Raw genomic sequence first — 65021 nt, forward strand, 5'->3', positions numbered from 1 at the left:
GTATGACGATTGTTTGCACGATATCTAAACAGAGGACTGTACGATCCCTAATCTAAAGGACAGGTTACTGATAAGATCAGAGTTGACAGCGACTTTGAGAGCTATGATTGCTAATCGGATTGTGTTTGCGTTTATAGTTACTAGACTTATCCAAGTGGGAGACTGTTGGATTAGTGTCTAAGGTTGTAACTATATTTGGTAAGTACTTGACCCGATTGTGCATGGTCCTTTTGGGTTGCCTTCACCATAGCAACTTGACAGGGTGATTTAGAGAGAATAGATATTATTATTAATGTATTATAAGAATAATATGTTAAAGGAATGATAATATTATTTGATTAATATAAGTCATAAATTAATTAGGAATTAATTTGGTGACTTAAAGCGATTAATTGAAGAAAGGGGTATAAACTGTCAAATGTGTGAAAGTTGTATTTTGAGCAGATAACCCTTATGGATATGGGTTGGATGATTTTAGGGATGTGGATCACCTAGAAATCGTCCAAGGCCTTATCAAGAGGGGAATTAGATTGCTTTGAGGCTAAGTTATCCAATTAGGGTTTTAGGGTGAAACCCTAGAAGCTCACCAGTATAAATAGACCCTTGGGGTTGTGGAAATCGACACCCTTGTTATTGGAGTAACCCTAGAGTCGATTTCCCTCTTCCTCATCTCTCTAAAATCATCTTCTTGCTAGTTGGTGTTTGTAAGCCATTAGAGGAGTGACATTTGTGACTCTAAGCTCCAAGAAGAAGAAGGTTTCAAGCAAGTAACTCAAGGTATTATTCTAGATCTGTTTTCATATGTTTTATTTGTTAGTTTAAATTAGATCTAGCCTTGAAAGTCTTGGATATATATTGCATGTTTAATTAGAGAAACCTAGATCCAAGCTATAGGGTTGTATGTGCACATAGGGAAAGTTCTTATGTCCAAAACCCATCACATTCTTCCATGACATAAAACACATGAGCATTAGTAACACACATGATGGAACACCTTGTGCCATAGTGGATCATCATGATGTACAAGTGGCGCATCATGAACACTAATGGCCTAACATTCATCATTGGTCATGGTGGTACAGCATTGTGTAATCCTTGAGCAATAACAACTTCTGAGCATCCTTGAACGATCTTGAGCATCATAGAGGACTTCATTACATACTTTGCTCATTAGGGATACCATGGCTCATCAAGGAAGCAAAATAACCCATATTGCACCATGATGGCACAACATGTGCAAGGATGGCACAATAGGCTTTAAGTATGGTGCAAGAACTTCTAGGTTGGAGCAACATCACCACCTAGGTGCAACAAGAACATGCTTGGCACAACACTATACTCCATGCCACAAGAGGAAACCCCATGGCGCAAGAGGGAGCATCATGGCGCAAAAAGGAATGCTTATGGCGCAACAACACCCTTCTTGGCCCATCTCTTTATCGGATGGCACAAAAAGGTCCCCTTGTTGCTCCATATCACGCCCAAGTCCTCCAAACCTCTTCACGGTGCTGTTGCTCCATATCACGCCCAAGTGCTTGATTTGTTCCTTTATCGGATAATACATTCCCTTCTCAGATGATTCATTCCTTTGTCACATGCTCCATGAACCCCAAGTGCTCCATTATGATATAAGTGCTCCATGTTAGACAAGACTTCATACCCTAACACCTACAATATAACATCAAGTTTTGCTAGTCCATTTGGAGCACATTGTGAAGTAATCTAGTGGTCTATGGTATATCTTCTTTACCCTTGGTGTGAAAATTTGAGTTTTACTTGTTGGTTAGGTGTTGAATCTGATTTTCATCTCATTTGAGGACTAGGGTTTTGTGTTCTAAGAAAACTAGGACGATTATGTTAGCTTCTAGCTCAAATCTATCTTCCTATGGTAGAATTTAGGTTGAAATTGCTAAATCTCCACAAACCCTAGATTTTCCAACGATAATGGTGATATTATAATCTAACCCTTATATGATTCCATGACCATTGAGGAAATATTTATTACAAATCTTCATAGAATAGCATAATTTAAGAAATGGTATAATCATTTACTTAGATTATGAAGTTTGGGGATAATAATGAAATATGAACTTTAATGGTGATTCTTCGTGATATAAGGAGTATTTATTGGTCATAATCCTAGTTCTATGTTATGGATTATGAATTGAAGGTCAACAGGAAAAATCATGACATCCTAGTGTGGTTCTAGTGATTGTTGGACCAAAAAGAGCAAAGTGGGAATAAAAGAGGGAAAACATGTTCATGAGATCAATTTTATGGATTGGAATGTTGAGAAGCTTTTCATACTTACATGTATCAATTTAATTAAATTGGTTTTCATGGAGGAAGTGGTTAGTAGAGACATTGAGTCATTTGGTGGATTGAGTACTTATTCATATTAGGTGGCTTAATGACCAATTGATGCCTTAATCATTGGGAAAGCTTATTGAATTAAGTCAAATTAATAGGAGTGACATGATAACTTCATACTTTTATCGATGTCTTGTTGAGGCTTAAGTTAAGTGCTTAATGGAAGTTGGGATTACTTAGAAGAAGGAAACAAAAATGGAATTAAGAAGTTGTTTGCACAGTGGACGCAATGTGTCTATGTCCGGACACGGGGCATCCAGTGCAATAACTCCCAAATTCTGCGATTTGTCCCATGATTTCCATTTAATTCCATTTTTAAGAATCCCCTATATGTTATAATAACTTGTAATCTTAGTTTGCAAATGCATTAATCTATAATTCTTAGATTACTTTTAGCAATATAGTAATGTACTTTCGGTTTACTTATTGAAGATAATTGGAATAAGAAGCTACGAGCTAAGGTGAGTTACCGGGAACATACATCCCCCACCTACTAAACTTTTATATCAAGCTTACTTGATTCTTATTGCACGGTGCTTTATATACCCATTGATTGCTATATTCTCCAATCATACATTCATGCAAATTATTTTCTTGAAATGTTTTGACAAATGAAACTCAAGAGCTTAGAAATTTTGAAAAAATGTATTCATCTTCCTATATGTGCATATTCATATTAGGATGGGTGTGAGTTGAGATCTCGGATACCTAAATGGACATTTATTACTATTATTGTTGAGAGTGGATTTCTAGATAACCCTAACATGCACGAGTAGAGGCTCGCTACCCCTTGTGTGGCCTAGGTTGGATGGCCCATAGTGCCTTGTTTGTGGATGTTAGGGCAAATTTGACATTTTTTTGTCATATGTTCTTCATATCCGACCACCAGCTTGTGAGTTGGACTTTGAAATTGACATAAGGTTAGGAATAGATGCATGCTTAGCATTGCATTTAACATGGAATTCTTATACATATATTGGCATTGTGTGAACAAAAGAAAAAAAATGCATCTTTCAAAATATTACTTATAATTTTTTGGAGGATCAATTCGAGTATTTGATTGTTATCTTTCTTACTCAAAAGGAGTTGATCATCGGGTAGCTCACTAGACATTTCATTGTCTAACTTATTTTAGATGTATGTTCAAATTAAGAGGTTGATGCTTAGGAGATAACATGGATTTTAGAAGACCCCGACTTGTGGGAAACTTGAATTGTTGTTATGATATTTAATGAAAAACCTCGCTCCATAAAACGTTTATTAAACTTTTGGGATTGTTAAGCTTTTTCGCATTAAAATTGAAACTTTTGAATATTACCATTTACAAATGGGCCTTGGCGAGGGGTGTTATAAAGACACGTTCTTTTTCCTTTTTGAATCAGATACACCCTAGCATCTGACTAAAAAAGTAGCTACCAAACGCTCTGACCGATTCAGAGTATGTATGTCTCTTAATTGCGCCATTAAAAAGCTACCAAACATTCATGTTTTTTTTTCAAGATCACTTACACGTCTGTATGGATGTCAAAAATTCTCATGGGACCCCACAACCTTGCAGGGCTCGTTTCCGCACATGGGTTATTTTTACAATGTTTTCGGGTTCAAGGACGTGAGGGGGTTACCCCCGTTTAGTTTTCAGGGTCGAGGTGGGGAGTTGCTTCCAAATAACTTAAGGGGCCCCGAAATAATTTATCTTATTTTAACTAATTCATTTATAAAAACAAATAATAAACTTAACTAGTTATTGTGAAATATATATATATATATATATATATATATATATATATATATATATATATATATATATATATATATATATATATATATATATATATATGAATAATTAATGTGATGTGTGAGGCTAAAAAAAATACATGGTTTAAAAATAAGGTAAATAAGGTTAAATGGATAATTTCAAGTCAAACAATGTTAACATGGAAAATAGGGTGGTCATGGAATTCAAGGACCGGGGAATTCGTGGTCGGGTGTGGATGTTATTTTTGTCCACTTTTGCTCTTCGTTGACATTCATTAGGCATCAAGTGATTTTTATTGGATGGAATCTTGAGACCAACACTACTTTAATCGACTAAAGGTGATAATTTTAGCTATTTATGCCAAAGTAGATTAATTTAGGTTTTCCTTGATAACCAATCAATTAGTTAAAAAGTAAATATATATAAGTATTCTAAATATTTGAGTAATCATATTAATAAGTAAACACTTGACTAAACTAGTAGTAATGACCCAAATTGTTTAGTAGTCAAATGCATCGGTATCAATTGTGGGTTTCCAAAACAGGGAACTAAAAATTCCAAGTAGGACTAATTAAGAACGTACAATTTTACACTGTGATAAGATGCCATCTCACACCCCCACTTTTTAACGCCTTTTCAAAGTGGGACCCTCTCTTTCTCAACTAATTATGAATCAGATCTGTGTAAGACAAGTAGGACCCCTGAATTAGCCCTCCGTCAGACATCATGGATCCCTAACAATACAATCCATTGAACTTCAACTCCATACTACCTTTTTTGCTATAATTCTAATTAATCAAAGTGATTAATTAACTTATAAACCCTGGAAAAAGTTGTTGAGTTGTCATCCTTATTATGTAACACACCTTCCTACCTCAATCCTTTTTCATATTTTACACTATTTTCATCATTAATTAAAGACAGTGGCATTTTTAGGGTTTGAATTTCCAAAAATGCTTTACTATATGTCTAAGCAAATTAATTAAGTATATAAAAATGTTTAATAAATAGTAATAATTGGTAAAAGTCAAAAGGAAAGTTTATGGAGTTTAGAGCTCATCACTTTGACCACACGACATGTTAAAATTAACTTGAAAGAGCAGACAATGATTACAAATTCCCATGCTCCTGTTTTTCTTTTCTAAATTCCATTCCTCCACTTCTTCTCACATGGTGAATGCTCATCTCTCTGACTCTTCAAAGAGCACACACCCACACATGCACCATGCACGTGCACACACAGTGATGGTCAAATGGTCATACCAGTATACAGAAACCTACCTAGTAAAATAACTCGTGGCTCAAAAAAGTACCCCCACTACGATTAATACAAGTTAGCCGCGTCTCTTACGTGTGTCTTTTTTTTATATATAAATTGGTTATTACTCCAATTATTGATATTTTTTAAAACAAATATAAAAGTTTATCACTTCAAAATTCATATAATTTATATCGTTAAATATGATTTTAGAGCTGAAGATCCAAAATAAATCTGATACCTATTTTCAACAGGATAAGTATTTGGAATAGCCTGAGTGTTGTTGCCATACACGACAAATACTAGGACTTGGATTAATGTGTAGCTAGCTAGGACCTGACCCATTTTATTGTTTGGTGTTTAATGAATGGCTGATAGCTAGACTTTCAACTATATTATTGTAATATCGTTTCTAAGCTTATGAAGAAGAATATTAAATAATGTGATAGTGATATTGTATCTTTGTGTGTGTTAGTGATATTCTTGTTAATCCCTTACATGGATATTGTTCGGCAACAAATAAGAATTGAGTATGGTTTAAAATATATTAGAACAACACTTAGTTTGGTTGAAAAGAATCTACAGTAGTTGCATAGTCGTGTATTCAAAATCAATGGTGATGCAAATAAGATTCAGATAATATATATGTACAGCTAATGAAAATCTAGGATGACATATAGTGTCATATATGGAAAAACTAAACAAGTGAGATATATATATAAAAAAGGAAGAGAATAAGAACATCCGTATCATAAAATTAACAGAGTATTTAGCAGAGATACTGGAAAAGATTTGTGGCATTACTTAAAACTTAAAACCTCAAACACATCTGGAATTTTAGTATTTTTAATGATCTGCTTGATGATTGGTTTCATACATGGAATAGTCAACATATTTTTTCTACCTCTATCTTCTAGAATCTAGGGGGAAGAGTAAAAAACTTATTTGCCTGATGCAATAGCACACGTATGTGTCAGTCACACACACAAAAAGAGAGAGAACAAAGTTCAAAAACTCAAAGTCTCAAACCATTGAGTACGTATTTAGCATACGATTTGATTTGAATTTTTTTCACAAAATGATTGATATTTGAAGATTAAAATGAGTAGCATAAGAAAACTATTTATATATAATCATGGATCAATCACAAAACAAAATCTTATATATTAAGGTATTTTTTTCAGATTAAACCTCAATTTTATTTTTTTCTGATAAAGTTCAAATATTTTTTTCATTTTTTCTGATTTAGTGTTTATAATTTTTATTTTTTTTATTTACCCTTTGCTCCTTTACATTTTCATTTTTTTTGTCGATTTAGCCCTTACATGTTCATATTTTTTTTGTATTAAACCTCAAATTTATTTATATTTATAAAAAAAATTATATATTTGTTATATTGGAATATTTCTTACATCTAGTTCCATAATTTCATAGCAGATGTTTCTAGTTTTATCATGGTTTGAAGTAATCTAGAAAGGTGGCCATGTAAATCTATTGGTGACGATTGGTCAAGACAATAAGAGAATGAGGATAGCGTGCGTTGGCTTTTTTATTTTCATTAGGGAGCCATAGGGTTCTATGATGGAAGGTGAGAAAGACAATAAGAGAATGAGGATAGCGTGCGTTGGCGAGAAGAGAAAAAGAGGAAGGATTGTTCTTCTTCCATCAATAAACCTTATGGCTCCTAATGAGAATAATCATTCAGATCATATTGATGATTGTTACATGTCTTGGGTTGAATTTTCTAAATGATTACATGTGTCGACAACATTCTTCACCACATCATGATGTCATGTGGAAGAGAAATTTATGCAATCATCAAGCAATAGAGTTACAACACAATCTCTCTAGATTTACTCCAAGCCATCATGAAGCTAGGAGGATCTAACATGGAATTATGGAACCGAATACAAGAAAACTTTCAAGATAACAAAGATGTAAAGATTTTTTTTGGGAAAAAAAAAGTTTGAGGTTTAATCCGAAAAAATATAAGGGCTAAATAAAAAATGAAAATGTAAGAGGTAAATCGAAAAAATAAAAATTGTAAGAGCAAAATCGAGAAAATAGAGAAAATGTAAGAGTTTTTTCAGAAGAAAAAAATAAAGTTAAAGTTATATATATATATATATATATATATATATATATATATATATATATATATATATATATATATATATATATATATATATATATATAGCTTTTTTGATGAATAGTTTTTTTATAGATAAATAATTATTAGATTTTATTATTAGTTATTATGTAATAAAATAAAATAATTATGTTTAGACCTTATATTTATATTGTCGGTTTATAAATTTGATGTAAATTATATAACATCGGTGTCTAGTTTAATAAATATAAATTAATTTATATACATGAATTTAATATTTTAAAATTTTTATTTTGCTTTAAATTAAATTTCTTAATAACCTTCTTTAATTCATGTTTTCAAACTTTTGACAAGTATTAACAATATATTTATGTATAATTTATTTGTACAAAAGCTTTGTATTTTATACCTTTTAAAATTTAAGATATGACTTTTATTTATATATTTATATATATATATATATATATATATATATATATGGCTTAGTCGCTGCTTTTCAAAAATATCATCAAATCCTTTTTTTTCCCTAGATATGGCTTAGTTGTTGCTTTTGAAGACTAATAATTGGCTTTGTTTTGAAAAATGATGGGCACTTTAGGAATTCTCTCGCAATAACTTAACCATATTCAATATTTAATAAATTAAAAAAAACAATGAGAGAATAAATTAGAGGGACTACAAAGAGGTCGGGAGTTCAATCCCAGCAAAACCCAAAAACGGGTGCCTCTTAAACTTGTGTCACAATCGGGGTTGGGTTTGTCCAAAAAAAAAAAAAAAAAAAAAAAAAAAACTCGAATACAGAGTACTCGTTGAAATATGCGAGTAAATAGAAACATTATGTAAAGTTGAGAGTAATTGAGATGCTAGGCTTAAGGTCTAATTTATAAGATGCCGTTGACAAAATTAAAAAAGAAATTTGGTGTGATGTGAAGATGATGTACGTATATAATTATTTTTTTATTAATTATTATGACCAACCAGTTGTACAGCTTTCTGACAAAAACCGAAGTGAGGCAAACCTTATTATATAATATTATTATCTTAAAAGTTAAAAAAATAGTTCCAACTTCTGGCATGTCTATATAAATACTTCTCCTCCTCGTGGGTTCTCAAATACATTCCAGCATTTGCTTCTCTCACACACATTCATCATTCATCATTCCTCCTCATTCCCATTTCCAACTCCTTAAGTCTCTCATTCCTTTCCTTTCCTTTTTTTGGGATTCTTAGCAACCAGTTAAGGTAAGTTGAGTAAGTATGTGGGGTGTTGCTCTTACAGCCATGGTTGTGGTGGGCATTACCCATTGGCTTTACAGATGGTGGAATCCTAAATGCAACGGGAATCTCCCCCCTGGTTCAATGGGTTGGCCATTACTAGGTGAAACCCTTCACTTCTTCGCTCCTAATCCAACCTGGGATACACCTCCCTTTGTCAAAGAGAGGATCAAAAGGTGATCGTATATATTTATCAATATTACATTATTTTATGCCTCCTAATCATTGAATTCTCACATTAAGTAATGATATTTCAGATATGGGTCAATATTCCGAACTAGTTTGGTTGGGAGGCCGGTTGTAGTCTCAACTGATTCAGATCTTAATTATATCATCTTCCAGCAAGAAGGCCAGTTGTTTCAAAGCTGGTATCCAGATAGTTTTACCGAAGTTTTTGGGAGACAGAATGTAGGATCTTTGCATGGATATATGTACAAATATCTTAAGAACATGGTCTTATATTTATTTGGTCCCGAAAGTCTCAAAAAGATGCTTCACGAAGTAGAACACGTGGCAGCTATAAACTTACAGAAATGGGCTGCCCAGGATTCGGTGGAATTGAAGGAAGCAACTGCAAATGTAACTAATTAAGTCCTTCTCATGTAACAATATATATATATATATAAACTTTATATTTTTTTCTAATATTATCAACTTAACTTTTTGTGTGTAGATGATATTTGATCTGACTGCAAAAAAGTTGATAAGTTATGATCCGGAGAAATCATCCGAGAATCTGAGGGAGAATTTTGTAGCTTTTATACAGGGATTAATTTCCTTCCCTTTGGACATTCCTGGAACAGCTTACCACAAGTGTCTAGAGGTACGTACACACAAACACAAATTAATTAAATCTGATTTCTTTTTATATACTATAATTTCTGCTGATTTATTGATTAATTGTATATATATATATAACCAGGGAAGAAGGAAGGCAATGACGATGCTGAAGAGCATGCTAGAAGAGAGGCGAGCAAAGCCAAGAGAGGTGAAAAGCGATTTCTTCGATTACTTACTTGAAGAACTTGAAAGAGGTGATTCCATACTTACAGAAGCAATCGCCTTGGATTTGATGTTTGTGCTATTGTTTGCGAGCTTTGAAACAACTTCTCTCGCCATAACAGTAGCTGTTAAGCTTCTGAAAGAGAATCCTCGGGTATTGCAGGCATTAACGGTAATTATACAAACATTTAGTATTTTTACTTATTTACCTTTTAAGTTTTTAGTTATAAACCCCCGCTAATTAATTACCTGATTTTGCAGGAAGAGCATGAGAGTATCCTAAGAAACAGGGAAAATACAGAGTCTGGACTTACATGGAAAGAATATAAGTCGATGACTTTCACGTTTCAGCTTATAAACGAAACAGTGCGTCTGGCTAACATAGTTCCAGGGGTATTCAGGAAAGCACTTAAAGATATCAAGTTCAAAGGTACACATTCAGACAATCGATCTACTCATCTTATTAACTGTTTTAAAATTTAAATAAAAAACTTTGTGAATGCGTGTTTTTAAAATGACATTTTTTGATACATGCAGACTATACAATTCCAGCTGGTTGGGCAGTAATGGTATGCCCTCCAGCCGTCCACTTAAACCCGGACAATTATAAAGATCCGCTGGAATTCAATCCATGGAGATGGGAGGTATGCGTATGCCATTTGCCATGAGTCTTACTTTTCAATCATGCATGCTGAAATTAAATAGGTAAAAAAGAAAAATGTTATATTTAATCATGTATTGGCAAACAGAGGATGGATCAGAAAGGTGCATCAAAGAACTTTATGGCTTTTGGTGGTGGCATGAGGTTTTGTGTTGGAACTGATTTCACTAAACTACAGATGGCTGTGTTTCTTCACTGCTTAGTCACCAAATACAGGTAAAAACTCATCATACATGTTGTGTGTATGAGAGAGAGAGAGAGGGACATGTGAACTAACATGAAAAATTGGCAGGTGGCGACTTGTGGGAGGAGGAGAAATTGTACGAACGCCTGGTTTACAGTTTCCAAATGGGTTTCATGTTGAGATCACAGAGAAAGATGATACTGATACTAATCCAAGACAATAGGATCCCTGTTGTAAAACAATCACCAACTTCCTGAAAATGTATGTGAGTAAGCTGAGGAAAATTTTGCTCAGGGGCATGTCAAGCACAATGCTTAGAAAATGTATAAGTTTACAGAAGCAAGAAATGAAAAATGTACAATGTTCTAACACTTGTAATATACAAATTTTTTACTCAAATCCTTAATTAAAAGAGCCAAAAAGCAAACGCGTAAATTCACTACAACAAACAAGAAAGAGTTGATTCATGGTATCGAATTCCTTCTCTTATGCTTATGGTGTTTGTCTTTGTCTTTGTCATGCCTTGAAACATGTTTGTCCTTATGATGTTCCTTGAGTACCTCATCACCATGTCTGTGCTTTTCTTTCTTAACATGGTGAAGATGATCATGGTCAAAACGATTGTGGCTGTGTTGGTGTTGGTGTTGGTGTTGGTGTTGGTGTTCCGGATATTTGATTTTTCCCTTTTTATGAGCATGAGCCTTATGATGTTTTGGATCCTTCTCTTTCTTATGATGTTTCTTATAATGGAGTTGCAAGTTTCTAATATGTTGGGCTTTTTGGTCATCATCCCAAAAATGGTCTTCCCACCAGTCATACACAGGATCAAAAACTCCATTCTCGTGTAAAAGCCACAGTAGGACAATCACTGCAACTCAAGAAAAATAAAGTTGAATATTTACTCAAAATTAATTCCCAATAAAGTCAAAAGCCTACCTGTAGGGAAGATTGCAAAAACCGAACCAAACATCAACACCCATTTCATACAGAGATAATGGATATGGCACTGAAAGTCAAAAAGCCCAGAGCATTTTGCACTGCCAACATAGATAGATAAAAAAAGCATCAAGTGTTACTGAATGATCCTGGTTTCTCATTTTAAGTAAATATTCAATTGGTAGAAGAGAAATATAACCTGCAAGCTTTTCCAGTGATAAATTCAATCATACTATGCCAAAGCTTGAAAAACATATCCTCAACAGATTCAAAGAAACCTTGTAAACCATGCTTTGGTGGTTCCCATGGAATCTGGAAGATAATAAATATTGTGAAACCAAACCAAACCAAATCCTTGATTTATCAATAATTTAATTTGGCATACCACTGATCCATTGTCCAGAATTGTGGCTGTTGTTGTAAACTGGCACTCTGCTCTATCAGCTTCTTGAAAATCAGAATCCTTCAGTATAGCTGCTTGCGCAATATATATATATAAGATTGTGTTTTAACTTTTTAGTAAGCAATGCATGATTTTAAGAAAAGAAATACTATGTTGAGAAAAATGACGAACCCGTCCCTACCTGAACATGCATACCTTGCAGCCTGATCAGACATCGGGTACACCTTAAAAGATCTGGTTGCCATTTCTTTTGGCTTCAAAATGAAAAATTGTTCCTGCATAAAACAAAAATAACATTGAAAATCATTTACTTTACCAATATTTCATTTCATATTACAAAATAAATGGCTTATTATACCTCCATCTGGCTGATACCTATGGAACAATCAAACTGCAAAGATTGAAAGAGTAAAAAGTAAAAACATGAAATTATTATTAAGTTGGATTAAATCATATAAATAACATTGTTTCCTAGAATACCGTTAAGCTATATGATGCTTCCACTTCACCAATATTTCTAGCTGTGATTGTGGCAGTCCCGAACTGTGTAAGAGCTTCAAAATTTGGGATTGTGATTCTTTCAATTTTTCCAGGGCTCCTACAAACAATATACAGTAAAAACAAAGATAGATTTATATGATATATATATATATATATATATATATATATATATATATATATATATATATGCATTTAACAAGAGTTGGTATCGACCTTTGGTACACAAATTCTATATCATCAGCACTAAGTTCTATCAAAAGGTTTGAATTAAGAACTTCAGTGATCCCAATTGAGAACGATTGGCTTCCTGCATTCTGCATCAATAATACAAAACATGAGAGGGAATTATTTTATTATAGAAATTTAAAAACATTGAAACCATACTGGATGTTGATTGATTCTTTCAAATCTCCCTTGCACACCATAAAGAGGAACCAGGTTCCGTTGGATTCTGTTCTGGTCAGCCTGTGACAAAAAAAAAACTAAGTCAAGAAATAGAGTATGATTATATTTGTATATAATGAATCTAAAAACATTAATGAAGGGATTCAGGGAAGATTAATATTTTTATATACTCACTTCCCAAAAGTTCCACAATTGATTTTGCAGACAAGCCCAAAAAGGAGCAGAACAGAAATTTGGCTGGTTATTAAAAGCATCATAACCAACACCAATTTTATTACATTCATTTCCATCTAATGTGAATCTGACTCTCTCAAGAAGCATCCACATAGAAATGTTCCTTCCTAAATCTTGTGGTTGACCTGGGCTACCCTTGATCAACAATTAAAAACAAACACAGCCACCCATAAAATGATCAACAAGTAACATAAGCTTTTATTTTACATGCATTATATTTATACCTGTCTTGGAACAACAAGAAAGAAATTCTCAAAAGAAGGTACATCATTGTATCCAACATAGTCCCCAATTAAATTCACCCTCAAAAAGTTATCACTTGACAGGGCTGTTCTATTCCCAGGACTGATAACTAATTCCTGTTAGAACAGAGTAAGGTGTGAGACATACAAAATCATCCCTACACATAGTTAAGTTATGTGGTGAAGGAAACCAGACACATACAGAGACTTTAGACCCTGTTTTGACTTTAACCCTTATGGTGAATCCTATTGAATGCTGCCCAATTCCAAACACATGGAACCTAACAAGACACCAGAAACTAGTATGAAAGAAACAGCATATGCAAAATATCAGAAGAATCAGTAGAAAGTAGAAAAAGATGTGAAAAAGAATATCAGAGTCCATACCAATCACCTGGAAAACGAAGGCAGTGTGCAGTGTTGGCCTTCCCTTTGGTCAACTTATCAACTGTTAAAATAAATAAATAAATAAATAAAGATATGATATGATATTAGCAGTAACATACAGATACAGTGAGAATTTACAGTAATTAGATTGACAGGACTTACAAAAATTTCCACATGATGAAGGCACCCTCCGGTGACCCCCACAAGGACAACAAATTGGCTATCCGATGATTCCGAAAATAAGAATAAAAGAAGATGAAGTTTAGATCAGAAATGATGTCTCGGAAGATATATGATGCTCATGCATGTTCCTAAAAAAAGAGGATATTCCCAATATATTACCCGGGTGTTCTCAATGACATGTCCTTGCTCATCTACTAACCTGAGTCACACATTAACCGGTCAAATTTCAAGTCAATTGTACATATACTTGAGCTATAACATGAAAAGAATGCAGTGCTAAATTGCCAAAAGAGAACACATACATACATGCACAAAAGTGAGTGCCTCTATCCAAGTATGGACTTAAAACCTAAAAGATGAAGGTCAAACATTGTACTACTTACGTCTCACACATGCCCACAACATTAGCACCAGCATAACGACTACACTTGCGTGTCTTAAAAGACAGCTCTAGAGGTTTATAAGGAACATCCTGCAAATAGAACGTGATTCAGATTTTAGACATAAAAGGTCGAGAAATTCAGAAGGAAGGGGTTTTCAAAATTTAAGGAATGTTATCAATTGCCAGCTGATCTCCATCAAATTGAAAGCTGATTAAAGCAGTTTATCCCATCCTGAACATTCTGGAGTTTTGCTAATCTCTCTCTCTCTCTGATGATATTGGTATACATACAATAGTATATAATGATACTCGTATGAATTAATTTAATAGTTGCATTGAGGTATAAATTCATGGATTTGGGGATAGTGCATATTTTATAGACACCAACGTCTCAGTTTGACCCACACAAATTGAAGCTTAAGAGCATGACCTGATACAAGCTCTAATAAGCTCTGTAAACCTAGATTGAGCCTGGAAAAAGAGAAAACAAATTGTTGCTGCAGAAGAGAGTTTGTATACTTAGGACCTTATTTTCAGGGAATACAATTCTTACTGATCTTAAATGGTGAAGTGATTGCAAATATGAGGGGTTTCGCCTAGACAAGTAAACAGAGGGACATATTTTACACAATTCCTAATATGTACATGAACTGCAATCATGGCTATAACTATAATAATTTTATCACACCAAGTCACAATGAAAAAGAAGAATGTGCCTGTAGATACGACATGAAATAAAGTAACATGAACTCGATTCAATGAAAAAGAAACCCTACGCTAACCCGAAGCAACTTCTGAAATACATACTCTAATGTACGTCAAGTGATATTGCGCATAGGCGGCAGACTTATTGACAGTGATCACCGGCGGTTCTCGAACAGTTCTCATGTTATCAGTCGATTTTTCCTCCACCTCCACCACTTCGGCCACAATCGATGCTTCGTTGCCGCTCTAAAACAAAGGAAAACAAAAATCAAGCATTAATCGGCCTGAAAGACGCACCACACAGATCGAATCACCCACAGGAACACTTACTGCTTCACTAGGAACAGCCAAATTAATGACGATTTTTTTGGTGCAGTTAAGAGGAGCATTTTCAGAAACCTTTTCGCATTTTTCAAGCTTCGACTTGGAGAGGAGTTGGACGCCGCCATTGACGAGATGATAAGAGATAAATAGAAAGAAGACGGCGATCGTTATGCAAGGTCTCATTTCGGTGAATATGAGTGTGAAGTGTGCGCAACCCTTCTGGGAATGAAGGAGATAAAGTGGGGCTGCTATGGCGGGTGTAACTGCCTCTGCTTTAAGCAGTTGAGATTTTCGAAAATCAGAGCGCCAGTCCACCGATCAGTGAAAATAATAATTTACGTCAAAACGTTTCTGGGTATTAACTTTAATTCTTTACTTCGATATCATATCATATCGTATAAAAATAATAATGAAAATCTCCATAAAATCTTTACTTCGATATCATTGGTTTTTAATAAATAAAAGGAAAATCTCCATAAAATCTTAATATTTACGGAAAATTACATTTTAGTTGTAAGATTTTTTTTGATAGAACAAATCCTGAAAACCGGGAAAATTTACAGTTTGACCCTTTATGACCAGTTGAAACCGGTACTAAATTAATTTTGGACTATTTTCATAAATTAACCTTAAATATTGAGACTTTTCTATAAATAAATATGATTTTTCTATAAACAAATATATTATGACTTTTCAGCAAACAAAACCCTTATTATTATTAATATTATTACTATTATTAAAAATATAAATAAGATTACTATTTTTTGAACTTGTATTATTAATATTGTTAATAAAACATATAAATGCATTTAAATGAAAAAATAATGACATTGTTTAAGGGTAGAGGTGGAAGAGATGATGATGTTTTTAGCATTGAAATCATGAACATCTGTTTGTATATTTTTACTTTGTATATGGTCATATCACATTTGTTATTATTGTTTTTCAATTCAGAATATTAATACTTAAAAAATTAAAAGAAATTGCATATTTGTAAAATTGTTTATAAATAGTTTAAAGTATAAGGATTTCTCACTTTGAGGCTAAAATGTAATTTTTCCATAAATATTGGGATTTTTCTAACAATTTCCTTAAATAAAACTAAAACATGAGTAATAAAATCATGCATCAATGCTTATATTATAGACGTTTCTTTTGTTAACTCAAAAGTTTTCTTTTTTCATAAGTACACAAATTTTATTTTATTTTATGATTTTACTATCAAACACGTACATGGCCGGTCCAAACGTATATGGGGATTGGGGTGAAAAGAAAAAGGGCCGCTCAAAGACATATATAATAAAGATTAAAAAAAATATTATTTATTTTTCGGTATAGACATGTTCAATTAGAAATAACAAGCAAGCCAAATTTTTTATCTTTTGAGCTAATTTGAGTTTGAACCAACTTTACGCCCTAAAAATCATTTAGGTAATAATTTTTTTATACATATACACTACATAGCCCATAAATTTTGGGCCCCCTGGAGACGTGGGCCCTGGGCGGTCGCCTGGGTTGCCCACCGTCTAGACCGACCCTGAACACGTAGCAATCAATTGAAAATACTTTAGTCATTTATCATGTCTGATGATTATTTGGATGACCTTCATATGTTTATCCTAAAATTCCCTTAACAGAACCCTTGCAAATATCACATAAAATGTAATTTACCTTTGAACAAATTATTGAAATCGTCCCTATGGTTTGGTTAAATTTGCGTGTTTGGTCCTTAATTTTTGTTTTGCATTCGGACTATCCCTATTGTTTTATTTGGTTGCGTTTTTCGTCCCTTACAGTCATGAAAAGACTATATTCGTCCTTCCCCCAAGATGAAAAGACTATATTACCTTTCGTATTCTTTTTTTTCATTTTATTATTTATTAATTAAAGAAAAATAATTAAGTGATTTGTAGATATGTAGGACCCACTCATACTCCTACTTGCACCACAGCCACAACAAGCCTACGACAACCACCAAAGGCCACTGAAAACCACCACCAGCTACTGAAAGCCACCATCCACCACCAGTAACCACCACCAAGCGATGCCAACATCACTAGCATCCACCGATTTTAGCTCTAATACAGACCACATAATCAATTTCATTAATTCACACTCAAACATCAAATCCTGAAAATCAAACTTGAACATAGAAATCAGAACCATAACAAGATCAAATTTTGAAATCACAAACCTAACCAAAGTCAAATACCAGTATCCCAAAATCAAAACCTAAACTGAAATGAAATCCAATATGGAATCAAAACCCAAAAGCAAAACTTAATATGGATCTGGTACTCCCTACCAGTTTTGATCCCTCAATGGTCACCACCATTGTTTTTCGGGTCCAGAGAACAAGCAGATCAGAAGCATTTCATGGAAACGGTGGAGATAGCATAGATTTGCCTGAAGGAAACGTTTCTTGAAGTCAGTGGGTAAGGAGAAGAAGTAGCAAGCAGTGGAGATGGTGTAGATCTGTCTAGAGATCGCATCTGCTCCCTTCTCGCCCGTCCCTCTACACCATCGTTCCTCTCGTTTCCCTTCACCGATGACGTCACCCATCTACGTCGCCATCCACCGGAGCTAACACTACTGCCACCAACCCCCACACACCCTTTTCCATTTTTTTTTCTTTCATCACAGTTTCACGTCTCGTGATACTCTTTATGAAATTGATTTCTTCTACCCGTATATGGATTCTCTTTCTTGACAAATGGATTCCAAAAGAGTTGTAGGTATTGGTTATGAATGGTAGGTGCGAGGGTTGGTACTTTTTTGGGTTTGATAATTTATTTTTTTGTGATTGAAGTTGTTCATCTTCATGTATGGTGGGTGAGGATGAGAATGATGGTGGTGACCGGAAAGACGAGGTGGTCGGGGACGAACAAAGCAACACACTAAAGTTGTAGGGATGGTCCGAGTGCAAAAAAAAAAGTTATGGACTAAACACGTAATTTTCGTAAACCCACAGGGACAATTTCAGTAATTTGTTTTTTACCTTTTCACCACATCTCTAAATATTATTAAAAGAGAACTCTTAATTCTAAACTGAAAAAATCATGACCATTAATTGTATTTCAATCCTATATTTTCCACCTTTTAATTATTTACTGACATCATCTTTGTCAACCATTTAATTTTGTCCACAAATTTTATAAAACATATATTATGTTTTAAATTAGGAATTGTATTAATGACTAAATATCACCAAAAATAAAATGAATTAAATTAGGAATTCTATTAATTACAATTAAATCTCACAAAAATAAAATGAATTAAATTAGGAATTCTATTAATAACAATTAAATCTAACAAAAATAAAATGCATTAAATTAAGGATTCTATTAATGACAATTAAATCTCACCAAAAATAAAATGAAAAAATATCCCGCCCCACCCCTCATTACCTGTACTCCTACGCTATCCCCCTCATTTCTTTATATAATTTATCTAACCTAAATTTTGTAGTGGAGAAGAAATTCAGGGAAAGAAGAAATAGCATATTTGTGGGCTTCGATCTGTGTGGATCATTCGTGTGTTCGATCATCATGGAAGAAGAAGGAATGATATAGAGATAAATTTATTTGGATTCTACTTTGATTTGATCATAGTTTAGATCGAGTTTAGGTACATTTTACATTATGTTTCTTTTGTTATGTTTTAACTATGAAGTTTCAATCTATAAAACATTTCGATTTGAGTTTAAATCCATAATGGTTATGTTTTCTGAATTTATTTCGATTTTTGTTCTTATGATATGTATTGTTGATTTTGATTTTTTAAGTTATAGGTATCTAGAGAGCAAAAGGATGGACATAGCAGCACCATTACCTCTCATCAATTGTTTCGATTTGGAAGATATGTCCACTAGGTAGTGAATTCGTATATGTCGATTTTATTTTTTATTTTTACATTTTTTTATATGAATTTAGTCAATGATTTTTGTGTGGCTTACCAGGTCATGAATGGAAGATATACTCGAGTCAATGTCTATAATGCTTTACCCATTTTATCCCTTCCTGTATTTGTAGATGGAATTCAAACCCTTATACCAATGAGTGATCCACATATTCTACAACTCAACAAAACTCAGTGGTGATATGTGTTTTGATTTATTGTAAAAAAATAGTTTTTTATAAAAATACAAATTAGGCTCTTAGAAATAAGTTATTCACCGATCCTTTTTTAATACTATAAAAAACGTCTTTTAGAATCAATAGCAAAGAAAATACAAAGTTTTAATATACCATGTAAATAGATTACATCGATAAATCTTATTGGAAAATGTTTGGGATTGATTAATTTTGGTTAATTAGCGGATTATTTTGTTTATCTTGCGTTGTCTGGGCATACCGAGAAATATAGTAAGAACATTGCACAACCTTATTCTTTCGTTTAACTGGTTTGAATCTTCTTAATGAGTTTACTTTATCAAAGATAAATGGGTACACTCTACACTCTTGAAAATAGCATCGGGAACATTTTGAGTATCAAGATTTTCTCAACAATAAGAGAAAATATTAGTATAAAATTTGGAATATAAACCATTTTTAATTACATAATAATAACTAAACAAATATATGTGAAGGATTATCTTTATACTTTAAATTGCAATATATAACATAAAAATCGTATGAAATTTTCATTATGTTCCATTCCACGTCTCACAAACATGTTTCTGGAAGGGAATTACTCATTCTATTATCTTGCTTTATGATTACCTATCTATTCCATTTCTTTATTGTTCCATTCAATATCTAAAAAAAGTAATTCAAAATTTCATCACAAAATAGAAAATGTTTTATAAACTCCTATAAAGGAAGAAGAAAGATAAGACTAAATGAGTGTATGGTATTAATCTAATTTTGATGTTCTTTCGTCTCTATTTGAATGTTTCTAGCTTGTTTCTAGTATTGTCTAGAAAATATTATTGTTATATTTGAAAGTTCATTTTACCTTTTTCATCTTTTTGTGTGTATATTTTAATCTTTAAGGTTTTTTAGAGTATTTGAGGCACCGTTTCTGCTTAGGAGTAAGGTAAAGTCAAGGGCCATAAAACTGGAGGGTAGTTGTATTTAGAGCCACTTGAATATCGAAGATTTTTGTTAGCATTAATTTCAATAATCATACGTACCCTAGAAGAGATATCATAACTATAGTTTATTTTTTTATAACATTTTTTGTATTTTTTTTAAATGTTGTATAGGTGATGGCTACAAGGTGTGGTCACCCATGTCTAGGATCAAGGGTAATTTGGTAACTCTTTAAATATTACACTCTATTAAAGAGTACAAATGAATATTTTCGACTTTTGGTTCCTTATGAAAGATGCAAGGGTATAATGGTCCTTTTTATATAAATTGTTTATTTTATTGTTTATTACCTTCTATGTCTACAACATATCTTCCAAATCGAAACAATTGATGAGAGGCAATGGTGCTGCTGTGTCCATATTATGACATATTTTATTTGATCGAAACAATTGTTTCGATTATGCTTATTCAATATGTCATAATATTTTATTTGAAAACGGTCTTTGACTCATCAATTGTTTCGATTATGCTTATTCAATATGTCATAATATTTTATTTGATCTAAATTTAAGATTTTAAGGTGTCTGGAATTGTAAGAGTCAAAGACCGTTTTCAATTCGTTAATCCCAATCAATCTTTTATGTAACCATAAATTATTCTAAAAAATCATAAACGAAATTTAAATTCCATTAAGTATGCGCGAAATCAGGGATTTATCCATATTTAAAACCGATAGGTATGCTTCCGCTTTGTAAGTCTCCATAAACCATTGATAATTTCTTTTATTAGGCTATTGATCATCTCCATTCTCCATTCTCTCAAAAATACACATAAAGCAAGTTGTTTGGATTTTTACTTAACAATTTAGATTTTTAGTTGAACGACTGGAATTATAATCACATCAGGGAAAGGTAAGAAAGCAAATAACTCAAATTCCACTTGACAACTTCTTACTTATCTGATTATCTCATATATGTTTATTTCTTGATAACTGGTATTTGTACTCTTCATCGATATTTGTGCTAAAGTTTCAACAACATGAAAATGATTGTTACTCAAGTTGCTTGATTTTTTTGGATTTCTTGTAGGTCGAAATTGGAGTTAAAGAACAACATAAACGGTCGAATTCAATTGGGTTCTTGTGAATGTAAGTAAAATATATTTTAATTTTTATGCTATGATGGTATCAAATTTTGTGGGTTGAAAATTAATTATCGCAGTTGTGTTATTTTGAAATTTAAATCGGACCTTTCTATGAGATTCCTCATTTTCTTCATACACAAGGTATACCATGTCCTTCGCTTTTGGTTGTTAAAATCACAAATCTGATTTTTTTTTTTTTTTTCGTTTGTTTTGATGTGCTAGGATTTGAGGCCTTGATTTGGATACTTAGAAATTTTGTTTGGTCTATCTGTCTACTACCTATAGTGGTTTAAATTACTTTAAAAATATACTTGTGGATTTTGTTATCTTTCATGGTTTAAATTTGTATGTTTTCTCATTAAAGTTTCATTTTTCATCACTAATATTTCTTTGTTTATGTTTTAGTTATAATGTCTCCTTTAGCCGTTGATCAGCTTGGTTAGTTTCTCATACTAAGTTTTCTTTGAAAATAATATTTAATTACAAGTTAATACACTATCTAACACCCCAATAATATCTAATACTTGTATAAGATGGTGATAATTATTATTTTTTATTGCAATTTCTCTTCATTTTGATTATCCAATATGGTTTAAGTTCTGGAATGCTGTTACTTAGAGGATTTCACATTGTGGGGCTTTGAAATTCATTATAGGAGGATGATTTATATGCCTTATTTGAAAACGTTTAATTAGTCATGTAGATCGATAAGTATTTTAGAATATGTTCTTTTAACCTTATATTATGACATTTTCTAGGAAAAAATTATTTTTAGTATTAAACTTCAAAAAAAAGTTCATATATAGTATCGTACTCTTAAAAAATAACTTTTTTGGATTATTTTTAGTTTATATGGAAAGTTACATTTTTTGTATATTGAAGTTCATTTAAAGGATTGTTTTTTAGAAAAAAAAAATTCATTAATAACATTAAACTTTCAAAAAAAGTCCATCAATAGCATCGTAGTTTCAAAAAATGACTTTTTCGTATTCTTTTTGGCTAATCTTGAAAAGTTTTATTTTTTTGTACATTAGAGCTCATTAATAGGATTTTTTTTAACATTTTGTTAATGGAAAGTACATTTCATTTTCTTTCACATATAGACCATTTATGTAAAAAAAAACATTTCAAATATGGACCATTTATGTACTTTTGTTCACAAGTGAACCATTTATGTAATATATAGATTTACATGTTAATTAATAGGTCATCAATATGACAATTTTCTAAGGAAAATTTGCTTTTAGTATTGAAATTTGCAAAAAAAAAAAAAATCATTAATGGCATTGTACTTAAAAATATATATATTATTTTGGGTTATTTTTAGATGATATTGAAATGTTTCATTTTTTCCTACGTTGAAGCTTATTTGTAGGACAGTGTTTTGGAAGCAAATTTCATTAATAGCGTTGAACTTTGCAAAAAAATCATTAATAGCATCGTACTTTTAAAATAACTTTTTTTGAATTTCTTTAACTGCAGGTAGATTCCTTAAATGCCTACCTTGATGAACATATGTGGAGAAATCCTTTTGGAAAAGGATAAAATCCTGATATGACAACCCAAACAAGAAAAAGCAAAACTCAGTTTTGTCTAACCCAACTTTATGTGGCATTGTCTAGAGGGATATCAGATGTCAATACAAAAGTATTAGAGAACTCTCACAAACAGTTCGATGACAGTGAAGTCTATACATCAAATATGGTCGACAAAGAGGATATCATTGCTCTATAGCTATTTATCTTCCACAATCATTTGGAGGCAAGACCATTTTATTTGGAGGTGACTTTAGACAAATTCTTCCAGCAATACAAAGAGGTAATCATTCAGATATTGTGCGGGCATCATATTCATCTAAAATATGGCGTGAATGTACAGTTTTACGTTTAACCATAAACATGAGGCTTTAGTTTGGTTGTCTAACTAATGATTTGGATGAGACAAAAATATTTAATGAGTGGATTCTTAAAATTAGTGAAGGCAATATTGGTGGTTCTAATGATGGTGAAGTTGAAGTTGAATTTCCAAAAGACGTTGCCGTTCACTCTACAGGTGGCCATATTCATTCGATTGTATCCACCATGTATCCATCCTTTGAAAGCATTTTAGGATTGATGAAAGATGAAGGGAAAACATATATGAGTTCAAATTCTTTACGTGAGACAGGGGTACCAAATTTTTTTTTGAGAAAGCAATTTACTCTTCAGTAGTGTTGAATGGTATTAAGACATCTAGAATTTCCAACCATAAATTTACACTAAAAATAGGTGTTGCAGTTATGTTAGTTCATAATATCGACCAAACCAAAGGACTATGCAATGGTACTAGATCACAGATTGTTAGACTTGGAAGACATGTCATTGAAGCCTGAATCATATACTAGATTCTTCAACGAGACTACTTATATACCTTGCATGAAGTTAACTCTGTCTAATAAAAGAATCTCATTATGTTTTTAGCGAAGCCAATTCCCCATAGTTGTTTACTTTGTTATGGCCATTAACAAAAATCAATGACAATAATTATCAAATGTTTGATTATACTTGTGTAGGCATGTCTTCACTCATTGTCAGTTATATGTTTTTTGTTTCTCGCATCACAATTGAAAAATGATTGAAGGTACTCATATATGACGAGGAAGGTCATCCGACTAATAAAACAAAAAGTTATGTCTACAAAGAGGTCCTTCAACGATTATAGTAGTCAGGTGTGTCATTGTTTTTTTTCAGACATTTCAGTGTGACCAATAATGCTAACTCTGGTTCTATTACTTTATCTTTTTTTATAGTGTCAACTTTTTAAAACTTTTATATGTATATTTTTATATGTTTCCCCGCGATTTGCGCGAGTCATAATCTAGTTTTTATTAATAAAATTCAAATCATATAACATTACTTTAAAACAAAATAAACTTGAGACGTTTTGTCATTATATGAATTTGTATTTTAATATTAGAATTCCTTAAATCAGTTTTCATTACAAGTGATGTACAACCATATATCGTATCCTAACCAGTAACTACGTATCAAAAATACAAAAATTTACACAACAGAAAACAAGAATTAAGAAATATTGAACCAAAGTCTTCATCATATTAACATCAACCAAATACTAAGCAATCATAAAACCATATCACGTCTGTCTTCACCGGTTATCACATCGCCATTTGGAAGTAGGAACACAGCTCAAGTAATGGCACCAGCTGCAGTGATCATTCCCATTTTCTCCCTTGAAAAGCATGACAAGTCCCACTGTAAATCTGATCCCGATAAAAAAAATAATAATAATTTAATCACTATAGACAATAATCGATAAAATGATTGAAAGTGTATAGTTGTTGAAGAGAAAGCTTGCTTACCCAACAATCAATAAAATCGCGGATATAATCCAAAAGACATATTGATAGACGGTGTACTTGGACTTGCCACGAGCATCAGCAGGAAGACGGCGGCGTTCTTGCCATGAAAATTGGGGTCTCATAAGAAGTACAAATCCAAGGAGGAATCCCGTTAAAAAACCCCCGATATGTGCAAAGTTGTCAACATGAGGAAGCATTCCAACTGCTAAATTCACCAAGATTATGATCACAAGTGTAAACAAAGCCGCCGCCTACAAAACAAAACACACGTCAGATTCCAACTGACATCAGTCCCAGTCTCAGTCAAACACAATACAACTTGTTATGTTTTGTCCTGCATAACAAATTATAAATCATGTATATAATGAGAGTACGCACCTTATTAGCATAAATAGTCCAATTGGTAAGAAGCTCGGACAACATTGCTCCAAGAAGTCCAAATAGAGCACCGGAAGCCCCAACGGAGATGTTGCTTGTTATGAAAAGTGCAGATAGTGTGCTCCCACCGATCCCGGCCAACATGTAGAGTATACCAACTCGAACTGTAATATATTTATACATGTTTAATAAATAATTAGTAGGAATAAAAATTATATGAAAGTTTTTTTTAACAAGATATGTCTTTAAGTAAAAGGACTTAAAGATGTACCGAAACCAAATTGTTGTTCGAGGCGAATCCCGATGAAAACCAAGCTTAACATGTTTGCAAGTAGATGAACGACTCCCGCATGCAACCAAATACAAGAGATGAGTCTCCATGCTTCATGTCCATTCACCACCTTACTCCGCTCTAGAGCTCCCAACTTTTCCAATCTATAATTCAATCAAATCGGCATGTCATGAATGAGAATAAACTGAGATATTGCTTATGCTACGAAATAAATAAATAAATAAATATATATATATATATATATATATATATATATATATATATATATATATATATATAAAGTGGACTAAGACTGTCACTTTTGTCAATGGATAAAAAAGATGGGACAAGAGACAGAGACTCGCTCTTGATCTCTCATATGTGCAAAAGACGTCAATGCCCCCCTCATCCTCGTTACAAAGAATAACCTTAAAAAAGCTTGTTTAGTCTCGTGTAACAAACTACAAGCCTAGCCGTAAAGGCCAAAGCCAAATCATAAACAAAAAGTAGATCACAAAAGAAAATCTTGATCGAGTAAGTAGAAAAGCTTCCATTGTGCAATACAGAAGGCCTAATCATAAAGAACATGTATCTTTTACATGATAATGCTTATGCTTTATATGGGTATGATGGAAAAACTTCCATGAAGAATATAATCTAGAATCATCATTTTACATGATAAAAGAACCCAAAATCATAATAAAGAATCACCTTTTACATCATTGAGTACTGGGTATGTAAGGAAAATTTCCCATGTCAACCAAATAGCTCCAAAATAATCAATTAACACAACCATAATGAGTTCATAAAGTAGAATATTCCCAATTCATAATCAAGAATCATCATGTTACTGGAAACCCCTAAATCAATCAAGAATCAGCTTTTTACATAAATTAGCTGAATGGGTTGGTATGCAAGAGAAGCATCTAATCCCAGATCACAATCAAGAATCATAATTTACAGAATTGCTCTAAATGAATCAAAGTTTAGGCTTGACATAACTTAACTAAATGGGTATAGAAAAAAGGATTCAAATGACAACCAAAAGAGCTTAGGTTTTCAATAAACATAAGAACCCTAATGAGGGGGTATATATATATAAAAGAAGAAAATTCCCAAATCATAACACACAGAATGATAAAACATCAAATGGGCACAAGTGAGAAACACTTACGTGGAAGAAGAAGGACCGAAAAGCGGGTTCTCTTTAAGAGGCTGAAAAGATAGTCTACCAAGAAATTTAGCAACACAATCCCCCTCAAGACTCGAATTGTGGTTCTTGGGACAATCATTAACAATCATGACGACAAGAAACATAGCCACATTTGCAACAACAATCATAGGAACGAGCCATGAAGTCCATTGTTTGTCCGATGATTCAGTGTGATATGTAGAAGATGCCGGCGGTGGTGCCGGTGGTGGTGCACCTCTGTTCTTTGTACTTCCCCAGCTCTCCAGATCTCCATTACCCATCTGTATTGATTCGTTTTTTGGAAGGTAGGATATTATTGCTTAAAATTAGATCAAAGGAGTATATGTCAACTGTAATCGTGTATATGTATATATATACAAAGTGTTTAGGAAGTAACTTAGAAGGAATGGAAGAAAGACAGATTGCAAACGGGTGGTGGATTCACATTTCACAGTGGGGTAGCTTGTCTGTCGATTTCATGTTAGGTGATCCGCTGCTAATACGCGTAACGCCTTACCGGTTCACTCGTTTCGCGTTTTCCAATTGTAATTTGCACGTAAATAAGTTCCTTTAACAAAACAAATTAAACATCTTGTATTTTTATTTGTAAAATAAATAAGGACTATATGTCTATATTTGATTTACTTTAAAATGTTTGATAAATCAATGATTTCGGAAAATATTGGCATCGACTTTGTAAATTAATGGTTGCATAAATTATAGACAATGAAGTGCAAGTAATAAAAAGGTTTTAACAAATGAATATATAATTCATGGTGGTTTGCCAATGTTTCTAATTCATTCAACTTGTTGTGATATTAGTTTTTTTTTATCTTTTTCAATCCATAATATATGAAAATAACATCTTTTTCGATTACAAAACAACATATATACAAGTTCTTAAGCTTATAGTACAAAAAAAAGGGAAGAGAGGAACGGATGAAATGGGGTTGGATAACCCGCTAAATGAAGTATATGTAAAGTGCCACTATTGGATGGGCAATGATCTTAAAGTTTCTACAATAAAAATAAACAAACAAATAAATTAAAGTAAATTAAATAAACTGGATAGAAGTTTAGGTGATGTTTGATTCGCAAAATGTTTATGAAAGAATTGGAATTAAAGTCGGAAAAAAAATATGTTAGGAATTTGAATACAATTGCATATCTTTTTTCGTTGCTAGGAAAATGGTTTAGAAAGGGAATTCATACAAAAAAAGTCTTATGTTCCATAGGCCGTTCATATATTGGGTTTACCATTTAAAAAAACATATTTGTAGTATTCATAATAAAGTTTTGTAAAAAGAAAATTGAGATTTTTTGTTTGTTAAGTGCGATAATTTAATACCATTTTTTTTTTTTTTGAAAAGGCGCTCATATTTAGATGTTCTTATGGCATCTACAATAAAAAATAAAAAATAAATCAAAACAGAAGAGTTTGGTTTGTCGTTTTTAGAAAGAAAAAAAAATGAATTTTTGAATTTTGAATTTTTTTTTTTTATTTTTTTTTTTTGAATTTTTGGATATAAAATACCGAAGCAAAATATCCAAAATTATGGGGTTTTATGTATACGTTTATTGACTAAATACTTATAACCATTATTCATTTATAGTATTTACTGAAAATTATAATAATAAACATACATTATATCATCTCGTATTAATTTTTAGTAAAAAAAAAGTTTCTTAAATTTTAGTAGTATGGTTAACAAAGAAAAAAAAAAGTCAGTTGGGTTTTTCAAACTCAAAAAACGAGTTTTCGGTTGGAAATAAGGTTATTTATTTATTTCAATAGCTTATTGGATCAAATAACGTTTGATAACCGTAGAACCCTATAGTGCAGGCTTTCTTAATATTGATTGTAAAATTACAAGGTTATGCATCGAGCTTTTTTATATTTTTATAAATATTATATACATATGTTTTATAATTTTTTATTGGTAAGATTATAAATAAGCTTTGTAAAAAAAAGAGAAAATGACAAAAATAGCCAATTACACTAATTGCATTACAAAAATAGCCAAAAAAATCGAGATTACAAAAATAGCCACCCATTTCGCAGATGAGAAGGTCCCATCTGCGAAATGGGTTTCTCATCTGCGAAAGTACAAGTGCCTAAAGCACAACTGTGCTTTAGGCACTTGTACTTTCGCAGATGACAAGCCCATTTCGCAGATGGGACCTTCTCATCTGCGAAATGGGTGATTTTTAGGTATAAAAACGTTTTTTTTTTTTTTTCATTTTTCACCATTCTCTACACAAAAACTCTCTCTAACTTTGGACTTCTCTCGGAATTTTGGCTAGTTTTTGAAGAAAATGGAGGATTATGTCAACAATCCCGCAAATATGGTTAGATTTTAACTCTTTTAATGTTTAAAGTTATTTTTTTTTTTATCAATTGTTGTATTATTTTGTGTTAAAAAAGGGTAATTTTGATGTGTTTGATAGTTTTAGTATATTTTTAGTATACTTGAAGTTTAAATGCAAGTAGAGACTGCGTAGATAATGTTTACAATTTGTTATTTTTGTAGTTTTTTTAGTTGTTGTATAACCTGAAATCTTGTAAATTTTTATCCTATAATTGTTTATATAAACTGCAAAATAGTCGTTTGTATATATATTTGTCGTATAAGTATAACATTTGTATAAGTTGAAAATTTGTCGTATATATATTGTTAGAAATTGTTTTTATTTGTCGTATAAGTTGAAAAATTTGTATAAAGTAGTCGTATAACTTGCAAAATTGTTAGTTTGGTGTCGTTTTATTTTTAAATTTTTTTGTTTATATGGTTATATAATGTTAGTTTTAATTAGAAAGATAAAAATTGTTTATATATTTGTTGTTTAAGTTGAAAATTTGTTTAAGTTGAAAATATGTTTAAGTTGAAAATATTTATATAATTATGTATGATATTGTTTTCTATCGTAAATATATTTGTTGTATAACTTGGAAAATTGTTTATATATGTGTATGTTATTGTTTTTTATCGGAAATATATATATTAGTAATTAAGAAAGTATTTGCAGTTCGTAATCATATATTTAAAAAAAATATATTTTTTAGTTATCTAATTTGTTTTTGTGTTTTTTTTTTTGCAGCATGATTTTAGTTTAATGAATACGAAAGCCTTTGCGAACCTAAAAGGCTCTGGCGGTAACATATGGGAAGTCTTTGAAGTTTTAGATGATGCCCGACGTGCTATTTTCAGAAATACCGTCTTTGGCTATTTTATTGATGTCCCTCGTTTACAAGGGGACGCTTTATTGTTTCATAAAATGTTCCTTCATCAGATCCGGCCGGACCCTGTTTTATCTCTAGATAGAATAAAACGTTTATATTTTCGAGTAGGCAATACCAAAATGGTTTATGGGCCGGAAGAGTTTTGTTTGATTACCGGCTTTAATTTTGGGGAGTATCCAAAAAACATTGGGAGAAAAGGGTCGGAAAAATTAATAAGCAGTAAAAAAAGATGTTTACTTCGTGAACGGCTATTTCCGGACCATACTAATAGTTCGGTGAAAATCGGCGACCTGAAAAGTTTAATTTTAAATCAAACATTCCTAGCACTTGACGACCTTGATGCAGTTAAAGTATGTTTGATATACATTTTGTGTGAAGGTTTTTTGGGCAAAGAAGTTAACGATCGGGTGCCACAAGATTGGTTTTATTTGGCTGAGAATTTGGATCTCTGGAATAGGTATATTTTCTTTACGTTAAAAGTTCTATTTTATTAAAGTTATAATTTATATAATAATCAATTTTGTTTTTTTTGTTTTGTTAGTTTCGCTTGGGGTAGCTATCTATGGGATTTTACTTATGTTGACCTTGAGGATACGTGGAATAAGATACATCATTATTTATCACTTCCTGAGCGTGGTCAAACTTTAAAGTATTCCGTCTCAAGATTTACGGCTCCAATTAGGGTATAAAAATTTTCTTATATTTAAATTGTTTTATTGTTATATTTTTTATTTTAATTTTAACTTTTATTACTGTAATTGTACAAAATTGTAGCTATGGATATATGAGATGATTCCGGCTGTTCGTGCATGTGGATTTGCATTGAGAAAAAATAAAGACTTGCCTTGGATGAAAAGATGGAGCGGAACAAAAAAATTGAAATGGGTTGACGTGAACAAGATTTGGTCAAAGATGCAGGTTTAAAAATATTTCGTTTATTATTAATAAAGTTGATTATTATAGTTTTATATGCATTTTTAATATGTTTAATTTTTTAGGAGGGGCTACCACCAAGACAAAACATGTTACCGGGTGATGGTGAGATGACATCTTTTTATTATATGTCATTTCAAGAGTATGTATATGGTGAAGGGAAAGCAGTTCCATCCCCAGTACGGGACCATTTTAGGAGACAAGACGAATCTTCGTCTAGTATGTCGTCCAGTGGTCGCTCTCATGGTAGAGGTCGGGGCAATGGGAAACACAAGCTAGACGAGGTGTTGAAACGGCTACATGCACTGGAGCAGCATGTGTTTATGAACCGACAACCTACAGAGGTTTTTTTTGAAGAAGTGAATAATGAACAATTTTGGAACGACATTATTTTTGAGGAACCGACAGTGTCACAAAGAAATTATGATGAACAGGTTAGTTACACGCTACATTATTTATTAAATTTTATTAACATATATGAATACCTGTGTTCATATTTTATATTTGAAAATATAGGTTGTGCAAGATGAAGTGATGAATAAAAACAATACAACTCAAAATGTTTTTGGTGATACTCAAGACGACAAGGTTGTTATAGATGTTACCTTTACGATTTTAATAATTACTTTTTAATAAAGTGTATTTTGTTATTAAGTAAAAAGTTATATTTTTAATGTAGGTGTTGGAGGAGAGTACTCAGTATGCGGGGAACAAATTTGATGATGATGTGTGTGATGTAAACGATTATAGTGAAGTTAAAGAGGTTATTATATAGTTACATTAATATTAATATTTTGTTTATTTAGATATTATTGCTTATTAAATTATGTGTATTTCGTTATTAAGTATAAAGTATTATCTTTAATGTAGGAGTGGGAGGAGAGGAATGACAATGCAGGGAACAAATTTGATGATGATGTGCCGGATGAAGACGAACTTATAATAATGGGAAATGTAGATTATTTTCATGATGATGATGATGACAAAGAAGTTACACCCGATAAACCTAGGAGTCGAAAATCATCACAATTTTTATGCACTCCTTACACCGAGGTATTCGTTTTATTTATAAACTGATGATTTTATGTTTATGTGAATTATCTGAAAGATATACATTTAAACATTTGAATATTGTTTTTAGTTGCACACGACACCGAAACAAAAAAGAAGAACAAAAAAGAAGGTTGGTATGAAATCAACAAGCCCCGTTCCTCCTCCAGTTTTTGGTGTTGCTCATGACTTGTCCATGTTGCGCCTGCAACCTTACGTAGCAGGCGGTGAGGATGTCATCCAAAATTATGTATTGCATTCATACGATGTGCAGCATCGTTTGTTTAATTTCGTGTTAGATAGAGATTTTTGGAGCTCATTGTTTGGGCATACACACGACGGATGGTTGGAGTCAGCGGTAAATAAATTGTTAATTAATTCTTTTAAAAGTTAATTGTTTTTTAGTCAATAACAAAAGTATCATGTGTGCAGCATATAACCATTTGGTACCGACTTTTGATGGAGAGACGGTTTGAGAGCGACCGACATACAATAATGCCTCCAAATTTTTTTGTTTCTCATGCTTTGGAAGAAGGACAGGACTGGAGGGCGTTTATGGCTGGTATTGCTACATACCCCAACTTCATGGTTGCTTGGTGGGATGTTGATACGGTAAACTTAATAGTTTATATTGAAAATAATATCGTTTTTTTGTTATGTTTTTGTATTGTGATGTAAATAAACATAATTTTATTTTCTGATCCTTATACAGGTCTTATTGCCGATTCATTCATCCCCTAATCATTGGCTATTTGGGGAACTACGATTAGCGTCAATGGAAGTGCATATTTATGACAGTCTTGGTAGAGGTGCTTATGAAAAATTCCAATCCGAAGGAATCTTTTCCAAATTTGAACGTCGGGTGGCAAATTATTTGGACAAGATTAAGTATTGGGCGCGGAGGAACATCCCAAGGATTCCATTGAATATGCAATTCATTTATGAAGAAAACGTTCCCCAACAAAGTAGTCATTTGGGAGATTACGGTGTTTTTCTTTGTATGTTTATGGAGCAATTGGTTTCAGGTCAACCAATACGTGTTCTTATTGACCCAAAGAACGCAACTTTAGAGTTCCGTCTCCGGATGGCAAAAATTATTTGGGGGTCTAGTCTTGCTCCTCTGTAGTTGGATTATATAAATGTATATACAAATTAATGTTGGATTTCATTATTAGTTTATCATTATTAGTTTATCTTTAGAGTTTACAAAAAATATAACGTTACGACAATTACAACAATTTAATGACCTACTAATTACTTATCAATAAATTCAACATAAGAACGACCACAACATTTGTTTTAACGTTACAAATACAACAATTTATTGACCTAACAACTTCAAAACCATAAAAACAATATTGAAAAGCTTACAACTTGTAAACAAGAACTGCCAAGAACAACACCCAAATACAAATGGACACCACATATTCCATGATGAGCGTGAGGAAAAATGTTGGCAACGGATGTTGCTATAGATGGAGACCTATCAGATATAATTGTAAGCTCCTGCATATTTCCTATGCAATCACGTAGTTTTTGAAAAAACCATGTCCAAGAATCAGTACACTCATTTTTGCATATACCATATGCAACCGGTAATATTTGATTTTGTCCGTCCTTAGTAACTGCAAGTAGCATGGTACCTTTGAACTCGCCCTTTAGGTGAGCTCCATCTACTACTAGGGTCGGCTTACAAAAATTGACAAAAGCTCGTACCTACAATACATTGTATATCTATTCAAATACACCAAAATAAATATTAAAAAAAAATTAGGACATGATAATACTAACCGAGCAACCGAGTGCGACGTACAAAAACTCAAACCGATCATCAGCATCTGTTTTAATATGTGTGACAGTACCCGGATTATGTTTGGCCAAGTTGTGACAATACGCCGGAAGTTTGGTAAAAGAATCCTCTTTCGTACCCCTTAACGACAACAATGCATATTGCTTCGCACGCCATGCCTGATGGTATGAGATATTGATATTCAATTGAGCATTCATATCATTAACAATTTCTTTTCCCCGATAAACTCTACTATAGTCTTCAGCCAAAACATCAGCAACATATTCACCCAAAACATATTTGTTTGCTTGTCGATGATTAGGTTGCAACAATGTTGAAGAACATGTGTGTACATCAACAAATTTATTCACTTGGAAAAGTCCATCAGTATTTTTAATTGCTTTTGCTCTTAGTAACCAAGAACAATTTTTCGAAACACACACAGCTTCATACCTTGATTTGGTGGATCTACTTGTCCTCGTCTGGAAACCTTCTCGAAGACATTTTTTACCAATACACCGCTTTAAAAGTTCTTTGTTTTTAAATATACTCTCACATTGAATCTTTTGAAGATTAATGTCTACCATCTATGTTGGGATATCTTCATTATTATCAACTGGCCATGCTGGTACAGGGGGCATACCGTGAAAAAGGTTATCGGGATACTTAGCTTTAACTTTATCACCCAACTCATCTCTATCGGAATTACTTTGTAGCTCGGTTATATCTAAACATACATCACCAACATCAACATAATGCCCGTAAACATGATTTTTTTCATTTTTTTGAGTTGAATTTTTTTTCTTTTTAGTTTTATCTACCACACGCCTATTCATAAGTTTAACTTCTTGTTCGGCAACATCATCACAACGACCACCAACATGATTAAAATATGTACCAACATCATCATCACCAACATACTTGTAATTCTCGGGATCCACATAGTGAATAGGTGAATAACTAACATTAACATTTTCAGCAACATTGTGAAACTGAGGTACACTAGGAGTATTAAAAGTACCTATCGGATCGTTGCTCCCTTTAAAACTGCATAAATTACCAACAACTTCGTTTCCAATTTCACCGCCCCCATTAACCTCCTCAACTTCATCAACCACCACAAACACTTTCACAGCCCTTCCTCCACTACATTTGATTACGTTTATCAACATTCTAACATCCACGTCTTCAACTATAGCTATATAATAATTTAATTCAGGATGGTGGAAACGAAGACTAATTCTATATTTGTCTAACAAACCAATTTTGCTTCTTACCAAAGATACAAAATCACTATAACTAATATACTCAGAAAATATCAAAGCAAGTTCAGAAATACCTCCCTGTGGACATATGTATTCCAGATTAGTTCCATTAACTTGCCATCTCCCACCGGTTACAAGACAAACCAAATATTCAATCATTTTTTGAGCAAATTGTAGAGATAGAGAGTATTTCACAAACAAATAACAACCAAAATGATATTTTTTCTACAAAAGTTTTTATATAGCAAAGCCCATTTCGTAGTCAAACCAATTCATTTCGTAGTCAAACTTAAAAAAAAAAAAAAAAAAAAAAAAAAAAAAAAAATTAAAAAAATTGCATCATTTCGCAGACAGGACCAGAGGATTTCGCAGATGGGACCTATTCCATCTGCGAAATTACCCCTATTTATACCGAAAAAATTTAAAAAAAAAAAAAAAAAAAAAATCTCATCTGCGAAAGTACAAGTGCCTAAAGCACAGTTGTGCTTTAGGCACTTGTACTTTCGCAGATGAGAAGCCCATTTCGCAGATGGGCCTTCTCATCTGCGAAATGGGTGGCTATTTTTGTAATCTCGATTTTTTTGGCTATTTTTGTAATGCAATTAGTGTAATTGACTATTTTTGTCATTTTCTCTAAAAAAAAATCCCTAACTGTTGATGTTTGGTTAGCCTTCTGGTTTGTAGGCATGTCAAATGTCAAATGTCAATTGTGTGACCAAAAACTTATTCAGAAAACTTCCTGTTGTGGATATTTGTTAATATTTTAGTTATTCAAGTTAATTATGTTTAAGCATGAAGTTAGGTAGAACTATATGCTTTGAAGATCCTTCATAGACCAAATAATTTTTGAGCGTACGTATGAATTACGTTAGCCCGATCACAAAGTAACAAAGAACATGTTTGATGTTCCTGTCCATTCTTAAAAAAAGCAAGCATAAAAATTTTATATAGTAACCAAATTTTCCTAGTAATTATAAAAATGATAACAAACTTTCGTTAATTAAAACAAAGCACATGATATGTGTCTTTTTTTAAAATCATGGAGTGGATTATGAATCCAATTGTGATAAACATACCAAATATTAAATAAATAAATAAATAACCTTGTTTCGATTAAGCATTTTAATTGGTTTGGAAAATTAAATTAAATTAACTCTCAATCAATTTTGATCTTGACAAACATGGTATAGATTTGGATACCCTTTAGTGTGTTGTTTTAAAATCACTTAAGGATGACTACCTTTCATAAAAAGTGTTTTGAGGCTGTGAATCTTACGATTTTTTGGACGATTTGAAAGTTTTACGACATAATTTTTGAAATGACTAAACGAGAAAATACAACGATTTTTTATCTACAATTACGTATTCTTATTTTGGTTTTACAGCAGGAGTAACAATTTAGACTCAAAATTAATTGGGTATGGCTTCAAAACTTAATATTATTATAAGTTTTATGTAATTATCATGTTGTGCCTATCATCTTGCTAGGCTTTTAATGTAATTATATTGTGCCTAATGCCTATCATCTTGCTATGCTTTTAATGTAACTCTCCTGTTCCAAAAAAACTAAAAAAAGTATGCATTAATGTTTTGAGCTTTTTCTAGAATATGAAACTATATTATTTTTTGTGACATTCATTAAATAACTATATCTTGTAACACTATATCAGAAAATAACCATATTTTTTTATAACATAAATGGCCACCAAATTGGACAATATGAGTTGTCAAACTCAATTATTATTTTCACAATTCAACCACAATTTTGGAAATCTTGTTCCAAATTTCTTTGTGTATTCCATGTAAACTCTTCTCATACAAATGACATATTCCCCTTTATGGGAATCTAATTATACCTTTGAATAAGACAAAACTGTAAAATTGGTCCCTGTGGTATTCAAAAATCTTTGGATAGGGCCCAAAAAGTTTTCAACTTGCATGGATGGTCCAAAATCAAGAATTTCCTTTGGTTTTGGTCCCAAAATCATGAATTTCCTGTGAATTTGGTCCATAAAGCACTTGTAATGACCGTTTTGCCCTTCTAATTTCTTTTTGTATTTTTTCATATTTATTTTTATACTTTAATTGAAAATAAAAAATGCTCACACTCTCTCTCTCTCTCTCTCTCTCTCTCTCTCTCTCTCTCTCTCTCTCTCTCTCTCTCTCTCTCTCCCCCCAATCGGATTTGGTCCCAACCCCATCTCTCATCATCTCCATTCATCGCACCTCCATTTTTCCGGTAACACCACAACCACCACCGATTATCACCTCTTGTACATTTCAAAGACAAATCTGGGTTTACCAACAATTCTTCCTATAACACCCCCTTAAATTCAGGAATCACCAATCAAGACATGCTCAAGATAACACAGTAATAGGTGATTCCAGGGAGGAATCATCAATTTCTGAAAAAATCCTAGGTGGAGAAAATGAAATTGAAACATAAATGAAAGGGCAGAGTAAGGAGAACGGGTGTAGATCAAATAAACAAATTACCAATGATCTAGAGTTTACCAGAGCTTCAATCGATGTCAGAGTACTTGAATCAGCGGCAGAGGAACTTTTTGTTAGGGTTAAGCAGCCTCTAAATCGGCTTTGTTGGTTATGGTTTCAAGAATCATCGATAAATAAGGCCCAGGTAAGATTTTAACGGTGACAGAACATAGAAATGCTTTGTGTGGATCTGATCGTTAGGGTTAGGAAGATACGGAGAAGGAAGCAGAGAACGAGCTAAAGGGCATGGTGGTGAATAAGGGGATTCCAGAGGGTGTTTGGTTATCAACAATGGAGTCATACTTACAAGTAGTAGGCACTTCTGGGACAAAGACAACAATGATTGTGTTTCTTAGACTTCTAGGGAGGTCACACGTCAGTGCTACCGCAACAATTAGGGTGGTTCAGAGAGTAGTCGGTGATTGTGTAAACGGAGAAGGAGCTAGGGTTAGGAATGATTCGTGTGGATGAGAGATAGATAGATAGAGAGAGGTTGTGGGGTTTATTTTATTTTCTATTTTTCTATAATTATTAAAATACTAAAACAAATAAAAAAAATATAAAAAGTAATATTAAGTGCAAAATAGTCCTTTCAATTTTTTCAGGACCAAAACCAAAGAAAAATCTTGATTTTGGACCATCCATGCAAGTTGAAATTTTTTTGGACCCTATCCAAAGTTTTTTGAATACCACAGGGACCAATTTTTCAGTTTTGTCTTTGAATAACAAGAAAGCTAATTGTAGGAAAATATATTACTAATGCACAAAAACAAACTAGAGATTAGAAATTATAAAAATTTAAAAACTTACAGCACAACTGTACTGATGGTTTCAGGTTAATTGGTTGCAAGATTTGATCCTATTTAAAAACTTACCAACCATCAACAAAACGAAGAAGAAGAAAAAGAAAATTAAGATCTAGTACAGATGTCAGAAAAAGAAGCAATGCCAAATAAAAAAAATAAAAATAAAAGCAAGCTTCTTTTTTGTCATTGCCTTGCTCTTATGCTGCTTTAGCTGTAATACAAGCAATCGAGAGCTTTGAAAGCAGACCACATAGTTGAAGATATGAACCAACTCCCTCACAGATCCTCATATGTGCAAATCCAGTTTCCTGCAATTTTTTATAATTAATAAATAACGTTTTTTAACTTTTTTTTATTATAAAATTAAAGTTGTTACCTTCATGAATTCCAGTTTCAGATACTCTGCCATGTCATAATTCTTTATGATTCTGAAAAGGGTAGTGATGATATCAGTTGGTGAATATCCCAAATCATAAAGCTGCTTCAGACCAGAACAAGCATCATCAAATTTCCCTTCTACAACATTCCGGACCATATTTTTCACATGCAGAGGATGAGGCTGATCACACACCTGAAAACCCAATAAAAAAAAAAAGCATTATTTTTAATTGACATTTTTAAAAAGCAGCAATAAATCATTATTTGAATTTGTGACCTTAAAAACATTTTCTTGATTAACAAATCGAAATCCAGTATAAGTTGCTTGTAAATTATTCAAAGCCTGTCGCATATCACCATCAGCAGTAAAAATAATCGCTTCAAGCCCTTCTGGGACATATGCCACCTACATTAGTAAAGTGATGATATCAGTAGGGGTAGAATTGGAAAAGATTTTTAAAGTAATATAAAGGGTTACCTACCTTTTCTGCATCAACCACAACCATGAGCCGACCAAGGATTTCTTGATCAGATAACCTGGAAAATCGCACAAGGGCACATCTACTCTGAATGGGTTCGATTATTTTTGCTGATGTGTTGCATGCAAGGGCAAAACGGGTAGAGTTTGAATATATTTCCATTGTTCTCCTCAGTGCTTGTTGTGCTCCAGATGTCATGCTGAATCAATGATCCCCAAATCGAAGGTTAAAATGAAACTTATGAGAGAATAATATAAAAAATGATGTTGAAAGATGAAACCCTAGAACAAGATACCTGTCAGCTTCATCCAAAATGATTACTTTGTGCCTTCCAGGGGGTAGAGTGACTTTCTTCTGTGCAAACATCTTAATTTTGTTTCTCACAACATCAATACCTCTGAAAGGAAAAAATAGAAAAGAATGGTGAGATTGAAAGATAGGCAAACAGATTGAAAAATAGGGATGTAAACCAGAATTAGCACAAAATGCAGACCTGTCATCTGATGCATTAAGCTCTAAAACTCCCTCTTTGTAATTTGGTCCAAGTAACTCATGAGCAAGAGCTAATATGCTTGTGGTCTTACCTGTTCCAGGAGGACCCTGAAAATGCATAAACGGAGTAATGCTCAAGAAAGTATATTACTCAATCAAGATAAACTATGCATGTGTCCACACTACACTATGTACAAATCACTCTACTATCAATCGTTAATGATTGGGTTTAGATAAATATATGACTGAAAAATCAATGTGGTATACTTCATAGCAATTGATTGTTTAAAAGAATAAAGTATGGCAGAAGAAAACCAGTACATTGAAGGATCTCATAAGCATTAATTTTAAGAAACGCTGTTACTTGGATCAAAAAAGACAGCTTCTTTACTGGAAACATGAAACAAAACCACCAGCTAGGCATTATGATTCCAAATATAATCCATTTTGATATATTAGATTCAAATATCTACACCAATGTCAAATTCGCCTTAAGGAAACCAGAGGTGAGTTGAAAGATTGGAAAAGAGAAAACGAAACAAGTTGAGGTGATGATAGATCTTTGATAAAAGCCCTAAAAGTGAATGTAAAGCTACTTAAGCGGATCAGTTTAAAATTTGTTATAAAACTTAGTGAATGAGTTCAATATTCCTAGCAACATACAGAAAACAAAAGCAAATGTAAATCGATTTTAACAACTCTTTCGTTCATGTGCATCTGTAAATGAGTCCACTGCAATAAGCAATTTGACCATAAGATTAGGGTTTTCTTACTTACAGCTAAGATGAGATTTGGCATGTTACCATCGTGCGCAATTACTTGAAGCCTGGAGACGGCATCTTCGTTCCCAACAATGTCTGCCACTTTTGTAGGTCTGAACTTCTCAACCCATGGAATTTCGTAGCCATGGCTTGATGACAAGGAAGCTGATGAAGAAGCCATAGAAATCTGTGGTCAGGGAAATCGGACCTCACTACTGTAAGAAACCCTAGAGAGTTCAAAATGGAGGGAAAATGGCAAGGAGAGGAAGTATAATATACCCTAACTTTTCTCCCCTTTCCTATTGAAACTTTTTAAGTTTTGGCACTCGTATTACGGTTGTGTTCTTTCGATCCCCTAATTCGATTTTAACTAAAAAAAATAATAAATTGCAAAATGGTCCCTATGGTTTGGTCGAATTCTTAATTTTGGTCCTTAAATTTAAATTTTGATAGGTAATGTTAAGGTTTTAAACGAACTGAACGTTCGGCGAACCGTTCATGAACTTTTTGGCAGAAAGTTCGTTTATGTTCATTTATTTAATAAATGAACGAACATGAACACAAATTCTCGTTCGTTTAGTTAAATGAACGAACATGAACAACGGTTTCGTTCGTTTATGAATGTTCGTTTATGTTGTTCGTTTACGTTGTTCGTTTACGTTCCTTTATGTTTGTTTGTTTAAGTTTTTTTTTAACTTCATATATCTTCAATTGTTTTTTATTACATTATTGTATTATAGTTCGTTTATGTTCATATATGTTCAATTGTGTTTGTTTATTTTTGTTCGTTTATGTTCGTTTAGCATGTTCACGAACATAAACGAACGAACATGAACAAAGTAATTTGTTAAACGAACGAACATGAACAAGAAAACTTCGTTCGTTTATTTGTTTGTGTTCGTTCATTTGTTCGGCTAACTTAAACGAACGAACATGAACAAGTCTTTGTTCGTGTTCGTTCGGCTCGTTTACAGCCCTAGGTTACATCAATGCGGTTTGTGAAAATTGCACTTTAGTTTCTTGGTCAAAAAAATCATTATATAATTTAAACGAACAAAACATTAAAAAAATATTTAAATAAAACTTCAAAAATATTAAAAGATTTTTAAACCATAAAAACAAACATAAATAAGTAAAGCAAAAAATAAAGAATAATAATAGTGGTATGATTTTATATAATTTAGATAATTGATTTAAAAAATAGAAACTAATTTTATAAATAATCTATAATAATTCAATTAAAATAAAGATAAAAAACAATTATATATATATATATATATATATATATATATATATATATATATATATATATTGTTAAAGGAAAGAGAAAAAAGAAGAAAGGGTAATTTGGTCTTTTTATATGGAATAGGACCTAAAGTGCAATTTTCACAAACCACATGAATTTAGCCTATCAAATTTTAAACTTAGAGACCAAAATTAAGAATTCGACCAAACCACAAGGACCGTTTCTTTAATTGACTCATAGAAAATAAGAGGTGTTAGTGTTTGGTTAGCCTGTTGTTTCCATAAGATTTTAAATTTAGGGTAAATTGTAAGGAAATATAATAAAATTTTGATTTTGATAGCGAACTTTTAATTTTAACAATTATGTCATTATATTTATAATTTTGTTGCAATATCAACTAAATGACCGGTTCTCCTTGTTCTCCTAGTAATCATTTTTCCCAAATTGCAATAAAGTCACTAAGTTTACCAAAATTTCAATTTTGACACCGAGGTTCAAATTGCAAGAAAATCACTATATTACCACCAAATTTCAATTTTGACACCGATATTTTTTTTTTCTCATTTATGTCATTACATTTACAATTTTGTTGCAGTGTCAACCAATTGAGCGATTTAGGAGATGTTATTGTGGTTTAGAAGCTCAATTTGTACAACAAATATATGAAGGTCGATCCAGAAGTTCAACTTCACTTACAAGTCAGGGAAAATGGCATAATCAGTATTCCAGGAGATGTTATTGTGGTTTAGAAGCTCAATTTGTACAACAAATAAATGAAGACTCCTATAAGGTCGATTTAGTGGTTCAAACTAACTAAACATCTCTTGGATCAACCTTGTATGGTCATCATTTACTTGTTGTACAGATCGAGCTTCTAAACCACGATAACATGTCCTAAAAGGTTTAGTCTGCACTTTGCACTGACTTTTAAATGAGTTTGAACCACTAGATTGACCTTAAAGAAATACTATATCGAATAAAACATTAAACATTATAATAATGTCACTAAGATGGTATTATAGTCTAGCATGAAGCTATGCACATACCCTCACTATACCGAACCATGTATATACCAAACCAGGTACATACTGGACCAAGTGTATACCAAACTAAGGCATGTGTATCGAACCACAGAAAGTAACAACTAAAGTACAAGGTGTCATTACAAAAGTATTAAAGGCTATTTGAACCTAGAGTAATATAACATGTACCACGACGTGTGACTGATGGACCCTTTTACTATCAATAAACAATTGTCAAACGGCTAGTAAGTACACAAGAGTGTACCTTTGGGTATATGACCATTAATGTGACACGATGGAAAATTTGCTCGGTACATAAAGAGGTCACCACCTCCTAATATCGACTATAAATAGGTAACCAATACCACTTTACAAGGTATATGATCATACGTACTCACTCTATTGAGCTCCACATAACTTACGACATATTTTCTTAAGATATTCACTAACTTTATCATCGAAGCGTTGGTCCAAGATCCCCTCCCTGCCAATCATCTTACGAGTTGTTTGTTATCTCTATGTTTATTGATTGTGAAGGAATCGTTAACTCGTACAATAGATGAAAGGTGAACCTGGGGGCACAACAATCACTTAGGCTAAAAGGGTGATTATGCAATTTTCGCTGACTTTTAAGTAAGTCTGAACCACTAGATTGACCTAAAAAGATAAGTGAAATTGGGTTCAATGCAAACCTTATATTTCACATATCTTTTTAGGCCAACCAAATAAATGAGCTAAAAGAAGAAAGGCTACAACCAAATCAATGACATGACAATATTGTGACGTGGAAGTCACGTAAGATCTTATGTGGTAGGATTGAGTTTCAAATATATGGTTTTGTATCGAACGCAATTTCACATATCTTTTTAGGTCGATAAAGTGGTTCAAACTCACTTAAAAGTCAGCACAAAGGGCGTACTTACCCTTTTAGGTGACATTTTTTATTATAATGTTTAACGTTTAATTCTTGTTAGAGTATTTCTTTAGGAATGACATCTAAGATCAATCTAGTTGTTCAAACTTACTTAAAAGACATTGAAAAATACATACTCGCTTTTTCAGGAGATGCTATTATGGTTTAGAAGCTCAATATGTACAACAAGTAAATGAAGACCCCTACAAGTTTGATCCAGGGGATGTTTAGTTAGGTTAAACCACTAAATTGACCTTGCAAGGGTCTTCATTTATTTGTTGTACAGATCGAGTTTCTAAACCATAATAACATCTCTTGAAATTATGACTATGTCATTTTCGATGATTTGTAAGTGAGTTTGAACCGTTGGACCAAACTTTCAATTATTTGTTGTACAAATTGAGCTTCTAAACCATACTAACATCTACTGAATCGCTCAATTAGTTGACATTGCAACATACTTGTAAATGTAATGACACAAATGAGAAAAAAATCCGATGTCCAAATCGAAATTTTGTGGTAATATAGTGATTTTCTTGAAATTTGAAACTCGGTGCCAAAATTGAAAATTTGGTAAACTAAATGACTTTGTTGCAATTCGAAAAAAAAATAGTTACCAGGTGAACAGAGAGAACGAGTCATTTGGTTGCTATTGCAACAAAATCGTAAATATAATGATATAATTGTGAAAGTTGAAAATTCGATGTTAAAATCAAAATCATCATACTATATTATAAATGAAGCATTTTTTCTTTCACCACATTCATTTGAAACTCTCATGCATTTTTTCTTTCACCGCATTCATTTGAAACTCTCATGATTTTTCAATTTCTTTTTAATAATGATTATAAGTTGGTTAATAAGATTAAATAAATATCAAACCTAAAGTGTAATGATATATAAACTAAATTTCAATATTAAAAGAATATCTTTACTTCTACTTATAAAGTTATGTTTTTTAACTTTTTATATATTATACTTAATTTATTAGTTTTAATATATTGTTAGATGTAAACCATTATCATTTTAAAGCTATAACTTTTGAACAATTTATATAAATTATTTAAATTATAAACTTAAATATAAAATTACAGGACCAACTTAAATATAAATTTTAGTTTAAATTAAACAACCTAAAAATATTTTGTAAATAGTTAAAAGATAAATTGTAGTGTATTTCTAATAATGATTATAGTTTGATTAACAAGGTTAAATAAATATCAAACCTAAAGTGTAATCATAAATAAACTAAATTTTAATATTAAAATAATATATTTATTTCTACTTATAAAGTTATGTATTTAACTTTCAACATATTATACTTAATTTATTAGATTTAATATGTTGTTTATGTAAACCATTATCATTTTAAAGCTATAACTTTGGAATAGTTTGGACAAAATACTTAAACTGTTAATTTAAATATAACATTACATTGTCAACTTAAATATAAATTTCAGTTCCACATAAAAAAAACTCAATGAATATTATGTGAATAGTTAAAAGTGATAAATTATAGTGCTAAATGCAAAAACTAATTTATAATATCAATTTAACTAAAATATTTCCTAAATATATTTGTATAATTGTTAAAAGTTTTCAAATAAGTAGCTTAAAATAACTTACAATAACAATAGCTAAAAATAACTCTATATAAATGATTATATTGTTATATTTAAAATCAAAAAACAATGTCTGATGTTTTAAGTAATTATAGTGATAGAAATTAAAACGTTAAGAAAATAAATTAACAATAAGTCATATATTATATTTAATTTTATTCATGAGTTACTCGCAGATAGAAGTCATTCAAACGGTTGAGATTATACAGTTATACTAGATGTATATATTATCATAGAATTCAAAATAATCAATATATTATATCAATTTAGTATACGGATTATGACTTTAACTTTTTAACATATTATAGTTAATTTATTAGTTTAAGTATGTTGTCGTATGTGAGCAATTATCATTTTAAAGTTACAACATTTGTATAATTGATGAGTTGATGCAAAATAGTTAAATTATTAATTTTAATATAATATTAAACAATTAACGTAAATCAAAATTTCAGTTAAACTTTGAAAAAAAAATCGAGAGACTGTTTTCTAAATAGTTAAAGATTATAAATTATAGTGTTAAACCTAAATTGTAATCCTAAATAAAAAAATAAAAAAAAAAATAAATAAAAAAACTATTTTTTGTAATCATTAACAATTTTTAAATAAATAGCTTAAAAATTACTTACAATAAGAATAGTTAAAAGTAATATTATATAAAAAAACTATAATATTTTCTTTAAAAACAAAAACAATGTTTTTTGTTTTAAATAACTAGAATCATAGAAACTAACAATATTCATCAAATAAATTTTAAAAACATTAAATTTATGAAATCAAATTAAAATAATCAAGAGTTTCAAAATACGTTAATTTAAATAACTTAGAACAACAATAGTTAAAAATAAAATTATATACAAAAGTTATATTGTTGTCTTTAAAAACAAAATAATGTTTGATATTTTAAATAATTACAGTGATAGAAATTAAAATCTTAAGCAAATAAACTTTTTAAAATTAATTAATCATAACAACAACTATAAATATCATTAAATCATATATTATATTTAACTATATCCATAAGTAAACCTACAATTAGACGTCATTAAGACACTTAGGATTATACAATTTTAAAAAATATTTACATTATATAATTCAAAACAAACAATGTTTATATAAACTTATTATAAAATTTATTATATAAAAATTAATAACAATTTCATTGATATATTTAAAAAGCATATATTTTTAAAATTTTCAAATATATTGTTGTATTCTGCGCAACCCACGGGTATTCGACTTGTTATTTGTCCTTGAACCAAAAATTGGAAATTAATTGATTTGGAATTCCAAAAACTAAAATCATACCGTATATAGGTTTAAAAAATAGACAAAATTGCAAAAATAGTCGCTGTGGTATGCAATTTTTTGGATTAGTGGTCATTTTGGCCATGTTTGTACGTAAATTTGGTCCCTCGTAAAATTGAAATGACTGAAATGCCCTTCTGATATATTGTTTTATGTTTTTTTACCTAATTTAAATGAAAAATAAATCAATTAATTAATTTGGGCCCACATCTCTCTCTCTCTCTCTCTCTCTCTCTCTCCCCTTTGTTCTAATCGACCCTCTCAAATAAACCACTAAAGACGGAATGGTTTTGATGATCTCCACCCTTGAATAACCCATCATTGTCGACGATTCTTCCTCCCCCCCCCCTCACCACACGACTTTCGTCTACTTCCTCCTCCCGCACCGTCGCCGCCTGCTCCTTCCCTTCTTTGCCCTAACCCGTTTTCCCTCTCATCGTCGCCAATAGGCCTGCTCCTTCCCTTCTTTTCCCTAAATCCTCACATGAACTCACCGATTTCTCTCCATCAGGCACCAATGACAAACTTTGGAAAACACAATTATTTTTGCTTGGAATTCATCAATATAACTCCCGCAACCCGGTTCGTGTTCTTAACTCTTGTAAACAAACCCCAAATCCACTGCAACCTGGAGAAGTTTTTTGTTATGTTTTTTAGAACTTGAACAGAGAAGGGGAATCGATGCTTGACCCAGGGCATTCGGTGGGAGCACGTGATGACGCCATTACGGGTGCAGGTGTTGGAGCATTGTGCTTCTTTGACCGAAGACTAACCAATGTGGGTGGGGAACTCATCGGCTCTACAACAAGTTTCATTTTGATTTTAGGCCATAACTGTGATGTTTCCCCTTTTTGTATATGGAAAAATCAATTCCAAAAGTGGTTTGTACATGGGTGGGGAACTGTTGGGAGATGAAGGTGAAAGAATGGTGTGATGTGTCTGATCGTAGGTGCAACAGGTCGGTCCGGTGTTTGATATTTGGTTTCATCAGCATGTATGTGTATGTGTGTTGAATCAAGTTCACCAGTTTGTGAAACCTCATAACAAATTGAATCGATGTGTGCAGTTTGTTGAACGATGTGTTGTGTGATGAATATGCTTTTCAGATCTGAGAACTTAGGATTTTTTTTCAGGGTTCATCAATGTATGTGTGATCAATGTATGTATGTTGAATAATATTTCATCTTTGTGTCTTTTGAATCATGGCTTTTTCCTTGATCAGATTTCGACACTACCTCATCAGATTTGGGTTCATCAGTGTGGGATGATAACGGAGAGAGAGACAGAGAGAGAGAGAGAGAGCGAGGTGGCCCCACTTTTTTAATTATTAAAATAAATAGAAAACAATTAGATTTTAAAATAATGAAAGAAAAATGAAAAATAAATACCCCAAGGGCATTATAGTCATTTCAGTTTACTAAGGGACAAAAAACGCAACGAAACTACCTCAAAAGGACCACCAATCCAAAAAAGTCGTGGTTTGGACTAAAACTCCAAAAAAATGCATACCAGAGGGACAATTTTTGCAATTTTGTCTAAAAAATAAGATGCGCATTCAATGCAACTGATTATATAAGAGTGAAGCAGATTACAAATTTGTCCCAGATGCACATTCAATGCAACTGATCATATAAGAGTGAAGCAGATTACAAATTTGTCCTTGTGGACTTTATTTCCACTTGGTATCCCACGAAGTGCCATTGCAAAATCAAAGAAAAAATGGATGTTAAGCCGATATGATAAAGTCAAAGCTACAAACATAATTTGATAAATTGATTTCATGGAACCTAGAATTGAATTAAAACCAAATATTAAAAACACAAAGGTTGTTATTGCTTTTTGTAAACTAATTTTTAAGAATTTTTAAATTGCCAAAATAACCAATGTTATGTTTGAAAAATATAACAAACTTGTTGGTATTATTATTATTATTATTATTATTATTATTATTTTACAACTACCTCCTATCTAAGGTCATTTCCAATGCATTGAACTTATATGAGTTCAATAGATTGATATATGTACATTTCATTCACTATATACAACTTTACCTATTAAACTCCACAATTCATTAAACTCTATACAATTTAATGGATTGTCATATTATTTGTCATTTCTTTTTTACTTATTGTTCTTTTTAAACAGTTAATTAGCACGAAATTAAAATTAAAAAACTACAGTTAAAATTAACATTAATTAAAAAAAAAAATACAAATTTGAAATAAAAATTATATATATATATATATATATATATATATATATATATGTGTGTGTGTGTGTGTGTGAGAAAGAGAGAGAGAGAGAGAGAGAGAGAGAGTGTATGTGTGTGCGCGTGTGTTTGTGTAAGGAAAGAGAGTGTAGACTTTAAGGCTGGAGAGAGTGGTGCCACAGAAACCACACTCCCTTCACTGTCACATATATGTGACATGTCATTTTTCACCATACAAGTGTGGTTTCTTGTCACACCCAAGGAGTGATACCACACTTTTATTTTCTTTATTTATTTTTTTTTTGTTTTTTAAATAATTTAATTTAATGAAACTTAATTTTTAATAAAAAACCTAATTTTTCATTACTTGAAAATTAAAAAACATTACATTGCATTACTAAAAAAAACATACATGAATTAAAAAATCTTACAAACTTAGAAAAAAAATCACACAAATAAAATAACTAAACCATACTACATAAAGTCGTACCCTGAGAACTCGTCTTCTGAGTCATCCGGTGGATCCAAATTAAGATTAATGTTTTGAATCTCGTTAATGTGTTCCACAAAGTCCGTGCGAAGACTGTGAAATGTTTCAGTACAACGTATCTCTGCTCTCCTGTTCATATACTCTTCGCTATCAAATTCTATTGGTTATGTCCCGGGTATGGTTTCTTCCTCGTCAAACGCACATATCGCTATTCTTTCATCTTCAATAATCATGTTATGCAATATGAGACATGTATACATGATTTCTTGAAGTTTTTCCTCGCCAAAATAAATTGCTAGTTTTTTCAATATGAACCAACATTTCTTAAGAGCTCCAAAAGCACGCTCAACGTCCTTCTTATTTCTTTCATGAGCTCTCTTGAATTTTTTTTGTCTAGAACCATGTGGACACGTAAATGATTTAACAAACACAACATACTCATGATAGATTCCATCGACTAAATAATAAGCATACTTATATGGAGTTCCACGCACTTCAAAAGAAGAATCTGGTGCAAATCTGTCATATATGTTGTTAAATATAGGTGAACGATTAAGAACGTTGATGTCGTTAATCGAACCAGGAGAACCAAAAAAAGCATGTCAAATCCACAGATCCTTTGATGCAACGACTTCAAGTATGACCGTTGGATGACCATGATCACCTCGGGTAAATTGTCCATGGTGTGAGGTAGGGCAATTTTGCCATGCCTAATGGAGACAATCTAAACTTCCTAGCATTCCAGGAAACCTATGCACACTAGCATGATGAGCTTGCAATTGTAAGATATCATTACATTTAGGCTTACGTAATAAATTTTGGACCATAAAACTGAATCATAGTTTTGCATAAATAGTGGAGATTGTCTCGTGCGGTCCTAGCAGACATCCTAAGACTCTCGTCCAACGCATCAGGTGTAATGTCATACGCTAACTGACGAAGTGTAACATCCTAAATTTTGAGGCCAAAAATTTCATTTTTTTTAATTTAACATGTAATAAAGCGTGTTACTAAAACATTATCAAAGTTACATTAATTATAAAACATAAGGTTATGTCTCAAAACAATATCATCGGAAACAAGGAAAATCAGAGTACGATCCCAGAAAAATCCAGTGCGGAAACCATGTGTGTGATGCGCCGCTACGCCGCCGGCTCTTTCCCCTTTGACGAAGAGGTACCTGAAACCACAACTAAAATTGTAAGCACGAAGCTTAGTGAGTTCCCCCATCGTACCACATAACATATAATATCATCGGTATCTTTCAACCGGTAACAACCATCGGTATCTTTCAATCGGTAATCATCATCGGTATCTTTCAACCGGTAATCATCATCGGTATCTTTCAACCGGTACCGGGGACTATCTAACCTCCTATCGTTATCATAAAATAACGAGATATGAACATACAGTCTGGCATAACTGGGTACTGACCTACCCTACTGTCCTAGAGACCGATGTCAGGGAAAACTAATTCCTACTACACACAACATATTATAAAGGCATATATCACAACCAAAGCACATAACCAAGCCAAGATAATTATCACGAAGACAATCATCTACTGGATACTGCTTTTTGGTGGGTCGGAATTGTGGCCTTAGACTCACTCCTACTGGAAGGTAACTCACCTCGAAAGGTTGGCTGCTGAAAAGCTGACCCGCAAATGTCCGACTGCTGCTCCGGTGATCTTCCGGGTATATTTCCATAGAACACTTAATCAGACATTGATACTATTCCCAGGGTAAAATGACTATTTTACCCTTGACCGATTCCAAACCAAAGTAAAGTCAAAGGCAAAGTCAACTTCCAGTTGACCCGGCTCGCCAAGTTGGCTTGCCAACTCGTCGAGTCCATATCCATTCGATCGTCCTTACTCCCGTCTCTACTCGTCGAGTTAGGCATTGACTCATCGAGTTCTCTTCCTAACTGATACTCAATGATCTTTCATCCGACTCGCCGATCTGTATGAACAACTCGCCGAGTTGGTCTTCATCCGATGAACACTCTAGACTGTGACTCGCCGAGTTGTATGAACAACTCGTCGAGTCTGTTCTTGAGGCAAAAAGATTGTCGTGGACCCGCCGAGTCAGGGCATTGACTCGCCGAGTCCCTCCATTGTTGAGTCTGGCTTCCGACTCACTGAGTCCACCTATGGCTCACTGCTCTACTCACATACTCGAAATGGGAAAAATCGGGAACTCGCGACTCGACTCGCCGAGTCCGAAGAACAACTCGCCGAGTCGCATACATGCAATTTATATATACTCGATTCTGCTTGAATCTAGTGCATTCCATTCATAGATATGGGTTCCTAGGGCTCGATTAACACGTAAAGTTTCTAACTTTACGTGTATATAATCATCAATGTGGATTTTAGGGCTCAAAACACACTAAAAGGGGTAGATCTAGGGCTTTCATGCAATATGGCCCCATAAAGGTATTAGATCTAGGCTCCTGGAACTCGAACATAGCCAGATCTAGTGGCTATTCAACCCATTAAGATCCGTATACTACTATCAAGCTTGGAAATGGTTCAAAGATAGCTTTAATGGTGTTATAATGGAGATTTGAGCATAGAAACATAATAGCTATGAATTGTACCTCAATGAACTCTGGATTAGGTCCTAGATCCTTGCTCTTCACCTTTTCTTTTGGTCTTTCCTTCCTTCTCTTCTTCAATCTTCAAGGAACAACCACAAAAACACTTCAAATCACAAAGGAGAGGGTTAGGGTTCGGTATAGGATGCTCTGAGGGTGAAGGAGACTAACTTGGGGCGCATAAGGGGGGTTTAAATAGGGTGCAAACCCCTGAAATTAGGGTTTCTTCCAGACTGGTGGACTCGCCGAGTCCAGAGTATGGACTCGCCGAGTCGCCAACTTAAACGTGCTCAATATCCCGTCCCTACTCGGTGAGTCTAGCCTACGAATCATCGAGTCCAAGGCTAAAAATGTAAAATACTCAGATAAATCATACATACCAGGAACCAGGTGCTACACGAAGTGCGGTCGTGCATTTTTGTAAGGGAGTGAAATCGTGTACCTCTAGCATTGTAACGTTGTTGGAAAAAATTGCACTCCCTCATTACATCTTCAACTATACGTTCGTATAGACGTTTGAACATTTTGAAGCGTATACGAAAATAGTACCCTTCATAAGTGACAATCTCTTGAAAGTAATCTTGTACCAAACGTTGATTGGCTTTTTCAAGATTTCTGCAAACATATCTTTGTGTTCTCCGTTGAGAACTTTCAGTTGTGTTATTGCATAAAGTATCATATGTTTGTTCCACCATTTAAGCAGACGCAACAGCGACATCAAAAATAACTTGAAATTCTTCAGAAGATGAAGACGATGCCATTTTGAGAGAGAATGGTGAATTTTTTTAGTAAATTTGAGAGAGAAGGGTGTTTTTTTGTTTGAAAAAAAAGCATATGTAGTATAATTTATAGGAAAGAAAGGAAAAAAGAAAAGAATATATATATATATATATATATATATATATATATATATATATATATATATATTAAACGGTCGAAATTTTGACCGTTCAACGATTCCATCCATCAACCAATCACATTGCACGGCGAGAAAGGCCACACCGCGGCCGAAACCGCAGGAAACCGCACCCAGGAGGAGGTGTTCGTCGTCCAGGTGGCAAAACCACGATTCCAAACCACGCCCACTCCGTATAACCTAATAGGGATTGAACTCCCTATTTTATTGAATCCTTGTAGTTTTCCCACAATAGAGATTTTGAAGTTAATGAGATTAAACTCTCCATTAAACTTCCATTCGAGATGGCCTAAGGTTCAGCAGCCAACCTATTTTCCATGTTTTGCACTATTGGCCCATATTTCATAATTGATTATAAATCTGGTTAGAATTTAAAATTTTGTTACAAATTCATCCAAAATATAGTTTTTTTATAAATTTATTTTTGTACAATTTTTTTTAAAAATGGTTTGTAAGAGTTTTCGAACTTTAAATAAAAAATTACAACATTTTCTTAACTTTTTTTCTATCTTTTACATTGTCACATATACATCAACAAACCAACTTTTCTCGACGATTTGTACTGACACTTAGATTTGATGAAATAACAAATATGATTTAAAATTGGAGGAGATAATAAAATAACGATTAACAGTGACAACAACGATAAAGACAACATGCAATAATAACGATTATTAGCTAAAGGTGCAACAACGGTCTATGTCGAAGGAGAAGAAATTTGTGGAAGATTGTATGTTTAACTATCTATAAGACTTGTTTTCTAAAACATACTATACCATAAGAGTTATAAATCGCTATAAGAAGAACATATAAGATAAAGCCTTGAGATGTTTTAATCTGAGAAATATTATTCAACAAAAGATAATTGAGAAATGTTGTAGTTCGTGTGATGTGGATTATGTGGATATAAAGTTTGTTGAAAACGAAGTCCGTATGAGAAAGTTATAGCTATTTGAAGCTGAGATGAAAGTAGGTTGTTATTTTGGGAAAGTCAAAATCAACGATCAATTTTTGACCATCACGGTGTGAAAATATGTTTGTCACGGTGTGACAATAAGTGTGTCACGACGTGAAATATGATAAGTCAACGAGACACGTGTCTGGAGAGTGCAACACGTGGCGAAACCGGTGTTTAACAGGTTGTCACGACGTGGCACATCTATGGTCACGACGTGACCAACACACATTATAAATATGTGCATTTTTGGTGTTATTTGGAGGATTTTGACACGTTTGAGTGAAGATGCTACCCGAGAGTCGTTTACGAGACATTATGTTGGTGGAATTATACCGATATATGTGAGATACGGGCTGAGTTACGAGATCGTAGAGGTATCTTTTACCCCGTTATTGAGTAATTATTATATGTGATAGTTATCGGGAATTGTTATACCTGGGCATATGTTACGAGTGTTCGTGATATGATGTTATTACGGACCTGTTGGTAAGATTTGTGAATAAATCTTACAGTGAGATAGTCGGGATTGTAAGGGTTGTAAACCCTAATTTATTAAAGATGTCCGATGTGGTAGATTTAGTTAACGGCTTACGAGTTAAGCCTATTGTGGTTATATTATTGTGTTAATGGGTTTGGTGACAAATAGTCACAAAGTATTGTTAATAATGAGTTATGGCAAGTTCTTAAGAACTTGATAATTGTTGCTTAGGTATTGGCATGTGATGAGTTAGATAGCAGAGTAAGTCAAGGATCGAAGTTGATATTGCTAGCTAACTAGAATGGGTAATGCTGCTCTAACACCTGTTGTTTGTGATAATTGTGCGTTACAATATATGAATTATATTGTAGCATATATGATTGAATATCATATTCGTTGATGTTATGGTGTTATAGAAATACATATGTACCACATGATGGTATATTTATATGTACGTGTGAATCAAATGAGAAAGTGGTGTTGTTGATGTGTCACGACTGACACATTGATATTCTCTGATGTGTCACAGATTGACACGATGTTATTCGTTGACGTGTCCCGCACTGCCATGATGTTATTCGTTGATGTGTCGCAGGGCTGACACCATTGGTATTCATTAATGTGTCACAGGCTAACACTGTTGTTATTCGTTGATGTGTCACGAGATGACACTGTTTATATTCATTGATATGTTACAAGCTGACGAGACGGTCTTTGTGGTTATCGATGGATAACATTTTATAGTTTGCCTGTAAAGTTATTTGATACTTTGTAAGATCTCTTATGATAGATTTTCGCGATTTTAATGGTTGATGGTTTGTTTGATATAAGCATGTGTTATTTATGTGGTTATGTGACACATGATATTGTTAGTTATTGGGACTCTGTTTCTTGGATCGAAAAACTTGTTCCTAAATTGAATAATCTGTAAGGAAAATGTTAGAAACAAACGCGACACGGTGGCTGAGACTCGATTCCCTTAACCCGATTCACCGTCTATTCCCAGGGTGCAACAATTGTAACAGATCATACTGCTGGATATGACTACTTGCCTGAAAAAGTCATCGGAAAGAGTTGCAGAGAAAACAAGTATTAGCATATGTGTGTCGAAGGAGGTAGCAATGGCAAGAAAGTTACAGTTTAGCAAAAATGTGGGTTGCACGGTCCCGAGTTTTCGAAGTTGCATTCGTGTCCGCAGGTTGCGCCCATGCACACGTTCGGTGAATTTGGCCCGCAAAATCCAAGATTCACACCTGTAACGCCCGGGTTTCAGGCTAAGCATATTTGTCAATGTAATAGTCTAGGTCACGATTGTAACTCTGTTTGAAGTAATAAAGATGAAATATTTGAGTATTATGTGAATTATGTGTGTTTATGTGCTTATTATTTAATTATAAATGTATAATTAATAAATAATAAAAATAAGCGTCAAAATTAAAGTGTGAGATAAGCCCGATATCTTTACATAAAGTTGTAATGGTCGAAACAAGGATTTCGGGGATATAAGGAACGCCGAAATCTGAGTTATAACGAAGAAGTTATGACCCGTCGAAGTTTCGCGACGGAACCGGCACGATACCGGGAAGCGTAAATAGTGAATTTACGATAGAGCAAGATTTAGCCTTAGTGCTCTAAACGAAAGTCGTAGAATATGCTAAACTAAGAACAAGGATAAAAAGAACGCCTAAATCTGACTTCGTATGAAGAAGTTATGATTTTTCGGAGTTTCGGATTAGCAATGTACAACCCGAAATTCGAATATTAGATCGAGTGATTTTTAGCCGACACGACCTAAACGATAATCGAAGATCTCATTAAAAGTAGCATAACGAGAAAAAGATGGGCGAAAACGGACGCCGAATGAAGAAGTTATGAGGATTTAACGGACCAATCATGTCCCGGCCTGTTAATAATATAAAATTTAAAACTGAGTCAAAATTAGCCAACGGAGTCTAAACGAAAGTTGTAGAGTACGTTTCCACCTTCGCGTGGATATAAAGAACGTAAAAAACGGAGCTCTTATGTGGAAGATTCTAATTTTTGAAGTTGGGACTCAAAAATGCGAAACCTGGTGCGAGATTGATGATGTGGCACGATCCCAGCCGTCGCTTGCGGCCTACGGTCCTCGCTTCGGATCTTGACACCTGCCCTCGCTTTACGCCCCACGTACGAAGTCGGTACGCCCCACGTACCGTCGCCCTTATCCGGCCGATGTACGAAGCCAGCTCTATCCGACCTGGAAGCCTTATCCGAGCCATTGCGCCCAGCGTAGGTCCGAGGTACGCCCAGCGTACCGAGGCCTCGCAGGCTATATAAAGGGCCGAAGGCAGCTTCATTTTTCACACCGAAATCCATTCTCTCTCTAGTTACTTTCTCTCTCTACAACCCCAAACCCCCCCCCCCCTAAACCCTAGAAAAAACCCCTAGCACCCTAAGGAAACCCCGAGGCTCCCGGAGTCCCGAGAAAAAGGAGTCTTTCGGTTTCGAAACGTTGCTCCAAATAAGTTCCGATTTTCGATAAAATTCGCTGTAAGTGTGCTATGCTTACGTAATTTTTAATATAGCTTTCAAATAATTATAGTAATGTTATTAGATCCTTAAAATAATTATTTGGGCTATTATTACGAGTTATACTGAGTGTTATTAACGTTTATATAATAATAATAATAGTCAGACTAATTAATTTGTCACGGTTATCGTTAGACTAAACCCTAGTGGTATTGGTACTAGGTTTTATCGAAGGAAAATCGTTTTGAGAGTATCGAAGCGCTGTCCGAGTGCTGAGTCACCACCTTTCAGGTGAGTGCATAGTTACTTTCAGCTTACATATAGATATGAAGTATTTTATATAAATTACGTGCTATGTGTGCATATTATCTGAATACTTGCTATCTATGCTGGATGAACGTTTTTATACATGTTTTCAATGATTTGAACTGTATATGTATTTTATATCTACGAAAATGTTAGGGTAAAACATGGGTAGATGTAATAGGTGATGTGTGATAAAATGATGAGAGGCCTCGATGTTGATGTTGTTGATTCTGTCATCTAGCGGAGTATGGATGACGACCACGGATTCTTCTAGACAGTCCAGTGGAACACTAGCAGGGTCGCAACCTGTAGGTGTTTGTGAACGATGTGTTCACCGGTGTACTCCATCCCCCACATGGTTGCCTTTAAGACATTTATTGTTAAGGAATCCCCTTAGCAGTAGTGTCCATCCCGATGATGATCCTTAGACTAGGTCCCTTATGATAGGTGTTTAGGGACGTAAAGTGAGGATAACGGAAACGGGTAATCGGGTTATTGTTGATTGATGAAATTAATAAACTTATTTATTGTGGGTTGAAAACCCTATGTGCTCACCAGGCTCCCAAGCCTGACCCACTCAGTTTCTTTTATTACAGGTAGTGGCGCATGAACATAGATGTGATGTTTTGGATGAGGGATTGCGGATATAGGCCTGTAGATATGAAATAATGTAGTAATGCTTATATTGTATTGTTTATACTTATGTACTGTATCGAACATGACATCCTGAGTCTTTTAATGAAATACATTTCTAAGGAAATGCTTTTGATAAATCTTTATCATAATATTGTTTTGGGACAAATTTCGCAACTCTTTTATTAAAAGATTACTCTGATTTTGAAATAAAGTATAAACAAAATTGGTCTTTTCTGGCCGTGATTTTGGGGATGTCACAGTTGGTATCAGAGCATTAGTTTAAGAGAACTAGGAATTTGTAGGATTTCTAGACTTAAACTTAGAATGCTAAGCGATGATTGTGAGGTGTGAGCACTAGCTTATTTTAGGAATTGTGCCTAAAATGCTTTTGTGTGCTAAATTCTTTGTGCATGATATGTTGTTATTTGTTCGGATCTATGGTATGTTGCCGACCGGATCTGGAAACCTTATGTGTTTAGGATTCTAAACGTACGGCTACGATATTAGAACTAGCATGTAAACGTTTCGGAGTGATAATGACGATTTAAACATCTATCCTAAATAAAGATCTAAATTCACCTTATTCGGTGTATAAATCAAGATGGCAAGGACCCGTAGCGGAAACGTGAACGCAAATGGAGATAGGAACCAACCCCCAGTGGTTCAGCAAATACCTGTTGTTGAAGAAGTTGCACCTGAGCCAGTCACGATGGCCGGAGTGCACGCAATGATCCAGGCGATGTTGGATCGGCAAATGGAGGAAACCAGACGTTTGCTCCAGCAAAATCGAGAGGAATAGACTATTCATATCGAACAGCCCGAGTTGAATGAAGGGTAGACTAAGGAAGGAAACTACAGTGGGACTGTTGGTCAAGCCAACCCACCGATAGTTAGGCAAAACCACCAGGATGGAGAAAATGACCGACGTGGATGCAAATACAAGGATTTCATGGCATCCAAGCCACCGAGTCTATCTGGAAGCCCGACACCGGTAGAAGTCATGAACTCGATCTCTGAAATGGAGACGATGTTTGAGAGTTGCGAGTGTAGCAACAGGCAGAAAACCGCTCTCGCGGTTCCTCTGTTGAAATCTGGAGTGCTAAGCTGGTGGAAGCTACTAGCTGATTCAATGCCCAAAGGTGAAGCAAGCAAGATGTCGTGGGAGGATTTTCTGGTACAGTTGAAGATGCAATACTGCTCTGAGCAGGATCTTCTGGAAATCAACAACGAATTCCAGAATCTGAAGAAGGGAAGAATGAGCGTTACTGAATACGCTGCAAGCTTTACTGAGAAAATGAAGCTTGTTCCTCACCTCATCCCAACTAAACTCTCCAAGGTTAACAAATTTGCCCTCGGATTACCAGCGGACTTCGGTCCAATGGTCAAGCAAACTACCACTCTGAAAGCCGCCATTTGGGCTGCTAAGAATATGGAGACCCAGATACGAGAGAAGGGTCTGGAGAGAACGGAGGTGGGAGAGAAAAGGAAATTTGACGGATCCTCGAGGTCCGGTAAGAAGGGTAGATTCTCGAAGTCTGGTTCGAGAGGAGGAGGATCAGAAGCGAAGTAGTGTGACAAGTGTAAGAAGAAGCACTCTGGGAAGTGTGACAGAGGGGTCACTTGTTTCAAATGCGGAAAGCCTGAGCACTATGCCAACGAATGCACGTTCACTAAGAAGGTCTGTTATGAGTGCAAAAGGAGGGGCACATTTCAAAGGATTGCCCGAAGAAGAAACAGGCAGGAAGACCCAACATACCACCAAAGTCGAAGGCGAGAGCCTTCCAGATGACGCTCGAGGCTGCGAAGGAGGCAGCAGACGTCGCTTCAGGTACCTTTCTTGTAAATGGTTTGCCTGCAAATATACTATTTGATTCCGGAGCCAACTACTCCTTTGTGTCGCATAAATTTGGTGGGAAATTAGCATTGCCTGTAGAAAAACTTGATAATGCCCTGATTGTAGAAGTTGCCAGTGGCAAATTTGTATCTATTAGTAATCGTATTAGGAACATCGTCATCGGACTAAACGGAAACGAATTCCACGAAGATCTATTACCCATAGAGTTAAACGGTTTCGACATCGTTTTGGGTATGGATTGGCTTAGCACCAACGATGCTGAGATTCAATGCCGAAAGAAAATAGTAAGGGTAAACCCACCCAGAAAGGAATCATTTATGGTGTACGGGGACAAACGCAGAGTGAATTCTGGAATCATCTCCCTGATGAAAGCCAGGAAATGTTTGTCCAAAGGATGTGCATCATACTTGGCATTCGTAATCAATGCTAAGAATGAGAAGAAAGAGGTGCAGAATATACCGGTTGTGTGTGATTATCCAGAAGTCTTTCCCGAAGATCTTCCTGGATTACCACCTGATAGACAAGTGGAGTTTCGTATAGACTTGTTACCAGGAACAACACCGATAGCAAAGGCACCTTACCGATAAGCACCGACGGAGATAAAGGAGCTCATGACGCAACTTCAGGAGCTGTTGGACAACGATTTCATTCGACTTAGTTCATCACCCTGGGGAGCTCCGTTGTTATTCGTGAAGAAGAAGGACGAAAGCATGAGAATGTGTATAGACTACCGAGAGCTGAACAAGGCAACGGTGAAGAACAAGTATCCATTACCGAGGATTGACGACCTATTTGATCAGCTGCAAGGTTCGAGCTACTTCTCAAAGATCGATCTTAGGTCGGGATATCATCAGCTGAAAGTGAGAGATCAAGATATCGAGAAGACTGCGTTCAGAACGAGATATGGACACTACGAGTTCTTGGTTATGTCGTTTGGACTAACCAATGCTCTAACAGCACTCATGGATTTGATGAATAGGGTTTGTAAACCATTCCTCGATAAATCTGTGATAGTGTTCATCGACGACATTCTGATCTACTCGAAAAGCCAAGAGGAGCATGGCAAGCATCTACGGGAAGTGTTAGAAGTGTTAAAGAAAGAGAAGCTTTACGCCAAGTTCTCTAAGTGTGATTTTTGGATCCGAGAAGTCCAATTCTTGGGTCATGTGGTTAACCAAGAAGGGATAATGGTTGACCCAGCAAAAATCGAAGCTGTAATGAAGTGGGAACGTCCGAAAAGTCCCACGGAGATTCGGACCTTTCTAGGATTAGCTGGATATTACCAACGATTTATCCAAGGCTTTTATTCGATAGCTGCTCCATTAACAGCATTAACCCATAAAGGAGCTACGTATACGTGGAGTGAGAAACACGATGAGGCATTCGAGAAACTAAAGAAGAAGTTATGTGAAGCACCGATACTTTCTCTACCCGATGGAGTCGAAGATTTCGCAGTTTATAGTGAAGCTTCTGGAGTCAGGTTGGGTTGTGTTCTGACCCAAAGAGAAAAGGTGATAGCATACGCATCTCGACAATTTAAAGAGCACGAAAAGAACTACCCCACTCACGATTTCGAGTTGGCAGTGGTAGTTTTCGCTTTAAAGATATGGAGGCATTATCTCTACAGCATGAAGTGCAAGTTGTTCACTGATCATAAGAGTCTCCAGTATCACTTTAATCAGAAGGAGTTGAACATGAGGTAACGGCGCTGGGTAGAACTACTCAAGGACTACGACTGTGAGATACCTTACCACCCCGATAAAGCAAATGTTGTTGCTGATGCTCTCAGTCGGAAAGTCAAACTTGAAAGGAAAAGGCCAAGAGCATTGAGAATCGAAGTCGTCTCGACGATTGTGGAAAGTATCAGGAAAGCTCAAGAAGAAGCTTTAGAGAAGAATGACCGAAAGGAAGAACGTTTGGGCAAAATGTTAGTGTTCGGTGCAAACAGTCGAGGACTGAAGGTATTCCAAGATCGGATTTGGGTACCTAAGACGGGAGGAATAAGAGATCTTTTGATGGAAGAAGCACACAAGACCATGTACTCGATTCATCCCGGTAGCACTAAAATGTATAGGGACCTAAAACCCTACTACTGGTGGCCGACGATGAAGTTCGATGTTGCGAAGCATGTGGCTGAGTGCGTGACATGTGCGAGAGTTAAGGCACAACATCAGAAACCGTATGGGAGTTTAGAACCTTTACATGTACCCATGGGTAAATGGGAAGACATCACCATGGATTTTGTGTCTAAACTGCCCAGGACGAAGAACGGTCACGACATGATTTGGGTAGTCGTGGATCGTTTCACTAAGAGTGCACACTTCATAGCATCCAACGAGAAGTGGTCTATGGATAAGCTCGCAAATGCTTACGTGAAGGAAATTGTAAGACTTCACGGTGTTCCTCTTACAATTGTATCGGACCGTGATAGTCGTTTCACGTCGAAGTTTTGGAGGAGTCTACAAGAGGAGTTGGGTACAAAGTTATGTTTGAGTACTGCTTACCATCCGCAAACCGGTGTTCAGAGCAAAAGAACGATTCAACACTGGAAGATATGCTGAGAGCATGTACCCTCGAATTCCAAGGGAATTGGGACGAGCACTTACCTCTGGTAGAATTCTCCTACAACAACAGTTTCCACTCGAGCATCAAGATGGCACCTTATCAAGCCTTGTATGGACAGAAGTGGCGTACGCCGTCTTGTTGGCTTGAAGCTGGAGAGAAGCAATTTATGGGCCCCGAGATAGTCCATGAGACTGCTGAAAAGTTGAAGGTGATTAGGGAAAGAATGTTAGCAGCCCAGGATCGTCAGATGTCACAACTGAAAATTTTGAGCTATGTAATCTATACATTCAAGTTAATATGAATCAAAAACTTCAATCAAATACATTATGCAAGTACCACAAGTAGTCATCAAACAATTGGAAAACCCTAGAAGTTCTTGTTAAGTCTACTTTGGACTAGAACTTCCTTATTGGATCCAAGTGGACCAATAAGCTTCCAATTGGACTCTCAAGGGCTTAGAACCCTAATTGGGCTCTAATTGGACCCACACTAAATTATTTCAACATTTTGGACCATATTGGGCCTAGAATGAAATAAATTAATGACTAGGAACCATAATTAACCTAATTTGACCCTAACTAGTCATAAAAATCACCTTTAAATTTATTTGGACCAAAAATCACTCAACTTAACCATGAAAATTGGGCTTAAGTATTTAAAGCCCAAACATTCTCTTTTTCCTCCAACATTTTCGGCCCAAATCAAGCCCAAGAGAAAGGTTTGACTTTCACATGCCACCTCACTATTGTCCATAGGATCTCCATGCAAGATATTCCCTTTTCCCATGCAAGCATCACTTCAAAATCACCTCACTTCTCTCCTCTCTCTCACTCTCGGCCACATCTCAAACACACACACACATTTCACAAATTCCCTCAAAGAACATTCAAGAAAACTCTCTCATTTCCTCCCCATAAATTCGAGATTTCAAGAAGCTTTCAAGGAGATCTTTCAAGAAAAATCACCATCTAAGGTAAGTTAATGTTTAACTTATGATCTAACTCCCTCTATTCCATTAAAAATCTCTTCTAAATTCATTCATATTTGTGATCTTGCATCCTAGAGGTCGAAATCTTCACCAAAGGGTGCTTAGGCCAAAAATCACTTCATTTTCCTTCCATTTTCTTTGCAAAACCGAGCCCCCACACCAAGGTGAGCTTCATACCCCCTATTTTCTGTTTTTATGAGTTTTGTGGGGGGGGGGGGGAATACAAGTGAAAGTGTAGATCTATATGTGTTTGTATGCCTTGTATGATTTCCATGCTTATATGTATGCTTTTATGTGTTTTAATGTTGGATCTAGCCATAAAACCCATCAAAACCGAGATATATCTTGTGTTAAATGATTTTAGCTTCAAATATATTTCCAAACACAAAGTGTTTCAAGAAAAATGGCCAAGTGGTTTAGTAATAATTTTCTTTGGGTTAAAAACACAAATTTTGGGCCTAAAATGTGAAAAATACAAAAATAAGGGCCCAAATTGACATTTCACAGATTCTGATGGATGAAGTGTGCCAAAACAGTTTCCATAAAACTATTTCTGGAATTACACTTAATTAGAGGATTAAAAACATGAATTTCAAGCTTAATGGGCTAAAAATGAAAATTCGGCCCAATGAGGCCCATTATGCGAATTTTTCTGTTTTGGAGGGCCAAAACTGTCACTTTCTGTAAAACAGTGGACTATAAGTGTTCCAAATCCTTTTCAAAGGTTTAAAATGCTTTTTAAATTTAAAAAGGACCAAAGTTGCAAAAATTTTCCCATTTGGGCCAAAATTGTCAAAGTTGCGAAAAGAAGGGATTAAAACCGAGAAAACTGCATTTTCAGGGTCTTAAGCTGTTTTCTATGAAAAATATGCTGGAAAATGTTTATTTCAATAATTTTTGGTGTTAAAATGTCAAGAAAATTGATTTAAATACCAAACCGGAAAATATTTTAAATAAAGGGTTGAAAAGGTAAATTTTACAAACGAGGAGGGGCTGAAAACAGAAAATTTCCAAGACTAATTCTATACATGCAATATGATCAAATAATGGTACTACTACTATCGACAAAATACAATACACTACAATACCAAAAGTCGTTGTTAAACGAATTGGTTCGGTCTCGAACCAATAAAAATCCGAAACCACAAACACAACGATACTATGATACTACAATACTATGATTCATACAAATAACGATTAGGAATACATTATACATGTGCACAGACGTCTACGCACTATCTTTGGGCCCCACAAGTGTAAAATCTTGTTCGTTGAGCCTAGCTAGCCCGACGACCTGATCTTAAGGCCCAAAGACTTCATCTTACGAAGTGTTGGGTTTTACCAACCCGACACAACGTAACCGGACTTTCAATGGCTGTAGACTACTGGTCCCCAAGGGTCCTTTAGTGTCGCTAGTAAAGTCTGCCTTTTTTTTGCGAGGCGGGTCTGGGACCCCTCGTACCTTTTTATCCCCAACCGGCTAATGGAGTCGTCGAGGCCTTCGTGTCCTCCTTCTCTTCGGATGTGGGACAACAGGACGGTTGGATAGCGTGACTAGTACGGACGACGCCTTCGGGATCGTTAGTATTGCTATAGACTAGTCGTTTGTGTAACGCGTGTTTGTGGCGGATAGTCATGCTCATCAATGATCCAATGTCGTCTGGAAGCAATGGTTTCAAGTAATTTCATGGAATTCAAGGAATTAGGAAAACATCGGGTTTTCCTAGGGTTTTCAATACATACAAATTCAGAATACATACGATTTCAATAAACAATATTTTACAAGTATAGAAAACAAACAAGCATACTTATGGATCTTCACACCTTTTTGACTATACTATTTTCAGAAAATATCGGATTTTCTGGTGGTTTTTCAAACGATACGAAGCATTGTTTTCAAATACAACTTATGAACTCACCAACATTTCATATGTTGACGTTTTTCAAAATACTTGTATTCTCAGGGAACCAGTGAATCAAGGGAAATCATATTCAGTGACGGTTGCAGTTTATTTTTGTA

The 65021-nt window shown here is 33.8% G+C and overlaps 6 protein-coding genes and 1 long non-coding RNA gene across 7 annotated transcripts; 3 read left to right on the top strand and 4 right to left on the bottom strand.

Annotated features, from left to right (window-relative positions):
- The first annotated feature begins 8622 nt into the window (after positions 1–8622).
- On the top strand, positions 8623–11015 carry CYP87A2 (cytochrome P450, family 87, subfamily A, polypeptide 2). The gene is made up of 8 exons (XM_079029120.1): positions 8623–8945; positions 9027–9348; positions 9443–9592; positions 9692–9943; positions 10033–10201; positions 10309–10415; positions 10521–10648; positions 10725–11015. Exons 1-8 carry the CDS (start codon positions 8752–8754, stop codon positions 10837–10839), a joined length of 1437 nt encoding a protein of 478 aa, XP_078885246.1. The 5' UTR covers positions 8623–8751; the 3' UTR covers positions 10840–11015.
- Positions 10917–15582, bottom strand: HAP2 (hapless 2). Its single transcript, XM_079029119.1, has 18 exons — positions 15325–15582; positions 15097–15240; positions 14291–14379; positions 14067–14106; positions 13887–13944; positions 13725–13785; positions 13540–13618; positions 13320–13454; positions 13036–13230; positions 12841–12921; positions 12670–12770; positions 12436–12553; positions 12314–12346; positions 12137–12230; positions 11938–12026; positions 11752–11864; positions 11553–11653; positions 10917–11484 (listed from the first exon to the last, which is right to left on the bottom strand). Exons 1-18 carry the CDS (start codon positions 15499–15501, stop codon positions 11081–11083), a joined length of 2112 nt encoding a protein of 703 aa, XP_078885245.1. The 5' UTR covers positions 15502–15582; the 3' UTR covers positions 10917–11080.
- Positions 15583–24414: 8832 nt separating this feature from the next.
- LOC145091412 (RHOMBOID-like protein 2) lies at positions 24415–27056 on the bottom strand. Its single transcript, XM_079029121.1, has 5 exons — positions 26676–27056; positions 25502–25665; positions 25231–25394; positions 24853–25103; positions 24415–24753 (listed from the first exon to the last, which is right to left on the bottom strand). Exons 1-5 carry the CDS (start codon positions 26972–26974, stop codon positions 24639–24641), a joined length of 993 nt encoding a protein of 330 aa, XP_078885247.1. The 5' UTR covers positions 26975–27056; the 3' UTR covers positions 24415–24638.
- A 3667-nt stretch (positions 27057–30723) lies between these two features.
- Positions 30724–32060, top strand: LOC145095008 (uncharacterized). The gene is made up of 5 exons (XM_079032952.1): positions 30724–30852; positions 30933–31301; positions 31547–31630; positions 31738–31879; positions 32035–32060. Exons 1-5 carry the CDS (start codon positions 30724–30726, stop codon positions 32058–32060), a joined length of 750 nt encoding a protein of 249 aa, XP_078889078.1.
- A 37-nt stretch (positions 32061–32097) lies between these two features.
- On the top strand, positions 32098–32891 carry LOC145094261 (uncharacterized). The gene is made up of 3 exons (XR_013703246.1): positions 32098–32275; positions 32350–32529; positions 32630–32891. It is a non-coding gene; the product is annotated as an uncharacterized LOC145094261 (long non-coding RNA).
- A 5333-nt stretch (positions 32892–38224) lies between these two features.
- Positions 38225–40707, bottom strand: RFC2 (replication factor C 2). Its single transcript, XM_079029122.1, has 7 exons — positions 40397–40707; positions 39621–39727; positions 39423–39524; positions 39131–39326; positions 38926–39054; positions 38647–38841; positions 38225–38578 (listed from the first exon to the last, which is right to left on the bottom strand). The coding sequence occupies exons 1-7, from the start codon at positions 40559–40561 to the stop codon at positions 38468–38470; spliced, it is 1005 nt and encodes a 334-aa protein (XP_078885248.1). The 5' UTR covers positions 40562–40707; the 3' UTR covers positions 38225–38467.
- Positions 40708–49354: 8647 nt separating this feature from the next.
- Positions 49355–52486, bottom strand: LOC145095009 (uncharacterized). Its single transcript, XM_079032953.1, has 2 exons — positions 52234–52486; positions 49355–49698 (listed from the first exon to the last, which is right to left on the bottom strand). Exons 1-2 carry the CDS (start codon positions 52484–52486, stop codon positions 49355–49357), a joined length of 597 nt encoding a protein of 198 aa, XP_078889079.1.
- Positions 52487–65021: the final 12535 nt, after the last annotated feature.

The sequence above is a fragment of the Lactuca serriola genome, chromosome 3 (genome assembly GCF_051521515.1).
Source record: "Lactuca serriola cultivar US96UC23 chromosome 3, Lser_US96UC23_V15, whole genome shotgun sequence".
Lineage (NCBI taxonomy): Eukaryota > Viridiplantae > Streptophyta > Magnoliopsida > Asterales > Asteraceae > Lactuca > Lactuca serriola.

Bases quoted from the DNA above. Each gene is read 5' to 3' on its own strand.
- LOC145095009 (XM_079032953.1), bottom strand. From the start codon at position 52,486: ATGGTGGAACAAACATATGATACTTTATGCAATAACACAACTGAAAGT. The intron at 49,699-52,233 runs GTACACGATTTC...GATTTGCACCAG, and splicing joins ACAACGTTACAATGCTAGAG to ATTCTTCTTTTGAAGTGCGT.
- LOC145091412 (XM_079029121.1), bottom strand. From the start codon at position 26,974: ATGGGTAATGGAGATCTGGAGAGCTGGGGAAGTACAAAGAACAGAGGT. The intron at 25,666-26,675 runs GTAAGTGTTTCT...ATTGAATTATAG, and splicing joins TTCGGTCCTTCTTCTTCCAC to ATTGGAAAAGTTGGGAGCTC. The intron at 25,395-25,501 runs GTACATCTTTAA...AATATATTACAG, and splicing joins CGAACAACAATTTGGTTTCG to TTCGAGTTGGTATACTCTAC.
- LOC145095008 (XM_079032952.1), top strand. From the start codon at position 30,724: ATGATTCCGGCTGTTCGTGCATGTGGATTTGCATTGAGAAAAAATAAA. The intron at 30,853-30,932 runs GTTTAAAAATAT...TTAATTTTTTAG, and splicing joins AGATTTGGTCAAAGATGCAG to GAGGGGCTACCACCAAGACA. The intron at 31,631-31,737 runs GTTATTATATAG...TCTTTAATGTAG, and splicing joins ATTATAGTGAAGTTAAAGAG to GAGTGGGAGGAGAGGAATGA.
- HAP2 (XM_079029119.1), bottom strand. From the start codon at position 15,501: ATGAGACCTTGCATAACGATCGCCGTCTTCTTTCTATTTATCTCTTAT. The intron at 14,380-15,096 runs GTATGTATTTCA...TTCTATTTGCAG, and splicing joins ATCACTTGACGTACATTAGA to GATGTTCCTTATAAACCTCT. The intron at 11,485-11,552 runs GTAGGCTTTTGA...CTTGAGTTGCAG, and splicing joins TTTTGCAATCTTCCCTACAG to TGATTGTCCTACTGTGGCTT.
- RFC2 (XM_079029122.1), bottom strand. From the start codon at position 40,561: ATGGCTTCTTCATCAGCTTCCTTGTCATCAAGCCATGGCTACGAAATT. The intron at 39,728-40,396 runs GTAAGTAAGAAA...ATGCATTTTCAG, and splicing joins TGCCAAATCTCATCTTAGCT to GGTCCTCCTGGAACAGGTAA. The intron at 39,055-39,130 runs GTAGGTAACCCT...TTACTAATGTAG, and splicing joins TTGTGGTTGATGCAGAAAAG to GTGGCATATGTCCCAGAAGG.
- CYP87A2 (XM_079029120.1), top strand. From the start codon at position 8,752: ATGTGGGGTGTTGCTCTTACAGCCATGGTTGTGGTGGGCATTACCCAT. The intron at 10,416-10,520 runs GTATGCGTATGC...ATTGGCAAACAG, and splicing joins TCAATCCATGGAGATGGGAG to AGGATGGATCAGAAAGGTGC. The intron at 10,649-10,724 runs GTAAAAACTCAT...AAAAATTGGCAG, and splicing joins TGCTTAGTCACCAAATACAG to GTGGCGACTTGTGGGAGGAG.